Source organism: Benincasa hispida, chromosome 9 (assembly GCF_027475165.1).
Source record: "Benincasa hispida cultivar pf3 chromosome 9, pf3_genome.v1.1, whole genome shotgun sequence".
Taxonomy (NCBI): Eukaryota; Viridiplantae; Streptophyta; class Magnoliopsida; order Cucurbitales; family Cucurbitaceae; genus Benincasa; species Benincasa hispida.
This window is the reverse complement of record NC_143486.1, coordinates 53017702-53089790: the sequence shown is the minus strand read 5'-3', so window position 1 is coordinate 53089790 and position 72089 is coordinate 53017702. Positions and strand designations below refer to the sequence as shown.

Sequence of the window (72089 nt, the reverse complement as noted above, 5' to 3'; positions counted from 1 at the left end):
AAAAAATCAAGAAAACTCAAAGTTTTAGGTATAAAGGATGCATGAAAATAGTTTATTCTCATGCCTAAAGTTTCAAAACTTATACCAAACAAGGGGATAAGTATCTCTTACCCATTCTCACCCTTATTTCGTTGCGAACGCTTCCTTATTTTAATCAAATGATATATATATATATATAACATACCTTTATTTAAGTATAAATTTCAATTCTGTCTCTAGACTTTTAAAGTCTTCATTTTTATTTATAAACTTTGAAATTTGTTCCAAAAAGAAATCTTGAAGATTTTTTTCCGTTAAAATAAGATGACAATTGACACTATAACGTATAAAGTTAAAAGACACATGTGACATCATTTATAATAATTCAATTTTCACGTATCGACAAGATAATTAGTGTCTAAAAATAGATTATATAAATAATTTTAATAATCTTTTCTTTGATAAATTTGTTAAGAGTGATCTTAGCTTTTTATATAGTTATAAATAGTGCATTTTATAATTTTCATACATTAACTGCCATAACAAATTCCTTTCTTTTCCTAAAAAAAAAAAAACTTTATTCTAATAGAAAAAAATACATACTTAGCAATTTCAACATTTACATGTTTTTTTATATAAATAATTCAAAGTGCAAAGAAAATTAAAATGAAACTTCTAAGGTCAAGTTTATTTTATTTTTAATATTTTAATCCTGTATTTTTATAGATGACTTAATTTTTAGTACAAATAAGTTTACAAACTTTCATCGTATATAATTCCACCAACTTATCATAATTCTTAAAAATAATATTTAAGAAGTAAAAATAGAAAGTTCTCTCCAATTTATTAATTGACCTTTCACTAAGCAAAAAGACCAAAATGGGAAAATAAATCCAAAACCCTAACTTTAACCTTTCAATAAACCCAAAGGGGATTCGTCATTTCCGTAGTTGCAAAGGTCTTTCACTTTCATTCTTTCACTTTCATTCTTCCACTTTATATCCCATTAGTTCATTACTTTCTATCGTTTAAAAATGTTTAAAATTTTTTTTAAAAAATTGTGTTTCAAATTTTATTTAAAAAATACAACAATTTATGAGTATTAAAAGTATTTTTTTTCCTTTCGCAAAGATGGATTTTTAATTTATTTTGTAAAATTAACTTTTTAAAAATTTATAATTCCTTTTAAGACTGGTAAAATTTAAATGAGTTTTCAAAATTTAAGTTACCTTTGTTGAATGAGAAATTTTGAGCCAATCGAAAATTACCACATCATTTACTAAATTAATGATGAAATTTCAAATGCTTGAATTTGGGATCAATTAAAAGTTGACATGTATTTAAGTTGAAATCCAAGACATAAATTGACAAGTTCTGATGATGCCATTCAATTGAATAAAATTAATTTTGTCCAATTTGATATTATAATTTGGACTAAAGTCTAATTGAGCCCAAAAATATGTTTAATTTGGCCTAAATATCAAATTAGGCTCAACTCCAATTAATTGGGCCGAAGAGCTGAGTCCATGGATCAACCAAGTCCAAGTCCACAAAACCCACATGAGAGCAATGGGTATGTTCATTAACAGTTTCAACGGATCATCTTATTTGAACAATTGTAACTTCGTGACTTGAAATATTTGAAGTATTTGGCAAAAAATTAAGAATCGAAAAATAAAATTCTATTTAAGTTTTGGATATTTAAATTTTTTTATTAACTGATCCTTTCGAAAAGAGATAAGAGCTGGTGAATTAGAAAAATTAATTAGGAATTAAATATATATTTTTTTATGGAATATACGTATCAATATTCATGGATCATACCGTTCATCTCACTTCCAATTCCTATCTTAATAGGAGTGGGACTTCTACTTTTTCCGACGGCAACCAAAAACCTTCGATGTATGTGGTCTTTTCTGAGTATTTTATTGTTAAGTATAGTTATAGGAGAAGACTGGGTAAAAGAAGCTTTTAGCCTTTGCTTGTTCAGTGTTATTTCCCGGTCGTCCAATGGTCTTTAGTCGTTATTAAGCCTGGTATGCCTCTGCTCTGTGTCCACAATTCCAGACCTTCAATCCTCGATCATCCCCTGGGCTTAGTTCACATGTTCTAGCTTAGTTCGTATTCCGGGTATGTGGCAAGCAAGAAAAACGTATTTGCCATAATTATGATATCCTTTGTTGATGCTGATAGTACTACTAGCTCTTGACTTAAAGGGCAGTAAGTGGCTCACCAATTTCGAGTGTACGCGTCCCGTAGTCTAACTGGTATTCATGTCTTCTATAATAGTATGGTATATGTAACGTTGTTGGTTCCAGGTTGCTTAGGACTGTCAGGTTGCTAGTCTTTCAATGGTTCCCAACCCCTTTTCTCAAAAATCCCATTTCCTTCCATGAGAAACTATGGGAAATTTTGGAGTAGTATCCCGTTGAGTCACCTATCATATCAGCAGGGGAAGCAGCTCTTTCAAATGCACCCAAATCTGATGAAGGAACTGTGGAATCAGCGGTTTCTTTCATTCACAGAAAAACAACAAACCGAAGAATCAAAATAATCGGATCATAGCACATGCATCATCCTAAGAAGCGGTTAAGAAAGAAGCAGCCCCTTACTCACCTCTTCAACATGCAGTGAGGGCACGGTTGCTCCTAGTGTTGATAATCAGCTTCAGGTAAGGGATATATAGAGAGAAGAAGGGGTAGGTTGTGGAGAGATGGTGGTTTGGTCGGGTGAGAGGGTGTCAGCTAGGTCTAAGCAGCCTAGATTATGTAGGGAGCTCCAGAGCCTAGTGTGTAACTTAAACTCGGTCGAGCGTCTTCAAACCTCTCCCTTGTCAACTCCGAACGAATGCTTAATTTGCCTTGAATGAGAACTCTTGTTGCTTGTTGGCAGGTAGCTCCATGTAAGGTTAGCTCGAAAGCGAGTTCTTACTCTTTGACCTAAGGGGAAGAAAGCGGTGATTACCTGGGGTGAGGTTGACCTTCTTTCTGCGGCACGACTATTATCTTATTAGAGTCAGTAGCTGGGAATCTCTTCTTCCGCCTATTAGCGTTAGATTCTTTTTTTGACTTCTTAAGAAGACTGTTTTCCTTGGAAAGAGCTGTGGGCATAGCTAAACTTTCTCAAATGCGGGATCGGGATTTCCTCTTGATGCGGTAGAAGAGGTCTAGTCTAGGTCATTTCTTTTGCTAGAGAATATGTTGGCAATGATCCTTTTATGGGAAGGGAATCTCTAAGACCAATCATTCCCTAGTCTCGCCTATATCCTATTGCTATTATAGCTGGGATATTATCTCTATTAAAATAGAGAAATCAGAGGTAATATCGTATAAGTCTAGTCTAAAATCATTCCTTTAGTTCCATTCGCTCCTAAAGTTGCATCTCTTCTTTTAACGTGGGGCGGGCATAAGAGTAACTAGCTTGCTTCTACTTCTTCCCTATTTGTTCCATGATCTATGGTCTACTGGAGCTACCCACTTCGATCAATTAGCCAAGATTTTGACCGGATACGAAATCACTGGTGCTCGATCTAGTGGTATTTTTATGGGGATTCTATCTATCGCTGCAGGATTCCTATTCAAGATCACTGCAGTTCCTTTTTGGGCGGCTGTAGAACGGACGACCGCCTATAAGTGGTAGGGTAGGGTGGGTGGTACCGCTCAGATTGTGGCCAATCTTCCTAACCGCGTGCGGGCCAGGCTTAGAGCGCGTGAAACTCATCACTACCTCGTAAGGGCGTTGAGACCATAGCATGTTACACGAAAGCGCCGCTTTCTCTGTAGTGTTGTCACACAGCAGCCTGCCTAGAAGAGCCACTTGCTCTGTAGTGTTGTCACATAAGATAAGCATGCCGCCCCCCACTCCCATCCCGGGGCGTTAAGGAGCTTTTGTTTTTGGAACAGACGACAGTGTTTTACTAACGTTGCCACAAATTCCACCCCCAAAAACCATATTTTGATTGAGCCGAGAAGACTAGTAAAAGGAAGGATCAAGAATGTCATATATTTCAGGAGCAAGATCAGTTCCCGATAAACAAGTCAGAATTGCCTCAACAAAAATTGATGGAATCGGACCCACTTATCCTTTATCGTATACCTGCAGTGTCAGGCTAGCAAATCAGAGTTTATGGATGATTTGAACTTAATAGCCAAGAAATGCTTTTTCCGTCACGAATCTCTCATCAATAGAAGTTTACTGACTACATTTCTATGTTTCGATGCAACAACAAGATGTTATTTGTAACAAGTAGTTTTGTTGGTTGGTTAATTGGTCACATTTTATTCATGAAATGGGTTGCATTGATATTAGTCTGGATATAGCAAAATAATTCTCTGGGACCGTTTACAAGAGTGAATACCGAGCGTCGCCTGCAATTGAGGAAGAAATGAGGGGATCAGGCCCAAACCCCGGAGCTGGTGGAAGTTGCGGAGAAAAACCACTTCCTCCCCCTCTCTCTATCGGTCGAGCTACTTTGTTCCTTGCTATTCACATCTTTTTAACCCGAAATGGCAAATGGCTGGGGAGAGGAAAGGTTCCTTTTTTTAGGGTACCCCCGGGAACAGATCCAATGGAGACGGGGTGGGGTCTGTTCTCTTCATTTGTGGGGGTAAGTAATTTTACACTGCAAAGAGCCTACAGGGAGTTCTCTACAATTAGAAGACTTCTTGACTCTGAAGTTGACCACACTTGAAGATTGGAAGTTCTTTGGAGATACAAACATTCTTTCAAGACTACAATTTCAAGAACATCCACATGCTTCACTTCAATATATCAAACATACGCATTCAACTGAGAGAGAATCAGAGGATCAAGTACTAGAGATCGAACCACATCCACATCAAATCTACATCAACACAAGTTTAACTCCGTGAAATATGTTTCTCCGAAAGCCTCGTGCAAACATTGATCCTCCAAAAATATCATCAAGCCCAAAGGTCGATCATCCAAGAAGATCATTAAGCCGAAAAGTCGATCATCCTAGAAGACAATCAAGCCGAAAAGTCGATCATCCTAGAAGACAATCAAGCCGAAAAGTCGATCATCCTAGAAGACCATCAAGCCCAAAGGTCGATCATCCAAGAAGATCAACAAGCCCAAAGGTTAATCCTCCAAGAAGGCCAACTATCTTAAATATTATAGTTTATTTTGAAAGCATCAAATGATCAATATTAAAGATTGTACTCATTATACTAAAATTAATACGAACACAAAGTTCAACTCTATGAAACAAGTTTTTCCGAAAACCTCGTGCGAACAAATTGGTCCCACCAATGGAACCTCTCTACCTCTCATATCTCTCTCGTCATCCAAATCAATAAATCAACAAATGGCACCAAAGAAAGTTGCATCCAAAGCTACTGTCGCAAGTGACGCTTACATAGGACCTGTCAACTAGAGTCACTCAAAGGGGGTCATGCATGAGCAAGAACAAAGCTCTGTCATCACGAAGAAAATTTGGGAATAGCTGAGGGAACTTCCTAAAAGCGGGATCACCATCAGAGAAAATCCTTTGCTCGACAACTCTGCTCCTACTTCTGATCGATTAGAGAAAGAATCACACTTTGATGTAATGTCTGTCATGATGACTGACGTAATAGCTGAGTCAGCCATGGCAGAGATGGAGATGAAGATAAATCTCTTAATGAAAGCTGTTGAAGAGCGAGACCATGAAATCGTTGCCTTAAGAGATTAAATACAGGCACGAGAATCAATTGAGACGAGTCAAACTCCAAGTGTCGAAGTCAATGAGAAAGGAAAGACTGTTTTGCAGAAAAATCAGTCACAACAATCCATCTTTATGGTATCCTTATCAGTTCAATAGCTACAAGATATGATTACAAACTCCATAGGCCTCAGTATAGAGGATTGTCACAATCTTCATTCATGTACTCCAAGCCGTACACCAAGAGAATTGACAACCTAAGAATTTCAGCTAGGTACCAACCTCCAAAGTTCCAGCAATTCGATGGAAAGGAGAATCCAAAACAATATGTTGTTCACTTCATTGAAACTTGCAAAAATGTAGGGACCAGGGGAGACCTACTAGTCAGGCATTTTGTTCATACCTTAAAAATAAATGCTTTCAATTAGTATACTGATCTAGATCCAGAAGTGATTGACAGTTGGAAACAGAGTTAACAAGTTTTTATAGCACTATGCATATCATCAGCATGTGGAGCTAACAAGCACTAAGCAGCAGAAAGGAGAGTTGGTCATCGACTACATCAACCAATGGAGAGCTCTGAGTCTGGATTGCAAAGATAGACTCACTGAATTATCCCCAGTGGAGATGTGCACCTAGGGCATGCACTAGGAGCTTTTATACATTCTACAAGGAATAAAACCTCGTATATTTGAGAAATTGGCGACATGCGCTCATGACATGAAGCTAAGCATCGCCAACAGGGGAACTAAGGATTTCCTAGCCCCTAAAGGGAGAAAAGACAAGAATGAATCTATGGCCATTCATGAAACCCCATTGAAATTTTCCTCTAAAAGAAAACAAATAAAATTTGAAAGAAAACACAATGAGGGCGAGAAACGTCGCCTAACTCTTAAATAAAGGCAGGAAAAAATTTATCCATTCCCTGACTCTGATGTTGTAGATATGTTGGAGCAATTATTAGAGAAAGAACTCATTCAACTTCCAGAATGTAAGCAGTCGGAGCAGTTAGGAAAAGTAGATGTTCTTAACTACTGCAAGTATCACCGGGTAATTAGCCACCCAGTGGAAAAGTGCTCGTGCTAAAGGAACTAATTCTGAAGTTGGCTCATGAAAATAAGATTGAGTTGGTTTTTGATAGAATAGCTCAAACAAATAACGCTGCAGTAGCGATGACTTCAAGCGTTCTAACACCATCTACGTCTTATGATCAAAGTGAAAGCTTCATCCACTTTGAGACCTTTGAGCCTATAGTTGTTCGATTCCAACAAGAGATTCTAACAACAAATTCTCGAAGCAAAGATGATCTTGTTGAAGATGACAACGAAGGGTGGATCCTTGTGACTCAATGATATAAAGGAAAGTCAAGTTCCACCCAAAAAAAAGTTGTGCTTCCATCAAAATAACAGAAAAAGAAGCAAAACTCAGAAAAAAAAGGGGAAAAAAGGACATGAAAGCCTAAGCCTGGTAACAAAGAAGACAAAAACTTTCATCAACTTCAACGGTCAATGACTTTGGTAGAATTCTTCCCAAAAAACTTCCTCGATAATCATCTAGAGGAAGTATTAGAAGTTATTGCATATCATGTTGTCAGCATAACGGAAGTCGAAAACAATCATATAATCATTGAAGAAGTCGATGATCCAAAAGAAACCAAGTAAGTAGTTTATGTCTTCGATCTTATCAAGCCTTCAACTATTTGAGCTTCAGTCTTCCAAAGATTGAGTATGGCCACAATAGAAAAAGAAAATCAATGTCCAATGTTTACTTCCACTCAAATTTTAGCCTTCAAAAGGCTAAGTATCTTCACACCAAAGAAAGATCGACCTTCAACGTCTATTTTTCATCATCTCATAATAACAAGCGATCAACATAAAAGAAGGATGAAAATATTGAAGGCAAAAACATTTAATGAAGAAAACAATGACGAGAAGATTCACAATCATGTCCCTTCACGTATAAAGAGGAAGTTATCTGTTGATATAAATAAAGAAGTTCCTTGATGGTGCAGCCAAAACTCATCATACTGAACAATCCTACAAATGAAGAGGATGATCAAAATCATGATGAAATAAGAGCTTATGAAGTTTAAATGTAGAAACTCCTTATTGTAAGAGCCTAAACTACACATTGCTTCTAGCCACATGAGCTTAAAAGGTAAATGACAAAAAAAATCCTTATCATAAAAGTATAAACTACATGGTGCTCATGGCCCGTATGAGCTTAAAAGGTGAATTACCCAAAAAAAAAAAACTTTTGAATTACTTGATCCCTATTCCTTATAAAGGGTACATAGGCAGCTTGAAGGAAACTTTGAGTTCAGTCCAGAAAAAAAAAAATAAAAAAGAAATATTCCTCTTGAACTATGTTATGACTTGGTCTCTTTCTTCAAAGGTACGTAGGAAAATTAAAAAAAAAATAATTAAGTTTAGTCTATCAAACTTCCACAAAAAAAGAAAAGAAAAGAAAAGTTGCATAATCACCCTATGTATGGTGCTAAAAAAATTGATGTTGTTCGTCTTTATTGGGGGCAACACAACAAATTGTCAATGTCCATCCCTATTAAGGGCAACATAACAAATTAAAGATGTTCATCCTTACTGGAGGCAACATAAAAAATTGAAGACGTTCATCCCTAGTAAAGATGTGACACAACAAATTGAAGACGCTTGTTGTCTGCACGATGCTACACAAGTTGGATGTGTACAATAAGGTCTTCGCCAGAAAATTTAATCGTCTTTCTACTCATTTAAATAAAGAAGAATTATTGGGAGTTGCTTGCTTTAAGTACAAGGCATCACTCACCTATAGTTTAACTCTTCACCTTCAACTGTAGATGTTCTTCAAAATCAAGTTCATAAGTTTTTCTAATGCTTCTTTAAATTCAAATTCGGAGGCTTCACCGATGCTTCATCAAATTAGAGTTCAAAGGATTTGTTAATGCTTCATCAAATTTAAGCTCAAAAGCTTTACTATTGCTTCTTCATCTTCAAGATATCACTTTATCTTCAACATTGGGGCTTCGCTCATCTGAAGTGGCATTTCATCTTCAAAGTCAAGTATAAGCTACTTCACTTCATTTGCTCAAGATCGAAGGCTTCAACAATGCATCTTCAAGATCAAGTGTGAAAGGTTTGTTGATGCTTCTTCAAATTCAAGTTTAGAAGATTCACTGATGCTTCATCAAACTTATCTTCTAAGAGTTAAAAAATGCTTCATCAAGCTTAAGTTCGGAGGATTTGTCCAAACTTCTTCAAGTTTAAATGTGAAGCATTCACCAATGCTGCATCATGTTTAATATTGAAGGTTTTTTATGTCGGGTCAGATGCTCAAGTCACAAAGTCTAATGTAGGAGGCGTAAAGTCAAGGTCAAAAGTTGATTCGGACCTCTCTAAGGTCAAAATAAAATATTAGTGCGGTTAGCAGATCATTCAGACTTCTCTAAGGTCAAATAAAATATTGGTGTGATCAACTGATCACCAGACCTTACTAAGGTCGAAATAAAATATTGATGTGGTCCACAAATCATTCAGACCTTTCTTAGGTCAAAATAAAATGTTGGTAGGTCCGCAGATCATTCAAACCTCACTAAAGTCAAGATAAAATATTGGTGCGGACGGCAGAACATTCAGACCTCTCTAAGGTTGAGATAAAATATTGGTATAGTCGGCAGATCATTCAGACCTCTTTAAGGTTGAGATAAAATATTGGTGAGATCGGTAGATCATTCAGACCTCTCTAAGGTCAAGATTGAAGGAACTCTTATTCAAAAATACCTACGAGTGGAAGCGAATCTTTCCAATTCATTGTGACAGAATTACCGCATATACATTCAAACATACTTTCATAATGCTAAAAGGATCAAGAAATCATACCAGATGAAGATTTCTTCTTCACAGCGAGTCTGAAGCCCAACCGTCTACCTTGAACAGTCACCACTCGGACAGAAGGAAATGGAGAAGATAACACCACTTAGAGCCCTCAGTATTCTTGGAGTGAGAATCCAAAGTGTGGGTTTTTATTCGGATTTGGTAGAGGGAAGGAAGAAGAGAGACCGTACACAACGATCAAGTAAGTGGGAGATGCGGTCGTCTATCACATAGACAATATATTTGATTGTTTAGGTGAAGTATATGATCGTGTAGTAATATAAACGATAGTCTATACGATCATGTAGGAAAAGGTAAATGATCGTATAGGAAAAAGGGTGAGCAATCGTTTGAACAATCACGTAGGAAAAACTAAGCGATCGTCTCTACGATCGTTTAGTAAATACCGGGAGCTAAACGATCGCTTAGGAAAAAGGTAGACGATCGTTTAGATAATAGTGCACGACAGTGTAATTGGTATGCGATCGCTTAACAATATCGTATATGTAAGCGATCGTGCAGTTTCTATCGTATAGACACTGATTTTCTAAACGATGACACTATCTTTTTCACAATACCCGTGCACACCGAGATCAACACACCGTCTGCTATTTATAATGCACTCATACGTTATTTAGAACAAAGAGACGCCTTCCCATTTCCTTTATAACCGTCCAATGAATGTGATCTTATCACATTCATAACTTATAAATTAATATCATATATTAATTATAATATTTTTTCTCTACTAGATATAAATCATATTTATATCCAATTTTCTCCAAATTAATGTATCTCGTACATAAAGTTAACTATATCTTATTTAACTAACTTGTTCAATTATATTATATATAATTGAACTCTCTCTTGTCAATTTGAACATTTCAATTTCACCCAAAAATTGACTCTCAACTTGTATCCAAGCTACCAAGGGGACTTTATGGACCTATGGCTCGAAGCTCCAATGGTACGTGAATAGCTGACTAAACTCTTTAGTCACGATATCCACCATCCGTTAACTGCCAGACATTCCACTAAAGACCGACAATTGAACTCTTCTTGCCATAGATATATTTCTATGTCCATTGGATATAACCAATCATCAGTACGATAACCCTTCACAGATGCTCGTAATTACAGCAGACCAATTTACTGTTTTGCCCCTGTAATTACATTTTCATCCTTAAGTACCATCGATCCCTTTAATGAACAATACAATATAGTCCTACTATATGTGAACATCTCTTGGGCCATGAAAAGGTGCGTGGCGCCACATCGTTCAAGCCCTAGAATCAGCCCTTAAGGGAGTTATCTATCTACTTACCCCTGCCTCGGGGAAGGAGTGAATTCTATCTTGTGAAGCTGAGTTCCCAGCTCCCAAATCAGAGGATTCCCAAAAATGGTAGGATTGATTCGGCGTTCTTGCCACTCGCACCCATGCAAATCAAAGGACCGCCTTCAATGCAGAAGTTCCCAACACACTCAGGATTGAGGTCATGTTACCTATGGTCATCCTACTGAAGTGAAGTCTCAGTTATGAATGGTGTTATATAACGAGACATCAACATTTCGTGGTCAAGTCTTATACAAACTCTTTGTATATGACGCCCCCGCTCGCATGTGCGTTCTGGCCACTTGCACCCATACAAATCAAAGGACCGCCCTCAATGCAGGAGTTCCCAACACACTCAGGATTGAGATCATGTTACCTATGGTCATCCTACTGAAGTGAAGTCTCAGTTATGAATGGTGTTATATAACGAGACATCAACACTTCGTGGTCAGGTCTTATACAAACTCTTTGTATAGGACGCCCCCTCTCGCATGTCCTCTACACTAATGATCAGGATCAGACCATCTGTGACAATTCACAACACTTGTGACCATTCCACAAATCGGGCCGCATCCATAGTGTTACCAGGATAAGGTTTCCTCCTATATCCATATACTACAGACCATTTGGGTTATCACTCAAGACATGATCCACTTGTATGTCACCACATACATGCTTAAGTTACATACAGATAATCAGAGATATTAAGTTTATTGGTTTGTGATAAAATCTAAATGTGCAAAATCAAGTAGTGAAGTAAATATCATTTATATTATACATCACAAGTGTTCGTACAAAGTTGTTTACAAACTACTGGACACGAGACTTTAGGGAACAAACCCCAACATTCTCCCACTTATCCTAAGGCGAAGTGGGAAGTACAAGTAAACAGGTACAAAACAATAAACTAGGGTATAAAAATCCAGTGTAACAAAATCTCCCACTTGCCCTAGACCAGCCGTGGGCGATCCCGTAGACCCATGCTGTGAAGATGACCCTCAAACATTATAGCCGTGAAACCTTCGTAAACGAATCAGCAACATTTTTCTCCGAGGCGATCTTCATGACGATCACGTCACCTCGATGCACTATCATGCAGATTGACTTTAACATGGCAACAGGTGAAAAAGTCTCCTCATAGTCGACTCCCTCCACTGGGTATAACCCTTTGCCACAAGTCGAGTGTTGAAGGTTTGCACCTTCCCAGATCCCATATCGTGTTGAAGTACATCGACTCCATCTCGAGATTCATGGCTTTGACCCATTCATCCTGGTCAACATCCTCCATTTCCATTTTATAGGACAACGGATCCTCAACGTCGCCATCTTTCACCACAGCTAGGATTTCTGTGAAACTCAGATAGCGATTAGTTAAGTTCGTAACTCTCCCACTGCGTTGAGGTTCCCTCAACTCTTGAGGTGGAACCGACATACCAGATGAACTATCATCGACAATTCTGGTTGATGAATAAGATCCTTCAACAATTCTTGTTGAAGCTTCAGTAGTTTCTTTGGAAAGCTCACTTAACACAACTTTACTTCGTGGACTATGCTCCCTGATATGATCATCCTCCAGAAAAATAGCGTTCGTGGAAACAAACACCTTATTTTCGGACGGATCAGTAAAGTAACCTCCTCGTGTACTTTTGGGGTAGCCTACAAAGAGGCACAACCTCAATCGTGATTCCAATTTCTTGGGATTTGCCTCAAGCATATGTGTTGGACAATCCCATGTACAGAAGTGACGTAAACTAGCTTTATGCCCGTTTTACAACTCCAAAGATGTTCTTGCAACACTCTTAGAAGGAACACAGTTGAGAATGTATATTGTAGTCCCCACTGTGAAAACCCAAAACGAGTCCGGTAAGGAAGCGTAACTCATCATCGAACTAACCATGTTCAACAAAGGTTCTGGAGAAACTCGTTGGCGTTTAGATTGAGTTACGGTAGATTTAAACATCTCTATGTTATGGAGGGAATTTAACTAAAGGTCTTAGCACATACAAGTTATTTTCCAATTTAGCTGTATAAATTTCAACACCATCCTTATGAATAAATACTTTATTCAATTTAAAAGAAATGGTGTAATTGTATTGTAACATACACTTTACAGAAATAAAGTTCTTTTATAGTTCAGGAGCTATAAAGACGTCTTTTAATATAAGAAACCTATTCTGTAAAGTAAACTGGATGTCTCCCACTGCCACAGCTGAGATGACGTGTCTGGTACCTACCCGCAACGTTATCTCACCAGCCTCCAACTGTCGCCAGGATTTAATCCCCTTTTTCTGCCTTGGCCTTAGCCTTGGAAACTTTCTTTTCCTCTAGATAAAGAGGACAATTCTTCTTCCAGTGTCTGTCTTGGTTACAGTGGAAACATTTTCCTTTTTCAATCGGCGGTGGACGCTTCTTCTAGGCAACAGGTGGCGGGTTAACAGGTGCATTCCCTTTTCCTTTACCACCCTTCTTCTTCTTCCCCTTTTAAGAGTTAGAAGTTGAAGGTGCAAACTTTGTTCCTAAGGTCGAACCTCGATAGAACTTTTTAGAGGACAAGACAATATTTGCCTCACTTCCCTTTTTCTCCTTACTTTTTAGCAAGGATTGGTAAGTCTGTAACTTTTTGAAAAGAGTGGTAAGGGAGTAGTCCACTTTGTTAAGAATCGTATTGCTAACAAAGTAGAGAAAGCTCTCCAACAATGAATGCTGGATAATGCTAACCTGACTGCCCTCATCGATTTTAGACCCATTCATCTTCGCCACGTTAAAGTCGACCATCATTTTCAGCACGTGTTCATAAATAGAGGTGTCTTCCTCCATTTTGGAGCTGAAGATACATTTCAGAGCCTCATGCTTGAGCTGTCCAGACTACTATCCGAACATTCCCTGTAGAGACTCCATGATCTCATGTGTTGAGACCATGGACTCGTGTTTCTTGGCCAACATGTCACTAAGATTGGCCAGAATATAGGCTCGAGCCTTCTCGTTTGCCCGTGTCCAACGCTTATACGCCGCTCGAACATTTCAAGTAGTGTCCTGAGGTGGAATAGGAGGACATTCCCTTGTAAGGACAAACATGAAATCCTCGATGATGAGTATCGTCGTGAGCATATGATTCCAACTTGAATAGTCTAGGTCATTCAGTTTTTCGGCGCTTTATACATTGATAGTGGCTGAAGCCATTAAAAATGTTGCTGAAAAAAGAAAACGAATAACCTTTTATAATACTTTGCAAAAACCACATTTTAATTAACCAAATAATTTTTAGCAAAACAGATTCCAAGTACCCTAAGTGAAAAGACTTTTATTTTGCAACGATGCCCTAGTGAGGTAGGACAAACGTCATCGATGGGGTGATCGGATGGCCCTTCATTAAGATGAGATATTCTCAACCATTAGGTAGACCAACTCTTGGAACTAAACCTAATAGCCACCATTTGTTCGGTTCAGAATATTTAACCCTTAACAATCCTGTGTAAGTGTAACCCCTCATTTTCGGCCCCAGAGTCCCGCCCTAATGCGCTCACCGTAGGAAAAAGATAGATTAGGACAAGAGACTAAGTAACCTTATCCTCTTACAGGAGATCAAATAAAGAAACGTGCAAAACAACCATCCTATAGGGGGACACTCCCAGGGTGCCACGAGGAGATGCGCAGAAACTTTATTCAATCCAACGAGAGAGATCGAGGGATATGCTATCACACTGCTCCCACTTACTATGAACACTCTCTCCATCCACCTTGATATTGACCTACCCAAATACCATCCATTGGGGGACACGCCAAAGGTGCCTCGAGGCCGATGGTAGATCTCGCGGTGTGGACTGTGAGAGAGAAATACGAGAGTAAAAATGAGGCATCAAATGCCCTAAGAACCTCCCACTGAATGTTCTACTTAGGGGTTTATTAACCTAGACAATCCGACTACTGATTATGATCTAAGTCATTTATAAAGTTTGTTCAAAAACAACTTTTGTCTTTGAAAAAAACAAATCCAAGTAGTCACATTAAACTCTTTAATGGACTGGCCTTAGTTTGCATACATGCATCAAATCTATCTAAATTACCTTTCCAAGTAGGTTCTCAGGTAGGGATGTTTCGTTGCCATCATCTTAAATACCCCAGCCTAGACAGAACACGCCTTCGACAAAAGGTCTACTATAAATAGACTTGCTATATATTAATCTTTTACTAATTATTTTAGTTTTAATTTCATTTTATAACCATTTATAAAATAAACAACTAAAACAATCATCCCACATAACGAAGTATTTATAACGCTTATAAATATAACGTTAAAAAAAATAAATAAAGCATACATAAAAATAACCCTTATTTTATATGATGCATGAACATGCATTTATGTAAATTCAAATATGCTTCTCTAAATTATAACACTTATAATAAATAAAATATGCATGACCTAAGGTGGAGTTTATCTATATGTGCATACCATATGATGTATTAAAAACATACATCGCATGTAACAAATAAAGAATTTATGGACCGGGATGAGCCTAATAACCCTATCTATTACATTTTTCTTCGAGCAAACTGGTTCATAGGCGAACCGGGTCTTAAACCACCAAGAGGACTCCATCGTGTAGTAAATGACGTAGGTAGACGATCGTCCAACGCGAACTAGACGATAGGAGCAAAATTAAACAATCGTGTAGACGCGACAACGAGGCAACGAAGCCTGATCGTCTATGCGATCACTCAACGTGGTGACAGGTAAACGATTTACCTTGCATTACTAAGCGATCGTTTAATCAGTTACTAAGAGATGAAGCTTGCTGATCAAAACGATCGTCTAGTGCGATCACTTAACGCGACGTTAGGTAAACGATTTACCTTGCGTTACTAAGCGATCGTTTAGTCAATTACTAAGCGATGAAGCTTTAGTGCGATCACTTAACACAGCGTCAGGTAAACGATTTACCTTACGTTACTAAGTGATCGTTTAGTCAGTTACTTAACGATGAAGCTTGATGACAAAAATGATCGTCTATGCGATCACTTAACGTGGCGTCAAGTAAACGATTTACCTTGCGTTACTAAGTGATCGTTTAGTCAGCTACTAAACGATGAAGCTTGCTAACCTAAATGATCGTCTATGCGATCACTTAACGCGGCGTCAGGTAAACGATTTACCTTGCATAACTAAGCGATTGTTTAGTCAGTTACGAAACGATGAAGCTTGCTGACCTAAACGATCGTCCAGTACGCGCGCACGTTAAGCGATACACGAGCATTACACCGTCTACACGACCCGATACTCAGTGATCGCGTAATCGATCTTCGACACGATGCTATTAACCCTTGATCGCTTACCCGATCGTCTACACAATGTGATCATCAGAGATTGCGTACTCCATCGTTTAACCGATGCGATCAATAGCGATCACGTATTCCATCATCTAACCGATGCGATCAACAATGATCGCGTACTCTATCGACTGCACGATGCAATCAACACTTGATCACATACCCCATCGTATGCACGATGCGATCAACATTTGATCGCATACCTTTCTCGAAGAACCACAACGCTTGCTCCGATTTTCTTCGCGAACGATTCAAAACTCAAACAGACTTTGAATACAGACTCGATAACGATTAGTAATGCCCAAAAACGCAGGGGCCTTTACAAACAACCGCAAATGTAAAAGAATTAAAACAAACCGAGGCTAACATCCATGAAAACATCCATAATTCTGCACATCCACAACAATTTAATGATTAAATAATGTAGAAATGTACTCACCAAGAACGTATTTGCAATTTTTTTACAACAATGAATTGGAATATCAGAAAACCGAGTGCTCTGATACCAATTGAAGAAACTCTTATTCAAGAGTACCTACAAGCAGAAGCAGATCTTTCCAATTTATTGTGACAGAATTACCGCATATACATTTAAACATACTTTCATAATGCTAAAGGGATCAAGAAATCATACCAGATGAAAATTTCTTCTTCATAGCGAGTCTAAAGCCCAACCGTCTACCTCGAATAGTCACCACTCGGACAGAAGGAAACGGAGAAGATAACACCACTTACAGCCCTCAGTATTCTTAGAGTGAGAATCCAAAGTGTGGGCTTTATTCGGATTTGGTAGAGGGAAGGAGGAAGAGAGACCGTACACAATGATCAAGCAAGTGGGAGATGCGGCCGTCTATCGCATAAACAATATGCTTGATTGTTTAGGTGAAGTATACAATCGTGTAGTAAAAGTAAACGATCATCTATACGATCGTGTAGGAAAAGGTAAACGATCGTCTAAACAATTGTGTAGGAAAAAGGGTGAGCGATCGTCCGAACGATCGCATAGAAAAAACTAAGCGATCGTTTATCCGATATCAGGAGCTAAACGATCGCTTAGGAAAAAGGTAGATGATCGTTTAGATAATAGCGCGCGACGGTATAATCGGTATGCGATCACTTAACAATATCATATATGTAAGCGATCGTGTAGTCCCTATCATATAGGTAGTTTTTCTAAACAATTACACTATCTTTTTCACAATACCCGCGTATACCGAGATCAACACATTGTCTGCTATTTATAATGCACTCATACGTTATTTAGAACGAAGAGGCACCTTCCCATTTCCTTTATAACCGTTCAATGAATGTGATCTTATCACATTCATAACTTATAAATTAAGATCATATATTAATTATAATATTTTTCCTCTACTAGATATAAATCATATTTATATCCAATTTTCTCCAAATTAATGTATCTCGTACATAAAGTTAACTATATCTTATTTAACTAACTCGTTTAATTATATTATATATAATCGAACTCCCTCTTGTCAATTTGAACATTTCAAATTCACCCACAAAACTGACTCTCAACTTGTATCCAAGCTACCAAGGGGACTTTGTGGACCTATGGCTCGAAGCTCCAATGGTACGTGAATAGCTGACTAAACTCTTTAGTCACGATATCCACCATCTGTTAACTGTCAGACATTCCACTAAAGACTAACAGTTGAACTTTTCTTGCCATAGATATATTTCTATGTCCATTGGATATAACCAATCATCAGTATGATGACCTTTCATAGATGCTCGTAATTACAACAGACCAATTTACTGTTTTGCCCTTGTAATTATATTTTCATCCTTAAGTACCACTGATCCCTCTAATGAACAATACAATATAGTCCTACTATATGTGAACACCTCTCGGGCCATGAGAAGGTGCGTGGCGCCACATCGTTCAAGCCCTAGAATCAGCCCTTAAGGGAGTTATCTATCTACTTACCCCTGCCTCGGGAAATGAGTGAATTTCATCTTGTGAAGCTGAGTTCCCAGCTCCCAAATCAGACGAATCCTCAAAATAGTAGGTTTGATTTGATGTTCTGGCCACTCGCACCCATGCAAATCAAATGATCGCCCTCAATGGCAGGAGTTCCCAACTCACTTAGGATTGAGGTCATGTTACCTATGGTCATCCTAGTGAAGTGAAGTCTCAGTTATGAATGGTGTTATATAATGAGACATTAACATTTCGTGGTCAGGTCTTTTACAAACTCTTTGTATAGGACGCCCCCGCTCGCATGTCCTCTACACTAATGATCAGGATCAGACCATCTGTGATAAGTCACAACACTTGTGACCATTCCACAAACTGGGCCGCATCCATAGCGTTACTAGGATAAGGTTTCCCTCCTATATTCATATACTACAGACCATTTTGGTTATCACTCAAGACATGATCCACTTGTATGTCACCACATACATGCTTAAGTTACATACAGATAACCAGAGATATTAAGTTTATTGGTTTGTAGTAAAATCTAAATGTGCAAAGTCAAGTAGTGAAGTAAATATCATTTATATTATACATCACAAGTGTTCGCACAAAGTTGTTTAAAAACTACTGGACACGAGATTTTAGGACCAAACCCCAACAAAGATAATATTGGTGCGGTCAGCAGATCATTCAAACCTCTTTAAGATTGATATAAGATATTGGTGTGGCCGATAGATCATTCAGACTTCTCTAAGGTCGAAATAAAATATTGGTGCGGCTTTACTCCTCCATCTCCAAAATATTGTTGTGGCTTTGCTCCATCTCCAAAACATTGGTGCAATTTCGCTCCATCTCCAAAATATTGGTTCAGCTCCGCTCCGTCTCCAAAACATTGGTGCAGCTTCGCTTCCAAAATATTGGTGCAATTTTGCTTCTTCAATTGACCTTGGTTCGCGTCTCCATTTTCAACCAAGTTTGACATGTTTCATTTTCAAGTTTAAGTTGAAATAATGATAAAGTTGAGGCGCAATTGTTCAGCTCCTATAAAGAAAAAGAAAAAAAAAAAGGAAAAAAAAAGTGGAAAAAAAAGGAAAAAGGAAAAAGAAAAAAGAAAAAACGAAGAAAAAAAATAAGGAAAAAAAGGAAAGAAAAAAAGGAGAATAGAATAGGAGTGGAAGATGAGAATAAGAAAGATGTATGTGATAACCTCTATATATTTAGGTCAAGATGGATTCAAATTCCTAATTTAATTTGGATTTCCTACTAAATCTTATCTCTTTAAAAGATTTTACTAAGATTTGGATTATAATATCTTATCTTTTAAGCTTGAATTTAAAATTCTCGGTGGGTTTAAATGAATTAGCCTTAAATCAAATAATATCAAAATCGATTTACATCATTTTAAATTTGGGCAAATTCCAAATTTTATCTTAAATTCATCTCAAATTAAATTAAAATTTGGCCATATTCTAAATTTTATCCAAAATTCAAATTAGACAAACTTTTATCGTGAAGTCAAATTAAATTGAGGATAAAATCTCGAATTTATGTGACAACTCAAATTTGGGCATATTCCAAATTTTATCTCAAATTCATCTTAAATTAAAATTTAGTCATTACTCCAAATTTTGTGCTAAGCTTAAACTCTTGATCTTTTATTTCCAAATCAAATTAAATTGACGTAAAATTTGGCCATATGCCAAATTTTATCTCAAATTCAAATCAACTTTAACTCTTATCCTCCATCCAAATCAAATCGAGAGTAAAATCTCAAATTTTTATCAAATTAAAATTTGGTCATATTCCTCTCAAATTTTTTTATGTAAATTTCTATTTCGACATCAATACAACAATTCAGATTGAAATAGTTATAAAACAAAATGGTGTATCCTATTGTGTGTGGGTGTCCTGAACTAGACCATAGATATAAAACAAAATCATCTAATAGTGAAGATATGTTTGAATATAAAATTATGTTCTTTACCCGTTATAACTATTTACGTCGAAGTGGTTATAAGATGAAGTGGGGTATCCTTTTATGTATGAATGTGATCTAGACTATAGGATATAAAACATCAAAGTTATATTAGAGATATATTTTTACAATTTCATCCTTGCATTTTAAAATTTCATAAATTTCTATTTTGTTTACCTCTATAAATAGTTACAACTATTTAGGTTAGACACAATATAAAATACTTCATAAGTTAAAACCTTTTTTTTTAAAAAAAAGATAAAACTTGAAGTACTAAATTTTACGTTTATCGCACGTGTTATATGCATGGTTTAACAATTCCATCGAAATCTCGAAATTTTGATCGAAATGTTGAGATTTCGATGACCTCCCAATTTTGATTGGGGGAAATTTCAAGAATATTTCGAAAATATTCTAATTCCCCCATCTCAACAAAATTTCAAGATTTTTAGAAGATGTTGAGAAATTTCGACATTTCAAGGAAATTTCAATTTTTTTAATGAACTATGTTAGTTCAATTCAAGTTTTTCAATTTTACGGTATTGATTACACACAAATCTATATTTTTACATACCAATGTCATTTTTAAACCTTTTTTATGTGTTAGTTTTTCTAATTTCCAATTTTTCTCAATTTTAGCTTTATTTTCAACCCAAAACTTCCCTTTCTAAAGAAAATGAATTTTAAAAAAAACACAAAAAATAATATATATTTATTTGTAACCTCATTCAAACTTTTTCATTAAATTTTCACATCATTTCACCTCAAAATTAAATTGATGTGAGTTTTTCTTTCATCATCCAACACTTTCATAATTTTCACATTATTTCACCTCAAAATATTCCTAAACTTTATATTATTTTGTAATTACTTTTCTTTTTTTTTAAAAAAAAAATTTATGCTCTCGCATCAACATTCATACAGACATTTACAATAGACATCTAAATATCTTTCATTAACTAATTATAACACATTTCATTAATTTTTATAATTTTTTTTAAATTTTCATCAATATCGATATTTACATAAAATCAAGATCTCGATATTTCGAACGTTGGAAGCAAAAATATAATAATAAAAGAAAACCTTTCACTTGATATAATATTTATGGATTTGATGGGGAATGATGATAAAGAATGGATCGAACCCAATTAAGTTGTTTACTTTCCTTTTGTGGCTTGTCCTTTACCATTGATATAGGTGAGTGAGTCCCACTCCATTCTCATCTCATAGGTTGAGTGTTGTATTTGTTCTTCTTTTTGGATGGAAGTCCTTTGTCACACACACACACACAAGAAAAAACCTCCATTGCCAAGTGGGAGGAATGGGCTTCTTATTTGGGTGAAGGGAGGATAGAGATGACAACACAATGGAGGAGGATGGATTCTAAATTCAACTTGGTCTTCTCTTCTCTCCTTTATTAACTTGTTTTCCTTTTTTTTTTTTTTTTTTTTTTTTAAATTTTTAATTAAAGACTTATTTGATAAGAAATCTAAAAATGGAGAATTAGATGAAAACAAAGTTGTATTTCATATTTTCAGATATGTATTTAATAGCAAAATTCAGAAATTCAATTCTAATTTAAATAACTGCAAACTAGTTGTAGTTATTCACAAAATATTAGTTGACAATAAACTATTATTAATTTATTTATGAATATGGTTTTATGTTAAAAATTTGTATAATCATTATTTTGTAATATTATATAATTTATAGGACAAATTAAAATTTTTGTCCCAATAATATGGAAGAAGTTAAAATTTAGGTCTTATAGGGACCAAATTTGGAATTTGACCTAATTTATAATATAGTACATAATACTTATTTTAATTTTAAAAAATTAATTTGAGTTTATAACATGACATACCATATTTCCAAATGTTTTTATCTTTGTTTAATACAATCCTACATTTTAAATTTTAAAATTCAAATTCTAGATGCAATGAAAACATAAAAATGTTGTTTTCAAAATTTATACTGTTTTGATCACAAAATTTAGAAACTGTTTTTAGAAATAGAATTTGGGTTATCTACCAAACACATATTTACTAAACTCAATGAATTTGAAAATATATATAAAAAAAAATTAGGATTACAAGCCGAACAAGCCCTAAATTTTGCATATAAAAGATAAGATTGGATATACGACCTTGTCTAGTGAAAGTTCGTGTGTCTATCTCTACTCATATCAATAGCTCACTATGAACATGTTCAATAAAATTTAAAATCGTTGTTGACGGTTCTATGTAATTTTTAACATCGACACTAAAGAAACTATCCATGCATAAAAGATAGACTCACAAAATTAAGTTATGAAGACTGTAATTGGCATCAACGTAGGACATAGAAGAAGTCATATCGTCTACGTTAAATTTTGGACAAAATCATGTAAAGACATATATGATAGAATTGTAACCATAAAAGGATAACTAAAAGTGTCTATTCTTTTTCCTTTTGGATAAACAAACCCTTAAATGAGAAAAGTTGCCACATGGGTAACATGCCAAGGAAACTTCTCAACAACAAAACTACAAAGGCAAGAAATGGAAATCTCTCCTAGAGAAGGGAAGACATTGAATGAAACTAGATGAGACAATTTTTCCCCCCCTCTTTCGGCATGAGGGGAACTCCATGTAGTTTTTAGCATTTAGCATTCAATATATATCTTTATATCTTTGGTCCATGGTTCAACTTCTAACAAGAGTATAATTTACATGGATTATAAATTTTAGGAAAAGTATTTGTTAATATCTTTAAACTTTCGAGGGTGTATCATTAAAATCTTAAACTAATAATTAAACTAACTTTAATCTAGAATTTTTGTAAGTGTATCAATTTATACTTATTTATATTTCATTCGAAAATCATTGTATGAGACTTATAATTGTATTAATTAAACTTCAAAGTTATCATAAGTGAACAAAATTAATGATTATCATTGAAAATCGTTGAAATAAAACAACTTGCATGAAAGACATTTGTAGCACCTCGATGTTGCACTGCTTTGCAGCCCTTGAGTTTTTTTAGTTCTAACTAGCATCGAGTGGTTGGTCAAAACCTTCAAAAAGTTCACCTCCATCAAATTGGTGTTATTGTTGTTGGGATTGGTGTCATAATTCTCCCGAAGTCTCGTTGTTTGTAATGATACACATTGTTTGGTGAATAAAATAAATGATATTTCATTCTGGCATTTACTCATATCTAATAAACAAAACTTCTTGGTTATCTTATGTGAACTTAAGCATGTATATGTGATATACAAGTGGATCATGCCTTAAGTGATAACCTATATAGGTCTGTAGTATAAGGATTAAGATTGGATATTTGATCCTTGTGACATTATGGATACGATCCGCTTTGTAGAGGTTTGCAAGTGTTGTAAACTACTACAGATGGTAGATCCCGACCATTCATGTGGAGACGTACGAGTGGGGGTGTCCTATACAAAGAGTTTGTATAAGACATGGACCACGAGATAACTAGACTCTGTATATAATGCTATTGATACTAGAGACTTGCATCTCACCTAAACGATCATAGGTGACACGACCTCAATCCAGAGTGTTTTGGGAACTCCTGCTTTTAAGGGCAGTCCTTTGATTAGTATGGGTGAGAGTGGTCAGATTGCCAACTCAACATGCCTACCTTTTTGGGGACTTATCTAATTTGGGAGCTGGAAACTCAATCCACAAGATGAAATTCACTCCTTTCCTGAAGCAGAGATAAGTAGAGAGATTGCTCCCTTAAGGGTTGATTCCAGGGCTTAAACATAGTGGTCACAACTTCTCTTTGAAAGAGAGGACTCAATCATAGTAGGACTATGACTTATGTTCATTAGAGGGATCAGTGGTACTTAAGGAGTTAGATGTAACTACAGAGGCATAACGGTTATTGGCCTAATTGTACTTACGAGCGATCTGTGAATGGTTGTCGCACTACTGATTGGTTAAGATGGACACATAATATATCTGTAGTAAGGAGAGTTCAGCTGTTGGTCTTTAGTGGAGTTCCTGATAGTTAATGGATGGTGGATCCCGTAACTAAAAAGTTTAGTAAGTTATTCACGTATCGTTGGAACTTTGAGCTACAGGTCCATAAGGTCCCCTTGGTATTTTAATAGATTCAGTTGAGGATCAGTTATTGATGTTGATTTGAAAAGTTCAAATTAACAAGAGGTAATTTGATTATATATGATATAATTGGTATTGTGTATGAGATACATCTAGTGGAGGATTAATGTAAATGAGATTTACATTAAGTACCATGGAATAGAAAAAGAGCTATGGTTTATATATTTCATAAGATGAAATATTAAAACTATATGTTATAAATATAGTATGATAAATTGGTTATCATTTATATTTATAATAACATTAATTATTGAATAATTAAATATTTTTCTCTAATAACCAATTGAGTGAGAGGTTATTGGTGGTTTCATGATAACCGTGAGATAAAAGAAAATTTGTTTTCCTAATTTTAGTAATGTGAAAAATTGTTGAAGTTTGAGATTTTCTCTCTCAGAAAATAATCTCACGGAACAGAAGTTGTCAAGTAAATAGGATTTACTAAGTGACAACTTGGAGCGAGCTAAACGATCGTGTAGTATTTGTAGGTGACAGACACGTAGCTAAGCGATGAGCTAAACGATCGCTTAGTTTTTCTAGACGATCGCTTAACTTTTGCTAAACGATTGGGCATCGACCTATACGATAGGGTCAACCTTCTCCCGCTTGCTCAATCGTTTATACGATTGTTGTTTCCTTCATCTTCTGCCTCAAACTAAGTCCACACAGAGCCCATCCTCTGGATTCTCACATCGAGAATACCAAGGTAGCCTTCTTGGTGGTGTCATACTCAACTCAACGCCGTCGAGGTTCTGTGGAGGTCGTTCGTACTATTGGGGTATTCGTGACCGAGGCTATCGCTAAGTTTGAGTGTGCGGTGTTCCTGTTGTGTAGTGGTTGTGTTGGACGAGTGTTCGAGGTTGCTGTGTTCGAGCATTCATGATTAAAGTATGTGGAGACGAGTCTACAAATGTATGTAGATTTTCTTATTGATCATTTGTAGTATCATGCTGTAATTTCTGTAATGAATGCATAACCATTTGTTTCTGTTTATGACTGTAATTTGTAAAGTTCATATATTATTGTATATTGGAATGAACTTTTCACTACTCATGGAAATCCTCGTGATCGATTTCCTTCAGTTGTTAGGGAGCCGACTTTTTGTTCTAATTAGTTTTACTTTTCTTCATATATATAAAAACCAAAAAATTTCTATAAGGTTTCATTGTTTTCTCTTGTGATTGCATGACCCGTTCTCTTAGAGGTTCAAGCATGCACTATTCTGTAGATGTTAATCTTGAGGAACGACAACTCAGAAGAGAAACAAGAGAAGCAGTAATATTAATGGTAACGGTAAAGGTAATAATAAATGTAACAAATTCATAATTTTCATATTGTTAACAATAACAATATTTGTAACAGTAACAATAATGGTAATGATAGAGGTAGTGGGTCCCATGTAATTTTCAACTGCAATAAGATTGAACACCTTTTATTCCTCAATCGAATTATAAGACTTTGTCCTAGAGAACAATCCTTTGTTGACCTTATTCGTGATGGCAACATTTACCTTCACTTCCTGTCCCTTAGAATTCAAGAGGAACTGATAAGTCTGAAGTTCATTAATAAGAGTAGTTAAGTTATATTCTATCTTGTTCATCATCGCATTTGTGTGGAACTGTAGGAAGCTCTTTGGAAAAGATTCTAGAAATAAAATAGACCCACTTTTCTACTCTATGACAGCTCCGTTTACTTCTGCCACATTGAAATAGACCATCATGTCCAGTACACGTTCTCTAATAGAGGCCTCTTCTTTCATACGACACTTGTAAGCATACTTGATGGCATCACTTCTTTCATACGGCACTTGTAAGCATACTTGATGGCATCATGTCTAAGGGAGAAGGACAGCTATCTGAACATCCCCTGCAGAGATTCCATAATCTCTTTAGCGGTATGTATGCGATCGTGTTCTTAGCCAAAACATCAGATATACTGGCAAGAATGTGGACTCTGACTTTTTCATTCGCCCTTGTCCACTTTTCATATGCATCCCGAATAGTTCAGTTTGCATTTGAGCCAAGGTTTTGAGGACATTCCTCAGTTTAAACAAACCTAAGATCATCGATTACCAATATTGTATTCAAGTTTGATTTCCACGTAGCATAATTGTCCCCATTAAGCTTCTCAAAAGCAAGTAATTGTACTAAAGAGCTAGTTATGCTGAAAATATAAACAAATTCTATTAGTGAATTGCTATTAAACTCAATTATATTTTAGCAAAGTAATAATGTACCCAAATTTCATTATTGTATTTGCAATGATACTATAGTGAGTCAAAATAAGAGCTATCTAGGGGCAATTAAATACTCTTTCATTAAACAAGACATTCTTGATTATATACTATTTCCAGAATAACTCATAGTCTAATAGTCATTTAGCTACCGTTTTCGGTCAAGAAATTACTAACACTTAGTAATTCTATAAGTGTAACTCTCCGGTTTTAGATCTCAGAGATTAGCGGTCCCAACGATGCTACCGAATTAGAGAGTCAAAGTTGGAAAACGACCTAAGAAATCCTATCCATTTCTAGAGTTTGAGTTGTTCCGAATCCTTTGTTACAACCCTCCGAGAGGATAGTCGTGGTTAGCGACTAGCTAATGGCGACCAAAAAACGACAACATGCGCAACATAGGAATCTCACGGTCTAAACTAACAGAAGAAACCGCAGGACATGTTGACACACATCCTTCATCCACTTACTATGAACTACTTCCCTTATTCACCTTGCTATTGACCCATGCAAATACTTTCCAAATGGAGCAGTCGAGTTAAAATCGACATGAAGCGTTGTATGGATCTCATGGTGTGAATTCTTAGGGACATAAGAACTAAGAACAACATATCGTATACGTTATTAATCTCCCACTGAAGTGTTTTATTTGTTTTTAGGTAAATATTTACTTAGGAATATTCCCGCTAATTAAACAACCTAAGTCTATGTAGTTTATCCAAGTATAACATTTATAATTGAATTTAACCTACGATGTCTAGGTGATAAACCAATTTTAACACCTCACACCACTCACATGTGCTCATAAAACCAATTAACAACATTTAATTATTCGACCATAATCCTCAGGTAGGAGGTTTCATAGACCGTTAACTTAAGTACCCCCAACCTTAGACAGGATTATATACCGGTTGAGTTTGTAACCCAAGTTTTATAAGATAACAACCTATTTTAACTATTAAAACAAGTGGTTAACCTACGTGAGCATACTGTTAACTTTGTTATAGATTTTAAAGTCTATCTCTTTTTATAACTCTTATAAAAAGACAAAAAACCTATAACAAGCATCTAACATGCTTTATATAACAATTATATAAACATTCATTCCATGCCTTAATATAACAACTTATATTAAAAACCATGGAATCCTACACAAACATACTATACATTATAACACTTATAATATATTTGCAATGCATGATATATGCTTATCCTATGGTGGGATTTTAAATCTACATGACATACAATATGCACACAATAGATAAATTATTTAATTCATACATTCACAATGCATAATTAAATAAACACACTTAAAATAGACCGATTTTGGCATCCTAAGCTAGCTAAAAGCTAAATTTATTGCAACAACAAACAGAAACCAGCCTTGAACCGCCTTCGAACACTTTGAACGAGCCTCAAAAACCCAAAAAAAACAGCCAAAACCGCCCGGTCAAAATTGGTCAAACCAGTTGCACCGGACCGGTCCAGACCATTTGGGCCGACTGAGCCACCAAACCGGGTCGGACGGTTTGGCTGGAGCGGATCGGACGGGTTGGCTGAGCTGGGTAGGCGCGGATCGACTGGCGAACTGGGCTGGCGCGGAAGTGTGGGGCCGTCGACTGAGCGGATTAAGGCGGGACCAACGAACTGGATGGGCCGCGCGCGCTTAGGACGTCAACCGGGTCGGAGCAGGTCACCGGGGTCTGGGACAGCCACACGCGTCAGCCACCACCTCGCGGGTTGGATCATCACTCCGGGTCTGGTTGAGGGCCGTGAACCGGGTCTGGGAGGTGCAATCGGGTCTGTGAGCAATTTCTTCACCAAATTGAAATGGTTCTCTTTGCCGGAAACGAGCAATTACAGCCTAAAAACGACTCTAATGACTCTAGAAAAATTACAGACCCATCACGACACATTAAAGTCCATAAAACACCAGACAATTACAATAATTATTACAATCAAGAGAGAAAAAAATGTCAAAACCGAAATTATCCATTTTAACACACAACTGTTCATCACATGAATCAATACTCACCATATGTAAAAATTAACCAAAATTGAGTACTTTAAACATTCTCTGATACCAATTGATGGAATGAACATATGCGCAGTGGAAGAAAAAATGGATTTAAAGTACTCTAATTAGGTTAATTTCAAAGAATAAGCATGCAATTAAAACAAATATAAAAGGATAGAAGAAATACAACCTTTGTAGTCTCTAATCTTCTCCAAATCAACTCCAATCTCCTCACGAGCTGTTCGTAAGCCATTACGAGAGTCTTCCTCACTATTCTGTGGCCTTAGAATGGGATAGTGGGATCCGATGGTGACTAATTTGGAGAGAAAAATGCTAAGTATTTAAGAGAAAATAATTATGAGATTATTCAATAATCTCATGAAAATCCACTTTGGCCAAGAGTAATAAAATTTATAAAACTCTTCCTTTAAAGATAATTTCATGTAAAACATGCAATTTTGAGTTTGATGAGAATTTGACACTAAAAAATCTACTAACTCAAAGTGAGATTAGTGGTGCAAGTGTTTTCAAATGAAGACAAAACTTAACAATGCAAAAGTTGACATTTCCCACTCACAATTGTTGAATCTTTCTACTAACTTGATCAAAGGTCAAAGTTTGACTGTCAAAGTCCTAAGTCAACAACTTTTTGACTTTCAAAGTCAAAAGTTAACATATTGATTTTCATTGCATTTTTTACCTAGTCAACAATTTTGACATTTAATGCAATTTTGACCAATTTCTTTTAATTTCAAAATTAATTCTAATAATTAATTTTAAAATTAAATTAATATTAAATAATTAATTAATTAAATTTAATATTAAATCCAACAATAATCCCAATGAATATGAATCCCTATTCATAATCTTGATATTTAAATCTCCTATTTTCTCTCTCTTTATGTTTAATTCATAATTAAACATTAGGTTAAATATATTATATATATTTAACGCTTTGCTCCAAAATTCAAATTTGAACACTTCAAATTTGTTCGTCACACTGTTCTAAGGTTTAGTCTAATATGAGTTAGTAGGGGACCTCTTGGACCTACAGATCATGGACTCCAACCGAGATTAACCGGCTAAACTCTGTAATCTAATTACCCACCATTCCCAACCCGGTTCCTATCTCATACCTGGTTCCTATCCCATGTTCTCCTATCCTGTACTCGGTGATGCCCGATCGGGTGATTTCAACCAATTTCTTTTATAACCAGTAAAGACCCCGTGAAGTCCAACCGGGTGATTTCAACCAATTTCCTTCATACCCAGTGAAGCCCGACCAGGGTATCTTAAAAAATTATTTATTGCGATTTTTTAAAACTTATTTCAACAATTATTTTGTACCCGATGAAGTCCGGTCGAGTAATTTCAACCCATTCCTTTGTACCCGGTGAATACTCGGTGAAGCCCGACCGGGTGATTTCAACCAATTTCTTTCATACCCAATGAAGACCTAGTGAAGCCCAATCAAGTGATTCCAACCAATTTCCTTCGTACCCGGTGAAGCCCAACCGGGTATCTTAAAAAATTATTTTTATCGCAATTATTTAAAACTTATTTCAACAATTATTTTGTACCAAATGAAGCTCGATTGGGTAATTTCAACTCATTCCTTTGTACCTGGTGAATACTCGGTGAAGCCCGATCGGGTATCTTAAAAAAATTATTATTTTTTCTTTCTTTTTTATAACTTTCAAATGCAAGGGCTTTATGGCATTAGAAAAGACGAAACAATCAAGCAAGCAAGCATAAATACAAGCAAATAAATTCTAACATGAAAAAAATTATCGAACTATTGAATACATACAAAATGAAATACATACTACGGAGTGTACAAAATTACAACTTCGTGAAATACAAGTTTTAGACTTGATGAAAGACTTTTCGTTTTGGAGATAATTTGGTGAAGAGAACTTTTTGTGTGGATGTAAAAAAATTAGTTTTAGTGGAGAATTTTTTTTGTTGAAATGTGGAGAATTTTTTGTAAATTAATTTTGGTTGAATTAATGTTTTGTGAATCAATTTTTTTGTGGTGGAGAATTTTTGGTGAATTAATTTGGTGGGTTGGTTGTTGAAATTTAAAAATGAGAATTTAATAAAGGGTATAAGAGTAATTGTACAACCAAAATTTTCCATGCTTACATCATTTTCATCATCGAAGTAAAAAAAAACTTGTTAAAAAAGAGGTAAAAAATACAAAAAAAAAACTCCAAAAGGTCAATTTTGTAATTTTCCATGAAAAGTAGATAAACAAAAACCATAAACTTAGAGATGAAGATAGTATTTATAAACTTAATTTTTAAAAAACAAAAACAAAAAAACAAAATAGTTATCAAACGGGTCATAACTTTTAACTTTCATTTTGTTTTTGAAATTTGGCTAAGAATTCAACTATTCTAACTAAGAAAGATGCAAAATCATAACAAATAGGGGAAGAAATAGACTTAATTTTTAAAAACCAAAACCGAAAAACGAAATAATTACCAAACCGGACTTTAATTAACATAAACCTAAACCAAATATGGAATTAAATATCAAGATTGATGGAAGATAAAACCAAATTAATTCCAAAACTTAACTTCAATCATCATTTCCATGTAATACAACTCAAGTAACCAAGATGACATCCATAGTAAACTTCAAGTTACAGAAATGAACTACATCTGAAAATACATGGCGCCACAATTAAAATAGTAATGAAAAGGAAATACAAATTACTAGGGCCAAGATAAAGGCTTTAATAGCCAGGGAGGTTGGCATTTTGCTCCTATCTGTAAGTCCTTGGTACAAAGGCCAATTGATCACAACCAAAATCCCACAAACAAGAACCTGCAAAGCCATTGTTTGCAAGACCATCACCAAACCACTGCCACCATTCAGTGCTTTCTTCATCATCTCAAGAAAGCAAAGCAAATTAACCAAAGCAATTGTTGCTATTATGGTAAACATTGGAGAGGAAGCTCCAAAATCCATCATCTCATTTTCATATCTTTGGGAGACTTCTTTATCAGTCACTTTAGCTGTGATTACAAAAGCTGCATCAGATAATCCAAGTGTCTTCAAGACAGTATCTATAAGAGCAAACAGATAGGAACTTATTCTCTTATATAGCCAAATCCTCTGTTCATTCCACCAACCCAGGATTGTTCCTCCAGCCACCAGAAACTCCACCAAACTAGCAACATACTTAGCAAATATCACATATGTGAAAGGTATCAGCCACAGGCTTGAAACCTGAGTACACAAAGTAGTTAAAGTCAGCAGTAGATCCATCGACAGTTTTCATTAATATGAAATGTAAAAGAGGTAGCAAAGTTGTGTACCTCTGGAAACAAGGGAATGCCTCTGAGGAGATAAAGTGAGGGGATGGTGGAGTAATATAATGTTGCCAATGAATTAACTGCCCACAGAGAATAGATGCAATATACCATTCGTAGGCCTAGGCTGATCTTTCCCCGACCGAACGACGCAGGACTGTACCTAGATAAAAGAATTTGGAGGTCACCTTCCGACCATCGCTTATGTTGAGCTAGTGTCTGAATTAATGAGGTTGGTGCAACACCTAGGAAGGCTTCCTTCTCTGGGTTACAATAAATTGATTTCCATCCTTGTCTTTGTATTGACAGCCCAGTCATACCATCTTCTACAATACATCCATATCTCAAACCCATCTGCAAGTTAAAAGTTGATAATTAGGCTCAAGAATGGAGTTTTTTCATCGCCCATTCACAGACCCCTTTATGATTAATGACTTGCCCCTGCAAAAGTATGAAAGGTAAGTTTCTGATTACATCAGAACGCACTACCGTATTTTATAACCTACCAGCCATATTTATCGTAACCCTAACGCGATGACCACCTTATTTTATAATCTACGAGAAAAAACTACTAAAAAATGTGAGAGATGAGCAAAGAGAGCAACCTCTTTTCCCCACTGAGTGTTCTTTTCATATGAACAACTTGCTAGATGCTTGGATTTTTCTTCTAGTTCATTTACATTGTCTTCAGAATTCCTAAAGTTTTTACTGTTCCAATCATTTTTGTATCCCTTGCTGTACTTTTTACCACATAGAACGTCTCTTCTATGAAAGCAGCCTGTTCCAAGATATCGAGGACCTCCAAAACCATCCATACCAGAGAACTCCACCTTCATAAAAGAGAACCATACAAATTACCTATAAATTTTATGAACTTTCTAGTATTGACCTTATCGACTTACCTTATTCATGACTCGTAAAGCACTTCCATAGATGTCGTTCTTCGTTACGTTGTGAAACTTTTGTGGAAACTGAACATATGCAATCTCATGGCCCTTCTCTTCATCCATTAAGAAGCAAAGTGCATCTCTTATGGAATCAGAGTTGTTGGAATACATATCACAGTCTACATTGAGTATGATTTGCCCATTGCTTATGTGTGATGAGACCCTAAGCTAAAAAATGGAAACACTAACACCAGGTTAGATACTTACATCAAATGTTCTACGCGTTCATTGGCATCGATTTAATTTCGAAAATGAGTGTATCTGAGCACATTCAAGTTGATAATTACCAAGGCATTCATGGCCCCAGCTTTGAAGTTATGGAAATATTGAGGTCTCTTCTCACGAGCCAAATACACCAAAGTTGGTAACACATATCCTTCAACATCTGTGGCTTTTGGATCTCTCCCATCTATTACTATCTGGAATGTTGGTAACAGAGAGAGTCAAATATTAGAAATACTTATCTCTAGAGAAGAATGGCAACATGCATTATGGAACGACATTATCAACGTACATAATCTAATTTTTTTTTGAGTTTTTATGAAGTCTTAAATCACCGATTGACCCAAAAGCTTAAACTTATCATCTAACATGTGGAGAAAAAGTCGTTGAGATTACCTGAATGATGGTATCATGGTCTCGACGAGATACATAGGACTTCCACTGTGAAAATCCTACATTACTTGATCGTACTTCTTCAGGAATCCGACCTCGTTTGACTGCGGCATTGATTCTACTCTCCAAGTCCTTGTATAATTTCTGCAAAGAAGAAAACATCAAAGTAAATGCAACCATATCCTTTCTAACATTGCAGCAAAGCTTGTTTTTCCTTGTTAGAAATGTGATCACAAAAATTCTATTAGATCATTAATAACCTGAATAAAGAGCACTTCTTTGCCTTGATGATTAGACTGTGAGGCAAAGTAAGTGGCAGGTGACCTTGGCTGGATGTTGAACTTCTTGCAAAATGGTAACCAGTGCTTTGCAAATTCAGAGGCCTCTATGAGAGCATAGTAGGTGAGCTCGGAGCCTGCGTCATCAGAGAGGTATACGCTGAGCTTCTCAGGCGGGTAGTCGTATGCCATGACTGATAATACAGTGCTCATGACCATAACTAATGGCTCCTTCTCCGGGTCTGCTGTGCATACAAATATGTCCACTCCGGGAAACTCTGCCTCATGCCTGTTCATCAATAAATACCCCAAACTTCACATATTCCTTAAACTAAACGTCCGTTTGGATTGACTATAGAAAAAAATGTTTTTCAAGGAAATTATTTTTATTTAAACTTTTTTTTTTATTATAAATTTAACAGTAATCAGCTTGATTTGTTTTGTATAAGAGACTAGCGTCTCCCTCTTCTTTACAACTTCTTCTGTCTTAAGAGACTTTATCCAATCAAAAGAAAAACTACATAGCAATTTCTCATATAACTTTTTCTATCTAACTCACAATCTAATCTTTTTACTTTTGTGCTCCTCCTTTTATGGTTCATATATTCAACTTATGTAAGTTTTCTAAGTGATTTTATTTCAAAATTTAAAGCTTATTTTAAAGTTTTCTCTTTATCCAACCACAATAAAAAAAAAAACCCACTTCAAAGACCACCAAAACTAAGAGACTAAGGTTGAGGGGAAAGAAAGTCTCTTCCACAACGATATCCATTTGAAACAATAAATAAATGCCAAAACTCGCATATGGATATGTTAATGACTAAGGGACTGTTTGGTTTAAGGTTTTAAAGATGTCCAGAAATTAAATATGTTGTGGGAATCAAAGATGATTGTGTTTGATTGTACATGAGAATGTTATCAAAACTTTATGGTAACAAATTAGCTTTGTATTTTATTTATAAAGTTAATAAGGACATCTCTATAAAATTTTGATAGATTAATTGATAAACAATAAATTTAATTCAAAGTTTTTAGCAAAATTAATTATTTAACTATTGAATAATGATATTAATTAAATTATTAATTACAATGTTTGTAAAATGAGTAATTTATAATTAAAGTTACTTGATTACATGATTTGATGAATTTATATAAATATAATGTATTAATTAATAAAACCATCAAAACCAGTTTAAAAGATAACATTTTGTGATTAAAAAATAATGAATTATAATTAATCAATGGTAAACTAATTATAATTATTAAAAAACAATCTTATAAAATATTAATTATAATGATAATTAATTAATTACATATATAATTTATTAGTGAATTAATAGTATTAAAACATCGGTTCTTTATGGTTTATTATATAATTAATTAATTAATTTAGGATTCTCGAGTAGTTAAATAGTATAATTTAAAATTCAATACCATTTTCTAAATTATAAATTTAATATTCATATATCAATTAGTTTTAATAATATAAAATAAAAAAATAAATTTATGTATCAAAGAGGGAGAGTAGACGTTAAGAAAATCCACACTTTTGGATGAGTATCATTCATGGGTATAAGGAATGCATATTCCCATGCCTAAAGCTTCTTTGTACCAAACAAGAAGATGTGTATCTCTTACCCATTCCCACTTTTATTCCCATCCCAATTCCCTTAATCCAAACGTCCCTTAAAAAGTTTGCGGTTTGAATTCTTCTACCTCTATCTTACTAAAAAAACAACAAATAAATAAAGTTAGAGAAATTGAGAGAGAGAATGTTCCACAACAATATCCCAATTCAAACATCATAGAAAATAAGGAGAGATAAACTATGTAATAGATCGTCCCATTAAAAACATAAATGGTTAAAATCACTTATGTCATTTTCAATTTCACTTTGAAACATAATTTTAATCATTCAAAATCAATTTTGATGATACATAAATTACATCTAGAAGTAGAAGATCAAATATTGAATTAATTTTGAATGATTAGATGTGTATTTTTCTTTAATAGTACGAGTATCATACCAACTGAGCTACGCTCATGTTGACATTAAAGGCATATTTTCAGAATAATTAGTATGATAAAAGTAATTTTAACTGTTTCAAAATTATTTGACTCCGAAACATGCACACCGACCTTTGTGAGAGGTTGTGTTTAAAGATGGACCTATGAATTGGATTCCAGCGAGGAGCCTGAGTGAGAACCCAATAAAATCCAAACCATATCTCAGCAGCAAACATACCAAGCCAAGCCCATCTTCTTCCTCCTTCATTCTCTGGTATAAACTTCACTCTATAGCTCCAAATTAAACAAATCCCCACAAAAATGGAGGCTGCAAATACTCTATAAGCAGCTCTTCCCTTTTCTTCTTTGGTCTCAAACAATGGCAAAGACCCTTCACTCCCCATCTCTCTTATCTTTCTCTCTAAGCACAACGCTAGCTTCTTCTACCAATGAACATGATATAGTATAGTATATATACAGCTTTATATGCAATAGGGTTTCTACACGTGTCGTGTCACTTTTTTTTTTTCTTCATTTGAAATTTAATCGTAGTAGTACGTTGATGCACACACCAAATGGACAAAAAGTACTACTTTTTATAATAGTAGGAAATTGGAAAGCGAGAGTTTAAATATATTTTAAAAAATCAAAGTCATGACTTTGATTTTTTTGTAATTACAGATGTGATAATCACATAAAAACCAAATAACAATCACATAGAAATCAGATACCAATCAAATTTTCAGCGGAAGTTTTTTGCCATGTTTGTAAAAAAAAGTAAAACCTAGAGATACGCGTTCAATTTTTAATTTTTTTTTTTTATTAAACTTGCAATTTCTCCCTAACTTTTTTTATAAATAAATAAAATATTTTTTTTCTTCATATTTTACCATATTATTTGTTCCTTTATTTAATTCATAAGTGTATTTAAGTACAAAAAATGATCATGAGTCTTTTTTTTTTTTTTGATAACTTGAATGTCTACGGGGGTTTTTGAATTAGTATTATTTTAGTGAAAAACTAAAATATTTTTGAGAAATTTTCATTGATGGAAAAAAATATCAAACTATTTACAGAAATGTCAAACACTGATAGACACTAGACTTCTATCAACCTTTATTAGCATCCGTTAAAGAAGATTAAATTTGCTATTTTATATATATAGTTTCTCTTATTTTTCTATTTTGAAAATTTCTAAATATTTTACCATTTAATTTTTCATCATTTTTCAATGATTATAATTGTATTTAAGAATATTAAACATGCTTAAGAACCGGTTTTAATTAATGTGGGTGTATGAAAGGTTTTTTTTTTTTTTTTTAAATTAAGTAATATTGTTTTAATAAAAAAAATTATCATATATTATCTTTAACGTTATGCAATAAAACTTATAAATAAAGATGGACTTAATGTTTTTTTTAATAGTTTAAAGATGCAAAGTATAACTTAAAAATAGATTTAATATTCTTAAGAAAAAATATTCACGTAACAAATACCATAAATATTATAATTGGGTGCATGAAGAAGAAAAAAAAAGCAATAATGAACTTTTAATTAAAAAGCATTTATACAAATAGGATGAAATGACTCATAAACAAAACACAAGTTTGAATTATTTTTGTTCCAATTAAGATTTTTTTAAAAAATTCTTTCATAATATAACTATATTAATTTATTTTAAAAATAAAATAAATTAATATTTTTAAATTAATATATATTATGTTGTATAGGACAGTAACAAATAAAAATAATATAATTGTATTAATTTTTTTTAAAAATAAATTAACAAAACAAATATGTTATATGAATTGAAATTAAGTTAAGTTGATTAGTAATGAATAGTCATAAAGGAAGTTTTGAAACAAATACATTTTCAAGTAAAAATCGTACAAAAAAAAAAAAAAGAGTTATTCAATATTCCTACAAAATAAACCTAATTATAAAAGATGTCAGATATCTGTAATTCTGATTATCTATAATTTTGGACATCTATAATTCTAATTATCTATATTCACAAAAATCAAACTGTCCCCGAGGTGGTTAAAACATTGATGAGGGCGCGTGTGGATTTTAGTACAAGAATTAGAAAAAAATTTAGAGGGTAGTTTAGGTATTATATGAAAAGAAAAGGATAATGTTGTCCAAAAAACGTTTTTTCCAACCTTTGTATTTTTATATCAACTAGTTTTTAACACGTGTCGTGATAATTTCAATTTATTTGATCATCACACCATAAATGTGAGAGTAAATTTATTACTTTATATTTAATAATTAGTTTTTTTTTTTTATAAAAATTAATGAAATTATTCTAAGCCTATATGCTCTTTAAAAGAATAATAACAAAGCTAATAGGAGAATGTTGTGAAATTGAAGAGTACAATGGAGCACAACGAGAATACGAATATGAAAAAAATATAATATAATAATAAATAAATAAAATATCTAAAATTATGAAAATTGGATAATTAAGTGGAATTTTGAAGTGGATTTCTCAACCATGTGTATTATTTCAAGATACACAAAAATGTTGTTATTTATAGGCAAGGTGGTAAATAGGATGTGGTACACTTTGGAAACTATGCATAAGTGGTTGAATGGGATTATATGTGATAATGGAAAAATGATATTTGATATTGGATACTAAGCATGAGCATCTAACACCTATTTATAATATTTATCCTTAGATGTCAATTATAAATATATGAAATAATCTCAGTGAAAGAAAAAAAAACACATATTTCATATGATCCAATAATCCTAAAAGAATAAAATATATTCGCTCTCCTCGTGAAAACATCACTTGAGATCTCTTAATCGTCGCATTCCGATGTTGTATACCAATTTTTCAAAGGTTATTGTAGGTACTGCCTTTGTAAATAAGTCGGTCAAGTTAAACTTTGAATAAATTTGTTGTACTAGTTTTTTACCATGTGTGATGTACTTATTGTATTTTTTTTTTATTTAGTTTAATTTTATAATAATACAAATGTAATTATATTCTTGATAAAATAAGGTAACGATATAAATTATAAATTTTATTTTTGATATTATACAGATGTATTTATTTTTAAAAATTAATATAGTAAAATACGTAAAAAATATATATAAAAAATTACTGTACCTGTTGTTAATGTTAGTATTATCGTAAGAGAAAACCGATAAAAAGTATGTTTTTAATTAAATTAACATGTAAAAGATCAACTAAAATTTAAGCACGAACAAACATTTGATATTTGGAAAGAAAAATAATATTATGGATAATTATATTAAATGGAAAAACGGTTAGAAATATTTTCAAATACAGTGAATGTTTGAAGGAACTCTTATACAAGAGTACCTATGAGCGGAAGTTGATCTTTCCAATTCATTGTGACAGAATTTCCACACATACATTCACACATACAGTTATGTATTAACAACGCTAAATAACTGGCATGCTTAAAGGATAAATACACAAGAGACCGAGAGAACATACCAGTTGAAGACTTTCTTCACAGCAAATCTCGCTTTCGCTGGAACGGCAAGCTATCGTTCAACAACACCCAATCGTCTACCACGAACAATCTCCACACGAACAAATGAAGAAAAGGGACGACAACACCACTTGGAACCCTCAATATTCTCGGAGTAAGAATCCAACGAGTGGGCTCTGTGCGGATTTGGTAGAGGGGAGGAGGAAAAGAGATCGTATACAACGATCAAGTAAGTGGGAGAAAGACTCGTCTATCGTATAGACAAAATGCTTGATCTTTTAGGTGAAGTATACGATCGTGTAGGAAAAGCTAAGCAATAGTCTATATGATCGTTTAGTAAAGCTCGGGCGCTAAACGATCATTTAGTAAGAGATAAGCGATCATTTAGTAAGTAACACGTGCGCGGGTGTAAGCGATCATTCAGTAAACAACACTATCGTATATGCTCTGATTTACTAAGCGGTGACTCCCTAGAATCGCAACACACGGTGAGTTATTTAAGCGTCTCAAAACGATTCTTCATCTTACTTATCAGTTACGAAAACAGAAGAGACGCTGGCCAATTATCCCATAACTGTTCAATTAATAAATAATAAATACAATCACATTATATTTATAATCTATGGTTTAATATCATATATTAACCATGGTATTTTTCCTCCACTAGATATAAATCATATTTATATCCAATTTCCTCCAAATGTATCTCATACATAAAATCAATTATATATAATTAACTAGTTCAATTATATCATATATAATCGAACTCTCTCTTGTCAATTTGACATTTTAAATTGACCCAAAAACTGATTCTCAACTTGTATCCAAGTTACCAAGGGGACCTTATGGACCTATGACTCGAAGCTCCAACGGTACGTGAATAACTGACTAAACTCTTTAGCCATGATATCTACCATCCGTTAACTGCCAGGCATTCCACTAAAGACCGACAGCTGAACTCTTCTTACTACAGATATATTTCTATGTCCATCAGATATAATCAATCATCAATACGATGACCCTAAACAGATGCTCGTAAGTACAGCTGGACCAATTTACCATTTTCCCCCTATAGTTACATTTCCTACTATGTGGGTATAGTCAGTAGTTCCCAACTCATTCAGGATTGAGGTCATGTTACCTATGGTCATCCTAGTGAAGTGAAGTCTCTGTCATGAACGACGTTATATAACGAGATGTTAACACTTCGTGGTCAGGTCTTATACAAAATATTTGTATAGGACGCCCCCACTTGCATGTCCCCTATAGAAATGATCAGGATCAGACGATCTTTGACAAGTCACAACACTTGGAACTATTCCACAAAGCGGGCCACATCCATAGTGTTACAAGGATAAGGTTTCCCTCCTATATCCATATACTACACATCTTGGTTATCACTTAAGACATGATCCACTTGTATGTCACCACATACATGCTTAAGTTACATAAAGATAACCAGGGATTTTAGTTTATTGGTTTGTGGTAAAGCAGATAGAACATTCGGATGAGCAAAATCAAGAAGTGAAGTAAATATCATATATTATACATCACAAGCGTTCGTACAAACTGTTTACAAACTACAGGACACGAGACTTTAGGGCATCCTAACAATCTCCCACTTGTCCTAAAGCGAAGTGGGGTGTACAAAAAAAGTACAAAACAATAAACTAGGGCATAAAAGCCCAGTATAAGAAAATCTCTCACTTGCCCTAGTTCAGCCGCAAGCAGTCCCATAAACCCATGCTTTGAAAGTGACCCTCTAAAACTGTAGCCGTGAGAGCCTTCGTAAACGGGTTAGCAACATTGTGCTTCAAAGCGATCTTCATGACGATCACGTCCCCTCGAAGCACTATGTCGCAGATCAGGTGATACTTCCGCTCTATTTGTTTTCCATGCCTGTGACTTCTAGGCTCCTTGGAGTTTGCCACAGCTCCACTATTGTCACAATAGAGGGTGATTGGCCTAAAAATATCTAGAACAACTTCCAGTTCTGTCAAGAACTTCCTGAGCCAGATGGCCTTCTTAGCAGCTTCACAAGTCGCTACGTACTCCGCCTCCATAGTGGAGTCAACGATGCACCCCTGCTTAGTGCTTTGCCACACTACAACTCCTCCGTTAAGAGTAAAGACTGACCCTGAAGTGGACTTGCGAGAGTCCTTGTCAGTCTGAAAGTCAGAATTTGTGTATCCAGTAAGGATCAAATCCCCAGATCCATACATGAGCATGTAATCCCTCGTTCTCCGAAGATACTCGAGGATATTCTTCACTGCAGTCTAATGACCCTAGCCTGGGTTAGACTGATACCTACTAACTATACCCACAGCATAGCAAATGTCTAGCCTAGTGCAGAGCATCGCATACATCAAACTGCCAACGACAAACGCATATGAGGCCCGTCTCATTTCCTCAACCTTTTGAGGCGTCTTAGGACACATGTCCTTAGACAAAGTGACTTCTTGCCTAAACAGCAGTAGGCCCTTTTTGGAGTCCTGCATCGAGTACTTGAGCAACACTTTGTTAATGTATGATGCCTGAGAAAGTGTTAGAACTTTGTTGTTACGATCCCGAAAGATTTGTATACCCAGAACAAACTAAGCCTCTCCCAAATCTTTCATTTGGAATTGGGTCGCTAGCCAGCTTTTAATTGCAGTTAGTAGACCTACATCATCCCCAATGAGTAGTATATCGTCTACATACAACACTAAGAAAACTACTGAAGCGTTGATAATCTTCTTGTAAACACAAGGTTCATCAATGTTCTGGTCAAAGCCATATGATTTGATCACAGTATCAAACCGTATGTTCCAAGATCTAGATGCTTATTTCAGCCCATAAATGGACCGATTCAGTTTGCAAACATTTTGCTCTTGACCTTGGGCTATGTATCCCTCGGGTTGGACCATGTTAATGGTCTCCTCAAGATTGTCATTCAGAAAGGCCGTCTTGACGTCCATTTGCCAAATCTCATAATTATAATAAGTTGCAATGGACAGAAGGATGTGGATCGACTTTAACATGGCAACAAGCGAGAAAGTCTCCTCATAGTCGACTCCCTTTGCCACAAGTCGAGCCTTGAAGGTTTGTACCTACCCATCAGTACCTCATTTGCACTTGTAGATCCATTTACAACTTATAGGTCTTTCCCCATCAGGCTGATTTACAAGATCCTATAATGAGTTGAAGTACATCAACTTCATCTCGAGATCTATAGCTTTGACCCATTTATTCTGGTCTATGCCCTCCATTGCCTTCTGATAAGACAACGGATCCTCAACGTCCATTTGCTACCATAGCAAGGATTTTCATGAAACCCAGATAGAGAATGGGTGGGTTCACAACCCTCCCACGGCGTCGAGGTTCCCTCAACTCTTGAGGTAAAACCGACCTACTAGATGAACTATCATAAACAAATCTTGCTGATGAAGCAGGTCTTTCAACAACTCTTGTTGAAGTTTCAGTAGTTTCAATGGAAAGCTCACGTAATACGACTTTACTACGTAGATTGTGCTCCCTAATATGATCCTTCTCTAGGAAAGTAGCATTCGTGGAAACAAACACCTATTTTCTGATGGACCATAAAAATTACCCCCTGTGTACCTTTGGGGTAACCTACAAAGAGGGATAACCTCGACCGTGGTTCCAACTTCTTGAGATTTGCCTCAAGCACATGTGCAGGGTAACCCCAAATGCATAAGTGACGTAAACTAGCTTTAAGCCTGTTCCACAACTTCAGAGGTGTTCTTGCAACAATCTTGGAAGGAACACAGTTGAGTATGTATACCACAGTCTCCACTGCGAAACCCCAAAACGAGTCCGATAAGGAAGTGCAACTCATCATCGAATGAACCATGTCCAACAAGGTTTTATTTCTCTTTTCTGCTACACATTCTGCTGAGGTGTACCCGACACTGAGAGTTGGGAAACGATTCTATGTTCTATCAAATAGTCTTGGAATGACGAGTCCAAAAAATCTCCACCTCGATCCGATCGAAGTGTTTCAATCCGTCTATCCAATGCGTTTTCAACTTCAGCCTTGAACTCTTTGAGCTTTTCAAAGCATTTAGACTTCCGTTGTATTAGATAAACATACTCATACCTAGAGTAATCATTAGTAAAACTGATAAAATACTCATAGCCACCTCGGGCTCGCACATTCATAGGACCACAAAGGCGGATGTACTAACTCAAGAGGCTCTTTGCTCGATAACCTTTTCCAGTAAAAGGTCTTTTAGTCATCTTACCCTCAAGGCAAGATTCACACATCGGTAAAGAATTTTCTTCTAACTCACTTAGAAGTCCATTCTTCACCAATCTCTCAATCCTATTGAGATTGATGTGCCCTAATCGAAGGTGCCAAAGTTGGACATTTTCTTTTGGATAAATTCTTTGACGTTTAAATTGAGTTATGACAGATTTAAACAACTCTGTGTTATGGAGGGAACTTAAGGCTAACAGTCTCACCGCATACAAGTTACTTTCCAGATAAGCTATACAAATATGAACACCATCTTTATGAATAAACACTTTATCCACATTAAAAGAAAGCGTATATTTACATTGCAACAGACACTTTTAAGGTTCCTTTTAAGTTCAGGAACAAAATATACATCTTTCAAAACTAGAAACCTATTCTATAAAGATTACTGGATGCCTCCGACTACCACAACTGAGACAACATGTCTGGTGCCTACTCGCATCGTCATCTCACTAACCTCTAGCTGTCGCCAGGATCTAATCCCCTGAAAAGAAGAACAAACATGATTAGTGGCACCCGAATTAATTATCCAGGTAGAATCATCATTCTCCACTGAACATATTTCTAGTACAAGTAAATCATATTTACCTTTATTTGCCTTGGCAGCCTTCCTTTCCTTCAGCCAGCGAGGACAGTTCCTCTTTTAGTTTCCATCCTAGTTGCAGTAGAAACATTTTCCTTTTTCAATCGGTAGCGGACGCCTTCTTGGAGTGACAGGTGGCGGGTTAACAGGCGCTTTCCTTTTCCCCTTACTACTCTTCTTCTTCTTTCCCTTTGCAGAGTTAGAAGTAGAAGGTGCAGAGTTAGAAGTAGAAGGTACAGACTTCGTTCCTAAGGTCGAACCTCGATGGAACGTCCTTGAGGATGAAGCAACATTTGCCTCAGCCTTTTTCCTCTCCTTAATTTTCAGTAAAGATTGGTATGTCTGCAACTCGTTGAGGAGAGATGTAAGGGTGTATTTCACTTTGTTAAGAATCACATTGCCAACAAAGTGCAGAAAGCTCTCCGACAAAGAATGCAGGATTATGCTAACCTATCTGCCCTCATCGATAGTAGACCCATTCAACTCGACCACATTGAAGTGGACCATCATGTTAAGCACATATTCACGAATAGAGGTGCCTTCCTCCATTTTAGAGTTGAATATGTATTTAAGAGCCTCATGCTTTAGCTGTTCAGACGGTTGTCCAAACATCCCCCGCAGGGACTCTGTGATCTCACACACTGAGACCATGGGCTCATGCTTCTTGGCCAACACGTCATTAAGACTTGCCAAGATATAGGCTCGGGCCTTCTCATTTGCCCGTGTCCATCGCTCGTATGCCTCCTGAACATTTTGAGCGGCATTGGGAGCTAGAATAGGAGGACAAACCTCTGTAAGGGCAAACATGAGATCCTCGATGATTAGAATAGTCGTGATCATATGTTTTCATGTTGAAAAATTATCCCCAGTAAGTTTCTCGGTGCTAAGCAAAGTCAAAGTGGCTGTAGCCATTTTAAGAACTTGTTGCTGAAAAACGAACAAACTTTTATAAGCTTTTGCTAAACCACATTTTAACCAATTAATTTTAGCAAAAAAATTTCCAAGTACCCTAAGTGTTTTAAGACTTCTATTTTGCAATGATGCACCAGTGAGGCAAGACAAACGTCACTGGTGGGGTGATCAAATACCCTTCACTAGGATGAGACATTCTCAACCATTAGGCAGAACTAACTATTGGAACTGAACCTAACAACCACCATTTATTTGGTCCAGAACTGTTAACCTTTAACAGCTCCATGTAAGTGTGTGACCCCTCACTTTTGGTGCCAGAGTCCCGCCTAATGAGCCCACCGTACGGAAGAAGCAGATTAGGACAAGAGACTAAGTAACCTTATCCTCTTATAAGAGATCAAATAAAGAAACGAGCAAAATTGCCATCCATAGGGGGACACTCCCAGAGTGCCTCGAGGTGATGCATAGAAACTTTATTCAATCTAATGAGGGAGATCGTGGGATATGCTGTCGCACTTCCCGCTCCCACTTACTACGAACACTCTCCCCAACCACCTTGATATTGACCTACCCAAACACCATCCTTTAGGGGGACACTCCCAGGGTGGCACGAGGCCGAGGGTAGATCTCACGGTGTGAACTATATGGGAAAAACGTGAAAGGTTTAAATGAAGCATCAGATGCCCCTAGTACCTCCCACTGAATGTTCTACCTAGGGGTTCATTAACCTAGAGAATCCGACTACTGATTTTAGTCTAAGTCATCTTTATAAGTCCGCTCATAAATAACTTTTATCTATGAAATAAACAAGTTCAATTAGTCACATTTAAACACTTCAATGGACTGTCCTTAACTTGCATGCATGCATCAAATCTATCTAATTCACCTTTCCAGGTAGGTTCCCAGGTAGGGGTGTTACGTTTTCGTCAACTTAAATTCCCCAGCCTAGACAGAACCTGCCTTAGCCAAAAGGTCCCTTATAGATAGATTTGCTACACTTTAACCTTTTCCAGGTAGGTTCCCAGGTAGGGGTGTTACGTTTTCGTCAACTTAAATTCCCCAGCCTAGACAGAACCTGCCTTAGCCAAAAGGTCCCTTATAGATAGATTTGCTACACTTTAACCTTTTATTAGTCAATTTAATCCTATTAAATTGATTAAAAGATTAAAGCCTAAGGGTTGTTAATCATATTAAAACCGTGATCTTAGGTCTATGTCGTCCAAATTTTAAACATTTTAAAACCATGAATTAAACCTAAATGAGCATGCATGTCTTTCTTATTGCTTTTAGTTCAAATTTCTCTTTAACCATTAAAAAGAAACAACTAAAACACATTGCACATAACAAGGCATTTATAACACTTATAAAGTAACCTTGTGTCATGCTTCATGCAATGTCCGGTCATTACTATACATAACTTTTATATACATGTAATAACCAAGCAAACATGCTTTCCATACACCCTTATACTATAACAATTATAATATAAAGATGATGCATATCAATGCTTTTTATGCATGCATAAATATAACTCTTATATTATATGATGCATGAGCATGCTCTTATGTAATTTAAATCACGCTTCTCTCAATTATAACATTTATAATAAAGAGATGATGCATGACCAATGCATAACCTAAGTGGGATTTTCTATATGTACATACCATATGACATATAAAATAAACATACATCTCATATATTAAACCAAAGATTAATGGACTGGGATGATCCTACACAAAACTGGAATGAAAAAAATTCTATCTATTACATTTTTCCATCGAGCAAACCGATTCACAGGCGAACCGGGTCTTGAACTGCTGGGCAAAGCTCCATCGTTTAGTAAACTCCTCCAGGTAAACGATCGCTTAGCACACACTAGACGACAACGCGAAAAGCTAAACGATTACTTAGAGGACAATGAGGCTGTGAAGCCTTATTGTCTAGACGATTGCTTAACACGCGAAGAGATAAACGATTTACCGTGCGATTACTCCGCGATCGTATAGTCAGTTACTAAGTGATGAAGCTTGCTGAACTATACGATCGTCTAGTGCGCGTGTGCGTTAAACAACACCCGAGCATCCGATACTCAACGATCACCTACCTCATCGTCTACACGACTCGACCAATGCTTGGTCGTCTTCTTCCTCGAAGAACAGCAACCCTTGCTTCGAACTTCTTCATGAACGACTCAAAATGCAAACTAACTTTAAAATTACAGATTCGATAGCAATTAATTATGCCCAAAAACGCAGGGGCCTTTACAATTAACTGAAAATGTAAAAGAATTATAAACCGTGGTATTATCCCAGAAAACTCCATTAATCCACACATCCACAAAGGATTTAACTATTAAATAGAGAGTAGATATACTGCACCTACAGAGAATGTATATGCAATTCTTTGCATTAATGAAATTGGAATATCAGAAAACTGGCTCTGATACTAATTGAAGGAACATTTATACAAGAGTACCTATGAGCGGAAGCGAATCTTTCCAATTTCATTGTGACAGAATTTCCACACAGACATTCTATCATATAAATATGCATTGAAAACACTAATTACTGGCATGATTTAAAAGATAAAACCAAAAGACCGAGAGAACATACCAATTGAAGACTTTCTTCATAAGAACTCGGTCTCACCGTGAACTAAATCTTCACGCTTCTATTCGTCCAACAAGCAATCCCCTAGCACCATTACGATCGTCTATACGAATAGCAATGCACGAATAAAAGGCAATGGGGATGACACCATCACTCGAATCCCTCAGTATTCTCGAAGTGAGAATTCAAAGGGTGGACTTTGATGGAATTGGTAGAGGGGAGGAAGAAAAGCAATTGTGTACTACGAACAAGCAAGTGGGAGAAAAGGGAGACCATTGTATAGTTGGGTGCTTGGTTATTTAGGTCGGGGTACACGATCGTGTAGTAATTGCTAAACGATCGTCTATCAAAAGGTAAGCAATCGTTTAGATACGCTCGGCGCGATAAGAGATCGTTTAATGAAGGTAAACGATCGTTTAAGAAATCGGGGGCGATCGTTTAGTAAACGCGAGTGTGTGATCGTTTAGTAGGCGGACACTATCGTATAGGCTCTAACCACTAAGCGATATAATACTTTCACACCTTGAGCGAATTAGCATGTCCCTTGCAAAATGAAAACAATTTTTATTTTATTCTTCAGTTACTAGAACTGAATTCAACTTCCCACAATCGCACGAATTCGGAGAAAACTTCAGCCAATTATCTCATAACCACCTAATTAATAAAATAATGAATATAATCATATTATATTCTTAACCTATAGTTTGATATCATATATCAACTATAGTGTTTTCTCCTCTACTTGATATAAATCATATTTATATCTAATTTCCTCTAAAATAATATATCTCATACATTTAGTCAATCATATCATATATAATTAACAAGTCCAATTATATCATATATAATCGAAATCTCTCTTGTCAGTTTGAACATTTCAAACTGACCCAAAAACTGATTCTCAACTTGTATTGAAGCTACTAAGAGGACCTTATAGACCTATGGCTCAAAGCTCCAACAGTACGTGAATAGTTGACTAAACTCTTTTGCCACGAGATAGACCATCCGTTAACTGCTAGGAATTCCACTAAGCGACAACTGAACTCTTCTTACCACAGATATATTTCTGTGTCCATTGGATATAACCAATCATAAGTACGATGACCCTTCACAAATGCTTGTAAGTACATATGGGCAATTTATCGTTTTGTCCTTGTAGTTACATCTCACTCCTTAAGTACCACTGATCCCTCTAATGGACAATACAATGTAGTCCAACTATGTGTGAACACCTCTCGGGCCATGAGAAGGTATGTGGTGCTACATCGTTCAAGACCTGAAATCAGTCCTTAAGGGAGCTATTTATCTACTTACACCTGCTTCGGGGAAGGAGTGAATTCCATCTTGTGTAGTTGAGTTCCCAGCTCCCAAATCAGACAAATCCCTAAAGTGGTAGGTTTGAGTCAGTAGCCTGGCCACTTGCACTCATGCAAATCAAAGGACCGCCCTCAATGGCAGGAGTTTCCAACTTACTCAGGATTGAGGTCATGTTATCTATGGTCATCCTAGTGAAGTGAAGTCTCTGTCATGAACGACGTTATATAACGATATGTTAATAATTTGTGGTCAGATCTTATACAAACTCTTTGTATAGGACGCCCCCGTTTGCATGTCCCCTACATGAATGATCAAGATTAGACCATCTGTGACAAGTCACAATACTCGTAACTATTCCACAAAGCGGACCGAATCTGTAGCGTTACCAGGATAAGGTTTCCCTCCTATATCCATATACTACAAACCATTTTGGTTATTACTTAAGCCACGATCCACTTGTATGTCACTACATACATGCTTAAGTTACATAAAGATAACCAGGGATTTTAGTTTATTGGTTTGTGGAAAAGCAAATAAAACATTCAGATGAGCAAAATCAAGAAGTGAAGTAAATATCATATATTATACATCACAAGTGTTCGTACAAACTGTTTACAAACTACAGAATACGAGACTTTAGGGCATCAACCCCAACAACAACAACCAACATTTATTTTTTATCATAAGTCAAGGAACATTAGTTTGAAGTAGAAGATAAATAAATATTCATTTTCTATCAATTTTCAATGAAAATTCATTTGAAGTAAAACATATATCTATTAATTTATTGATATTATAAGAACATCAGATGTAAATCAATAATAATTTGAAATAAAATATAAGGGTATCATTTTATTAATATTTTAAGTTGTCTCATATATAAAGTACTAGTGATTAATTGATGTAAGACAAAAGTATATCATTTTATGAATATTCAAGTGTATCAACAATATAACTCAACATTGACTTTATGTTGGGATGGTACCAGTATGCAACAAAAGCGACGATGATCGATAAGCACTCTAATTGATTAATTTTGGCAGAAACGAAAACATGCTTAAACAAAATTTAATGGGTTTCAAGACATACCTTTGAAGAATCGTTGAAATCTTGATTTTTCAGCCACTAATTCCTCCAAATCTTTGTGTAGACCATCACAAGATCTTATCTACTATTCTTTTGGTGCTCTAAATTGAGTTGTGGGATTCAAAATAAGCTGAAATCAAAGGGAATTTGGAGAATACTCACTACAAAAACCCAAATGAAGAACACCTTCTTTTACCCGAATTTTCAGAAAAATTCAATCGGTTGCAATCACTTCAACTTCACTCCAATATCTTCAATACATTGCAGACTATCATGCAAAGAGATTTGCTGCATGGGATGCAGCTCATACTTGGAGTAATTGAAGGTTGAAGATAATGGGTTCTTTGTGAACTAATTGAAGTTGAAGTTGAAAAATCCATTTTTCTTTTTTGTGTAATTCTATTTCCAAAATCCAATTTTATTTTAAAATCATAATTGATTTCTAAAATCAAAGTTTATTAATTTAAATAAATTAATTTTCTAATAAAATTAATAAATAATTATTTAAATAATTTAAATAATTCTAATTAATTTAGTATCCAATATTAAATTAATTTTACACAAATTCATCTTCATATATTTAAATCATATTTAAATATGTATTCTCCAATTCCGTTTGATTCTAATTTGAACGTTTCAAATTAACTTATCACACTACTCTAGAGCTAATTCATTTTCGAGCTAGCAGGAGTACCTCGTGGACCTACAGATCATGGGCTCTAACGATCCGAGATTAATCGGCTAAACTCACTAGATCGATCTAACTCCCATTCGTTAACTAATGGGTCATTCCACTAAAGCCCATAGTTGAACTCCCTTCACTGTAGATATATTATGTCCACTCGATATATCCATGATTAGTAAGTCAACCCTTCACAGGTTGTTCGTAGTAACGACTGAGTCGAATCTCTGTTTTACCCTCGAAATTACCTCTTGTTCCTTAAGTCTCAACTGATCCCCTACTGAATAATTGTTTTGTGATCCAATCAACAAAACCGAGTCCCTCTCGGGCCAATGAGAGGGCAGGGTCCCTTCAAGACCCAGAATCAGTGCTTAAGGGAACAACCTCTTTACTATCCGTAAAGTGGGTAGGAGTGAATTCCGTCTTGCACCTTGTGTCCCTAGCTATCTATCCAGTCTTACCCCTGAAATGGGAGGTTTATTGAGCCGGCACTGTTGAGCCAACCTTCACCTATGCAAATCTAAGGATAATTCCAAATAAACAGGAGTTCATAGTTAGCTCAGGATTAAGGTCAAGTTACCTAGGTCATCGCATTGAAATAGTCAGTCTTAAACAATAAACAACGTTATAAAGTAAGAGTGACTGATTTCGTGGTCCGATCTTGTACAAACCCTTTTGCACAATGACACCCCCACTCCTCATGTCCCAACATGAATGAATTAGGATCACTTTGTTTGTAGCACTTTACAACTCCTTGTAACAACTACAGAGCAGACCTCATCCAATAGTGTTACCAGAATAAGGTACCCAACCTTATTCATATACTATAGATCATTTTGACTATTTACTTGAACCTGATCTACCTTTATGTCTCCACATAAAGTTCAAGTACTCATCCAATAGTCAAGGGACTTTCATGTTTATTGGATTTCTGTTTAAGCAAAATATCTATTCAATAACACCTTATTGAATTTTTCAGAATAAGTTTCATTGTTTACAAACCACGAATTTTAGGACATAAAACCCAACAAACTCCCACTTGGACTAAAACTCCATTGGTAACTTATATATCCGATATATAAGGCTGAGTTTTTGAGTTTTATAGAGAAATACAATAAACTAGGGCATCCCATACCCATCTTTTACCATTCGGTATCCCATACCCGATATTTTTTCGACTTGCCCTAGGTTATTAATCTGGTATTCCTAGTCCTACTAGATAATTCTAAAACACTTTAGTCGAGAGAATCATTGTAAACATTTTAGTATATAATAGGCTTTTGAATAAACTATATTGGAATGCATCCCATTCTCAATAATGGCTAGGAAGCACAGTTTCCTCCCACTACAATGAAGTACTCTCAACTCTTTGAATAAGATGCATCTGACCTGTCTCAACAACTCTTTGTTAACAGTCAGATATAGAAATCTTTAAACTTTCTATACTTTGATCTAGCCATTTAAATATATGAATATTTAGAAATGGCTTTTAGCAGTTTGATTCTTAACAGAAGTTGCTTGAATAAACATAATTTTTGAAAATGAACATTTCATTTATCACAAAAGTATATACAATTTGTTCTTTACAAGCTTTACAAATCTGTAAAAATAAGTAGCAACTTCTCCCATTGGATGAGCTGAGCAAATGGTCCCAGGGACTAGTTAGCTTGATTGCCTTTCTTAGCTCTCTACTCGGCAAGGTACTGAGGACAGTTTCTCCTCTAGTGCCCTTCTTTGTTGCAGTGGAAACATTTCCCTTTATCTGTAGCGTTATCCTTTCTTTTCTTTCTAGCAGGCTTCTTCTTCCCTTTCATTTTGCCTTTCTTCACAGAAATACTCTTACTCTTTGAAGAGGAGGCAACATCAGACTGGAGGACATTCCTCTCTTCTCGTCAGTAGTAACATTAACTTTTGACTCTAGACCCTTTGTTCTCAACATTGTCTGGTAAGCCTGTAGCTCATTAAGTAGAGTATCAAGTTGTATTCAATTTTATTCATCAATGCATCCGAACAGAATTACAGAAAACTCTTCGGAAGAGATTCCAAAATAAAACCAACTTGACTTCTCTAGTCCATGACAACACTGTTTACTTCTGCCACATTAAAGTGGACCATCATGTCCAGGACATGTTCACGAACATTGGTTTGCTCTTTCATGCGACTATTGTAAACGTACTTGATGGCATCATGCCTCAGGGTGAAGGATGATTGTTCAAACATCCCTCGTAGAGATTCCATAATCTCTTTAGCAGTACCCATATCCTCATGTTTCTTTGCCATAACATCAGATAAGCTGGCGAGGATATAAGCACGGGCTTTATCATTTGCCCTGACTCATCTATCATACACATCCCGAACATTTTGGTTTGTGTTAGAGCTAGAAATGGGAAGACAATCCTCAGTTAAGATAAACCGCAAATCGTCTATCACAAGTATCATGTTCAAATTTGATTTCTAAGTTACATAATTATCCTCGATGAGTTTATCCGATGCCAACACTTGTAATATTGAACTCGTCATTCTGAAATTATAAACAAATTCTATAAGTAAATTGCTTTTAAATCCAATCACATTTTAGCAATTTTAATAATGTACCCAAAATTATTCTTTTGCAACGATACTACAACAAGACATTCTTGTCTAAATACTATCTCCAGAATAACTCATATTCCGATAGTCATTTAGGTACCGCTTTTGGTTAGAAATTATTAACACTTACTAATTCTGTAAGTGTAGACCCGCCATTTTCAGATCTTATAGAACAATATGAGTATGCCTCCAAAATAGAAGACAATACCCAAGACGGAACTATAAGACTTTATTCATTTTACTGAAGCCTGGGTTGTTCCGAATCCTATATTACAACCCTCCGTGGAGATAGTCGTCGTTAAACGACTAGCAAATGGCCGCTTAAAGCTAACCAGCAGGCACAACATAGGAATCTCACAGTTCAGACTAATGGAGAAGACCGTAGGATATGTTGACACATTTCCTTTACCCACTTACTATGAACTACTTCCTTCATTTACCTTGATATTGACACATACATCTGCTTTCTGTATGGAGGTCACTCCCAGGGTGACACGAAGCGTCATATGAATCTTAGGTGCAAACTATGTGGAGACGTGGCAGTTGAAATCGTAAACTTGATTTCTGTTCGAACAACTTCCCTTTATTCACCAAAATCTAAATTTAAGGTAAAAAATACTTTCCATATGGAGGTCACTCCAAGGGTGACACGAAGTACCGCTTAAATCCAAATTGTGAACTCTTAGAGACGTAAGAGCTAAGAATAACATATCATATATGTTATTAATCTCCCATTGAAGTTTTCTAATAACTCTATCATATAGAAGTTATTGATTACCACTAAAGTGTTCTAATTTTTAGGTAAAATTATACTTAGGTTCTTTTTCGGTTTATAAAAAAACAACACTAAGTCTATGTGGTTTATCCAAGTATAACACTTATAAGTGGACTTAAACCTACGATGTCTAGGTGATAAACCCTTTTATTATCTCAGATCGATCATGAATACTCATAAAACCAGTTACCAACGCTCAAATAATTCGGCCATAATCCCTAGGTAGGAGGTGTTCTGTAGACTGTCAACTTAAATACTCCTAACCTTCGACAGGATTATATACCGGTTGAGTTTGTAACTCTAGTTTTACAAGTTTTAACGACCTATTTTAACTATTAAAACAAGTGGTTAACCTATGTGAGAATGCAACTGTTCTATGTTATGGATTTTAAATATCTAACCCAATTTTATAACAGCTTATAAAATTTTAGACATGCTATACATCCATAACATACATGCATTCAATATTTAATATAACCATTATATTAAATACAAGAAACCCTAACACACATACTATATATTATAACAAATTATAACATACTTTTAATGCATGTTGCATGCTTCCTATGGTGGGATTTTAAATCTAAATGGCATACTGTATGCACATACAAGATTTATTTAATTATAACATACATCCAATGTATAAATAATTAAACACAAGCTGATATGGTATTAGTTTTAGCAAAAACAAGCGAACAAAAGCCTAACTATTATAAAAACAGCTTCAACATCGCTCGAGCTGCTCCAAACTACTTGAACCGGACCCGAACCGTCTGAATTGGATTAGCAGAGTCTGAATCGGACCAGCCAAAAACCATTTGAAGTTGAATTGGACCAGACCTTAAGAGAACCGGGCGAACCGACTGCTCTCACTCTCGCTTAATATCTTGCTAAGACTGATCGTTTAGCATTAACGACCATTGTCATGCGTTGGCCTGATCGTTTAGTAGCTATCGCATAGTTCCTGATCAAACTACACAATCGTGTAGTGTTTGCCTTCTATTGCATAGTGTCATTGTCTAGTGCCGAAGGACGCTACACGATCGCTTAGTGTCTAACACTATCACGCAGCTTCATCGTTTAGCATGGACATTTACTACACGACCGCTTAGCACCATCATCTAACGCTTGGTCTTGATCATTTAGCGCGTGCATAAGGTAAGCGACTGCTTAGTGTTATCGTATAGCTCTCGACGCATCGCCCAACTTCTACGCATAGGTAAACGATCACGTAGTGCTATCGCTTAGCAACTCAACGCATCGCTTAGCTGTCGATCAAAGCTAAACGATCGTTTAGTGCTATCTCTTAGCTCCCACGCGAAGCTACACAATCGTGTAGTGCCATCGTATAGCAATATAAGACATCGCTTAGCTCCCGCAAGAACACGATCGTCTAGTGCAAAACACCTAAACGATCAACGCCCGAAGCTACACGATAGTTTAGCTTTTCTTCACATCATCTAATGCATGAAGCTAAACGACGATATGAACAGAGGCTGATTTTTTGGAATTTGTAACTCGGCCTCTTTGCTTGTTTCTTCGAATTATAGCTTAATTTCAACTCTAATGACTTCAAATAAATTACAGACTCTTGGGAAGACATATAAGCTCATCAAACAAGAGCCAATTAAAAATTTAAACGAGAAATTAAAGGCCAAAACTCAGAAAACCATATCAATACAATAGTTTCATATTTTTCATATAAAAAACACCCACCAAACCAAAACTAAACCGAATTGAATGCTTATATGATGACACGCAGTGGAAGCGACGAAGATTGATAAGCACTCTAATTGATTAATTTTGGCAGAAACAAAAATATGCTCAAACAGAATTTAATGGGTTTCAAGAGATACCTTTGAAGAACCGTTGAAATTTTGATTTCTAGCTACTAATTCCTCCAAATCTTTGAGCAGACCACCACAAGATATTTCCTACTATTCTCTTGGTGCTCTAGATTGAGTTGTGGGACTCAAAATAAGCTGGAATCAAAGGGAATTTGGAGAATTCTCACTGCAACAACCTAAATGAAGAACACCTTCTACCCGAATTTTTAGAAAAATTCAATCGGTTGCAATCACTTCAACTTCACTCCAATCTCTTCAATATATTGCAGACTATCATGCAAAAAAATTTACTGCATGAGATGCAGCTCATGCTTGGAGTTATTGAAGGTTGAAGATAATGGGTTCTTTGTGAGCTAGTTGAAGATGAAGTTGAAAAATCCATTTTTCCTTTTTGTGTAATTCTATTTCCAAAATCCAATTTTTATTTTAAAATCATAATTGATTTCTAAAATCAAAATTTATTAATATTAAAAATTAATTTTCTAATAAAATTAATAAATAATTATTTAAATAATTTAAATAATTCTAATTAATTTAATATCTAATATTAAATTAATTTTACACAAATTCATCTTCATATATTTAAATCATATTTAAATATATATTCTCCAATTTCGATTGATTCTGATTTGAACGTTTCAAATTAACTTATCATGCTACTCTAGAGCTAATCCATTTTCGAGCCAGTAGGGGTACCTCGTGGACCTACAGATCATAGGCTCCAACGATCCGAGATTAATCAGCTAAACTCATTAGACCGATCTAACCCCCATTCATTAACTAATGGGTCACTCCACTAAAGCCTATAATTGAACTCCCCTCACTGTAGATATATTATGTCCACTCGATATATCCATGATTAGTAAGTCAACTCTTCACAGGTTATTCGTAGTATGGCTGAGTCGAATATCTGTTTTACCCCCGAAATTACCTCTTGTTCCTTAAGTCTCCACTGATCCCCTAATGAACAATTGTTTTGTGACCCAATCAACAAAACCGAGTCCCTCTCGGGCTAAAGAGAGGGCAGTGTCCCTTGTTTAAGACCCAGAATCAGCACTTAAGGGAACAACCTCTCTACTATCCGTAAAGTGGGTAGGAGTGAAATCCGACTTGCACCCTATATCCCCAGCTATCTATCCAGTCTTACCCCTGAAATGGGAGGTTTATTGAGCCAGCACTGTTGAGCCAACCCTCACCTATGCAAATCTAAGGATAATTCCAAATAAACAGGATTCATAGTTAGCTCAGGATTAAGGTCAAGTTACCTAGGTCATCGCATTGAAATAGTCAGTCTTAAACAATAAACAACGTTATAAAGTAAGAGTGACTGATTTCGTGGTCCGATCTTGTACAAACCCTTTTACACAAGGACACCCCCACTTCTCATGTCCCAACATGAACGAATTAGAATCACTATATTTGTAGCACTTTACAATTCCTTGTAACAACTACAGAGCAGGCTGCATCCAATAGTGTTACGAGATTAAGGTACCCAATCTTATTAATATACTATAGATCATTTTGACTATTTACTTGAACCTGATCCACCTTTATGTCTCCACATAAAGTTCAAGTACTCATCCAATAGTCAAGGGACTTTCATGTTTATTGGATTACTATTTAAGCAAAAAATCTATTCAATAACACCTCATTAAATTTTCAGAATAAGTTCCATTGTTTACAAATCACGAGTTTTAGGACATAAAACCCAACAAACTCCCACTTGGACTAAAACACCAGTGGTAACTTATATATCCAACATATAAGACCGAGTTTCTGAGTTTTATAGAGAAATACAATAAACTAGGGTATCCCATATCCATCTTTTACCATTCGGTATCCCATACCCGATATTTCTTCCATTTGCCCTAGGTTATGAATCTGGTATTCCTAGTGAAAATATTTACTCAAAATGCAATTTCAAGTATAACACATTCGTGTATTGAAAGTATGTCCATACTCATTTAAAATTCATTTGAAATATAATATTGGTATATCGATAGTACATATTATTACTCATTCAAAATACAACTTCAAGCATATTATTAATGTATCAATAATATATCATTAAGACGATTACCTAACTAGCTAGTATCATAGTATCATTGATAATCTTTGAATAAGGTATATCGATAGGCTCATATATATTCTCCATTAACAAAGTATATTAAACATACTTCGGAAAAGGTGTGTGTTTTCCTTTTCCGTGAGTGTCTTGGATGTTATTTTTAAGGGTTGAAGGATGTTATAGACATTTAAAAAACTTTTGTTTGGGCTTGGACCAATTTTTTTGCTATATTTGCAAAGAAGAAAAAAACATAAACACACCTCCAAAATTTTCATTTTTTTTTTTGTTGAATCTGCAAACGCCCTTAAAATATATTAATTTAAACGCATATATATAAGCATTCAATTTCAATTACCAAAATATTGTTTTCAAGCTCTCTAGATAAATTTTTTTCATGTCATCCAGCCATTGAATGAAATTAACAGTGATCAAAGTTAGGATTGAAAGAAAAGCTAAAGATGAACATTGAATCGACCAATCTAGAAAAAAAAAAAAAATAAAAAATAAAGAAAGAACAATTAATAAAGAAGACAAATAAATTAAGAAGAAGAGAGAGTAAAAAAATTGTTTAATTATTAATAAAGAAAATAAAAAGAAAAGAAAACATTTTCTTATTGTGAAAGAAGAAAAAAAAAGTTCTATATTTGTGAAGTTCCATTATCAAGTGTGATTATAATACACTCATATAATTTTAGGATTAATTTAGAGCTAAAAAGTAATTTAGTCTTTGTATTATATTATAAAATAAGAAAATTCTAATAATGCAAAACAATTAGAATATTAATTATAAAACATAATACTTTGTTTCCATTATAATATGACTATAATACATTTAATTTATTAAGGGGGATTTATATATATACCTGTACTAGAGATTCTTCTCTTGAAGCATCTTCTTCTCTCCATGGAATAATTTTCCTTCTCGAGGTGTTTCATTTTTTCATATAAAAAAATGTCATGCAATAGCTAAAATATTAGTGTGCTTCGCCATTAGCAATGCAACACTCAAAACTAGAAACATTTAGAAGAATGAGCTAATGAAGAAATTAAATGGAACAAAAGTCAAAAGAATTAAAAAGGCAGGTACTTTCTTCTTTTTGAAGGCAATCCAGGGGGGACATCTTTATCTCTTTGTAGAGTGAAAAGATGGTAGCAAAACTTTTAACTCTTCGTTAAAGTATACTTTTAATTGGGTAGGCAATTAGTATCTGATACGGATTTGTTCAGATACGTGACATATATGTAAGTAGATATGTGTCTTATACGTGGTTTGAAGTATCTGACTTTTTATTTTTATTATTTTTTATTTTCAGATATGCATATTTTCTTCTAGATATGTGAAGGGGATACATTAGGGTTTTTTTTCAAGTTTAAGTCCGATAACTTAAAAAGCCCAAACCATAATTCATTTTATTTAAAAGTCCACTAAAGTTTAGCAATCCAAACAGAATAGATTAAAAATGATAAAAAAATAAAGAATACAAATTTAAAAATTTAAAAGAAAAATCCTGAAAAGTAATTAAATCTTCAATCTTCTCCTCTCTCACTATCTAAATCATGATCTACATCCCGCTTCATCCTCAACTTCACTTTTCAATCTTCATCTTCTACTTCTTTTTTACTGTCCACACTCGACGTTGTTGGATTTTTTTCAAGGTTTCACTCTCTTCTTGAATCTACTTTAATCTAAGTATTAAAACAATTAGTTGCATATATATATATATATATATATAACGTATCTGAAATGTATTTGTATCTTAATTTTTTTAAAAATTGGTGTATCACTATATTCTATTATATCCATATTTTGTATTTATATTCGTGTCTGTACTTCTTAACACAATATATAATTCAGTTAATCAAGCTAAAAGTCAATTTATTGCGAATAACCTTTATTATGTAGATAAATTATAATGTATAATTTTCAAATTCTTTATGGCATGGTATCAATTATCGATGATGTTAAAAAATTAAAAGTGGACTTTCAAAGTAAAGTATGGTATCATCATCAAAAATAAAAAGTGGTATTTTTAAAGTAAAGAACTAAAAAAAGTGTTTATTCGTTGAAAAACATTTAAAGGTGTGAGTTGGGTATATTTTTTCGAAAAGTAAAAAGAATTTTTAGTTACTTAAGGAAAAAGAAAAATTGATTGGAGTCTTTTTCAAAATTTCTGCCATTTGATTAAATGGTTTAAATTGCTTTTAAATTTCAAATATTTGGAAAGCACATAAAGTTAACTTTAAGAAAGTATATTAAAAGCAAAGGCTATATAATATAAAATATTAAAAATATTCTTGTACTTTTGAATGTTTAAAAAATATATTTGAACTTAAAAAATAATAATAAATACTAATACAATTAATTTTGAATGGAAATTATTAGTGTTTTATTTCAAAAATATCTCTAAACTTTTAAAATTTTCAAAAATACCCTTAATCTTAAAAAGAAAACTTCAAATATATACCCATGTAGTTATATATGAACACAAACTATTAATACTAGCTTAAAAAATGTCCTTAAACTTTCAAAAGTTGCTATAATACTTTTATCCTTATAAAAAAAAGTTTAAAAATGATCCTACCATTAGTAGAGTGATCAATTTGTTTGAAGTTTTCTTGAGTTAAAAAGAACCAATTTTAAAACATATTACATAACTATCATCTTTTTTTTGTTTTCATAGAAATACTCATAATTTTTCTCCCATTTATCCTATATCCTTACATCAATTTTCTCACAACATGATATAAACCAAAAGTTCAAATTAAAGCATAAAATTTCACAAAATCTAAAAAAATTCCAAAATAAAAAACTTCCCTTCAAACTTATCAAATGATAGTTCAATACAAAATGACGTATTTGGCTATTAACACACGCTCAACTGTTAACGTACAACTTTGTTAAGACATTTAAGTCCTAAGGTCTCTTAATGCTTCCATTATTCTCTTTCGTGTATTGACAATTCCCAACCAAAAGTTGGCCCAAAGAAAACCATGGACAGAGCTACAGAAATGGAAAGCTCATATGACATCAGCGAAAGCCTGGAACTCATTCACGTAGTGATAATTTCCAACCAAAAGAGCCGTAAAAATATCATTATGCATGGTAATGATCTCAACAAGTTCCACACCAAATCTGCCAAGACGAAGTGATCCTCTATAGCAAATAAAACATCACAATTCTTTTTACAAACAATAGCACTAATACTCAGTTCACTATCGAGGAAAGTCACATTAAATTTTAACGTAAAAGTGCCAAGAGGAGGATAGACCAACAAGACAAGCCCTTGCATCAACAAGGAGAGAGTGAGACGACAACATAGGAGCCGTTCTAGATTATCTACACACTCTCATATATCAAAATATAACTTCGTTTGAATTTTACATAAGAATTAGATTTAATAAGATTCCTTTTTATTTATTAATTTGTATTCTATCCGTTAAATTTCTCATTAATCTATCATTGTTTTTAAACTTATTATTTCAATATTGTAATTTTTAGCGTTATCGTCTCTTGATCATCTTTTCATTCCTTTTAATCTCTTCAAGAGAAAAAGAACCATTTAAGCTTATTAATATATATATATATAAATTAAAGTAGTCTTGTTTCTTGAACAACATAAGGATGCAACATGAGTGTCTCTTTATATTAGGTAAAATACATTTTTGGTCCTTAATGTTTCGATTTAATATCTATTTGATCTTTGAAGTTTCAAAATGAACACTTTATCTCAAGATTTGACAAATTGTTATAAATGGTACTTTGACCGTTGGTTGAATAAGGAAAAATGATGTGGAGGTCAAGTTGTTGATTGTCTTGTTGAGATGGAAAATATATTAACGACTATGAATATTGCACGGAAAAAACGACCACACTAATTTCTTTCTTGTATTGTTGTATTTGCTATTTTTTCTTCTTTTATATAACTTTTACATTTTCAAATAATATAACAACAATTATTATAAGTTAGTTGAATTTTATCATATTTCAATTCTTAAAATATATTATATAGTAAATTATTTTTTACAAGAAATTAAATTTAGTTAAAAATATTAATTATGGTTGAATTACAAATTTAGTCCCACAACATTAAAATTTGTCTCTATTTGGTCTCTCAAGTTTTAATTTTGAGCCTTCAAACTATTTTTGGTTCAATTTTTTGATTATATATTTAAATAATTAATGGAATGGTTGAATTACAAATTTAGTCCATAATCTTTTAGTTTATAAATATTTGGCTCAATTTAGGGACAAACCTAAATGTTCAACAACTAAATTTATAATTTAATCATAATTAAAATTTAATTAAATTTAAATTCTTTTACAAAATGAAATTGTAATATAATTTTTTTCTTAAAGGGATTGATTTTTAAGCCAATCCATCTGTCACTAAAAAATACCAATTTTTTGTTTTATATTGCATCTTCATCGATAATGATGCTTTAATTTATATTTTTTTAATATATTTAAATAAGTTTAAAAAAAGTATTACATTAATAGGAAAAAAAGAACTCTATGTGAAAAGGAGGTCCCATATGAACACTTTTATTGTTGTTTACATGTCCATCTATAATGGTAATGAATGGTGGGTCTACCTCCTCATATGTAATCAAATCTTGTAAACTGATTGAAGTTGGGAGGGTTCTGAGTCTGATTATGTTAGAAAATGAAGTGGGACCCTCTACCATTTAAGAATATTTTTGAATGACTTTTCAACTTTTATCCTCAGACATTAGCAGCTATCAGTTTACGGTGAGCTTGATCGGTAACAGTGATAGTTGGAATAGAATTTTATTGTTTTCCTATTTTAGTACGCTTACTGATCTATCATCAAAGTCCGTCGACAATGAAAACAAGAAAAAAATGCTTTATGGTTGTATATGTTACTGTTGCATTTCATCGATAAAGACAACAATGAAAAAAAATGTTGGGAGATGTTTTCAATCTTCTTAGTCGTCTTTTACTTTACATACATTTGTTAGTGTCAGTTCCTTGTTGTCGCAACCCTCCTCAGATTAGTCCATCTAACCTAGAGAGAGATGTGAAGACAATAGACTCCATTTCCACATTAGCACCTATTGCCGACTTCTCAATGTTTAACTTAATAATTCATTCTATTATTAATTAACACATGCCAATTTATTAAACCCCCGGAAATTCACTACTAACATATTTGGACATAAAATTCATTGAGAAAACAATTTCATACAAAAGTTAAACATCAAGTCTTGTTTGTTCAAACAAATATTTGCACTACTACCATCTCTATACGGACTAAGAACTAAAATATACTGAAATAGTTCTAACAGGTTGCAGGCTTCTTCTTCAATAGGCACCTAGAACTCTTTCCATAATTGAAAAAAATATTTAAGAAAAAGTATGAACTATAAGCCCAGTGAGTGACAAATTTTATATTCCAAAATCTATGATTAAAATAAAGGTTGATATACTTTACTAAATCATAAAACTTGAGTCATTTTAATGAAATCAACATTTCAGAGAGCATTTCACTAACTTCACAAGCTCATAAAATACCCACTAAACTTGTACTCAAATCCGGCAAGCATAGACCAACTCAATAAACTCAGCCCACTAATGTAGACTAATTTAATACATTCAGCACATATATAAATTTCATCACACGTGCATGTAGACATGTCCTAAAGACTGATAAGACAATCTCGAGTACAAGGTTCAGTGGTTTGAAAACCATATCTTATCCAAGTCATCATAAATAATCATTTTCTAATAACATTCATGAAAATACTATACATTCAATCATGTAGCAGAAAAACTAGGAATGCTTTCCCCAGTGACTTCATTTTTTTTTTAAAAAAAAAAAGAAAGAAAAATATTTCACAGTAGCTTAGAGTAAACATGGTGCTTCCAAAGCATAATAAATCCCAGATTAATGCATCATACTTAAAAGCGTAAGGTTTTATTTTCAAAGAAGAGTCACTCACAGTCAAGGCCATGGATTGATGGGGTTGTAAACTTCCCTTATCGCGGTTTTTCATAGAATAAAGTAATGAACAATTCCAATCACAACCTATTCATCATGCGTCCTTTGCATTTATATCATTCCAAACTACCTTGCTATTATTCTGAATAAAGGAAAATATATTGAAATGCCTTAAATTTGTTTTTTGGCGCTTCGAACAACCAAGCACGAGGGAGAAGCCTCGTATTTAGCATATTTATTTATTTGTAGTTATTTACGATTATGACCCTAGGGTTCAGAGTAGTGCGCTATATAAACTCTCTAACCCTAGAGGTGCCGTTTGATGTAATTCTCTGAAAACATTCTCTCTAATAATACTGTTCTCCCTCTACCCGTGGACGTAGCTAACACACCGTTAGTAAACCATGTATATCTGTTTGTCGATCTTATCTATCTCTACGTTCGTTTTGTATTCTTTAATTGTCGATTTTGTAACAAACTGGTATCAGAGCCTTGTTAGGGTTTCTTCGAAATTCCGTATTTATTCGACAATTGAAGATGTCTAGTGTGAACGTAAAGATCGACAAATTTATTAGGAGGAACAGTTTTGGTTTATGGCAGATCAAGATGCGATCCCTGCTAAAGCAGCAGGGGCTGTGGGCACCGTTGACGGGTAAGTCAAAGAAGGCTACTATGGATGACGAAGAGTGGCAGACTCTTGAGGAGAAGGCTCATTCGACGATCATGCTATGTTTGGCTGATGACGTCATCATCGAGGTCGCAGATGAAGAAACTACCGCTGGTCTTTAGTTGAAGTTGGAAAGTCTTTACATGACGAAATCTTTAACCAAGAAGTTGATTATGAAGAAACATCTGTATCATCTATGTATACAGGAAGGTACGTCTCTACATGACCATCTTGATCAATTAAATAAAATTTTATTAAATCTGCGTAACGTAGAGGTTAAGGTTGTTGATGAGAATGCTGCCCTAATTTTGTTGACATCTTTGCCCCAGTCGTATGAGACTTTCATTGACTCGTATATTGGAGGGAAAGAAACTCTGATCTTAGAAGATACAAAGTCCACGTTGCTTATGAGAGAGGACTGTCAGAATGCAGGAAGTTCAGTTATAAAAAGTCAGGCATCTGGGTTAGCTACTACAGGGAGCAAGGGACATAGGAATTCTGGTAAGCAGAAGTCGAACCAGAATAAAATGTCTTCGAAGTCAAAGGGTTCTAGGTCAGATGATATTTGTCACTACTGTAAAGAAAATGGGCATTGGAAAACCGTATGTCCTAAGATAAAAAGGAATCAGGAAAAGAAGGAAAAGAGTGACAAAAGGGAAGCATCCGCCTCTGTTGCACAAGTTGAGATTGATCCTGAAGAAGTCGAGATCGATTCTGAAGGAGATCTAGCTTTAGTTGTGAATGAACATTCACATTCTGATGATGTGTGGGTTCTTGATTCTAGGGTATCTTATCATATGTGCCCAAATAGAGAGTGGTTCTCAACCTATCAGTAAATAGATGGAGGGAATGTTAACATGGCTAATGGTGTTGTGTGCAAGATAGTTGGAATCGGCTCAGTCAAGATATGAACACATAATGGTGCCTTCTACACTTTAAAAGAGGTTAGGCATGTTCCACCAATGAAGAAGAGTTTGATATCCTTTAGTGTACTCGATAGCAAGGGTTACAGTTTTAAAGGTAAAGGTGGAGCAATGTATGTCTATAAGGGTTCTGAGGTAGTTCTAAAAGGCATAAAGCGTGGAACACTGTATTTTCTATTAGGTTCCACGATAACAGGTTATGTTATTGTTGCATCGTCAACCGTTCACAAGGATGATATGACTAAGTTATGGCATATGAGACTTGGTCATATGAGTGAAAAAGGGATGCAAATTCTGTCAAAAAGGGATCTTCTTTGTGGGCACAAGGTGTAGGATTTTGAATTCTGTGAATATTGTGTATTTGGGAAGCTTCACCGCAACAAGTTTCTAAGAGGTGTTCATCGTACAAAAGCGACACTTGATTATATTCATTCAGACTTTTGGGGACCTTCCAAAGTTAAATCTATTGGAGGCAGTAGGTATTTTTTGTCTATAATTGATGATTACTCAAGAATGACTTAGGTTTTTATGATGAAACATAAAAGTGAAGCCTTCAAGAATTTCAAGTAGTGGAAGATATTGATTGAAAATCAAACTGAGAAGAAGATCAAAAGGCTGCGAACTGATAATGATCTGGAATTTTGTGGATCTGAATTTAATGAGTTCTGTAAAGCTGAGGAGATTGTTTGCCATCACACTGTTAGGGATACTCCACAGCAAAATAGGGTTTTGGGGATGGAGTTAAGGGATATAGAGTCTGATCACCTTCTGAGAATAAAGTCATACTTAGTAGGGCTATGATATTTTATGAAAATTCCATGCTTAACTCAACTGTAAAGCCTTTTGTGACGTCTACTGATGTGGGAGAAAGTAGTAGTATTGATAAACAGGTGGAGATGCAATTCACTTTAGCTATGAATGAGTTACAACATCAAAGTGGAGAAGATCAACAAGTTACTACAGAAACTGATGTGCAATCAGAGATTAATGTGCCTAACACATTAGAAGTTGCTTTTCCTGATAATTCTAGATCACGAGTAGATCAACCGAGTATAGCTCGTGACAGAGCTAGAAAAGTTGGTGTTGGTGAAGGATCTCATACCGAGAGTTCCATGAACGTGTTCAGATTGCTCCGATTTCACAGTGACCGAAACACAATAGATATACATTCAATGACAGTTATACACATAAAACTAATTATTGGCATGCTCATAACACAAAACAATAACAGGGAAAGGGTTCATACCAGTTGAAGACTCTCTTCGTACTTCTGAACCCAATGCAGCGGAAACCCTCCAACAGATCTACCAACACCCGATGGATATGTCGACTGCAACAGCACGATCAACGCGAACACGAATGCTGCAACAGGGAAGACACCACCATTAATGAGCCCCGGGTATTCTCGGAGTGAAAACCCAAAGGGTGGGCTTTGGTGAATTTGGTAGAGGACGGAGGAACAACGTATTGTGTAGGCGATAAGCAAGTGGGAGAGAAAACGATGCTATCGTATAGCAGAAGTGCTTATCGTATAGAGGAGCTACACGATCGTGTAGGATTTTGCTGAATGATCGTTTAGGAAAAGGTATACGATCGTTTAGCTAAATCGGCACACTATACGATTGTTAGAGAAGCTATCCGATAGTCTAGGCGATAGTGTGTGATCGTTTAGGCGTGAGGTTTATGATCGTTTAGACGGAGAACGCTATCGCATAGGCTCTCAAGCGATCGTTTTGAATCACCAACGCGTGCTTCACGAATTCTTTTGGGCGATTGAACAACGCACGATTTAAGATGAAATTTTTTTTCATTTTTTACCCATCAGTTACAATAACCAACGCTGCCCACTACCCACGTTCGAACATGGAAAAATGATTAATTATCATATAATTAATCAATCAATTAATTAATAAATATAATTATATTATATTTATATCCTATAGTTTGATATCACATATCTACTCTAGTATTTTCTCCTCTACTTGATATAAATCATATTTATATCTGATTTCCTCCAAAATAATGTATCTCATACATTTGCTAATTATATCATATATAATTAACCAGTCCAATTATATTATATATAATCGAACTTCCTCTTGTCAATTTGAACATTTCAAATTAACCCAAATACTGGTTCTCGACTTTTATCCAAGCTACCCAGGGGACCTAATGGACCTGTGGCTCGAAGCTCCAACGATACGTGAAGAGTTCTGACTAAACTCTTTAGCCACGAGATCCACCATCCGTTAACTGTTAGTGATTCCACTAAAGACCAACAGCTGAACTCTTTTTACCACAGATATATTTCTGTGTCCAAATGATATAACCAATAATGAGTACGATGACCCTTCACAGATGCTCGCAAGTACTAATGACCAATTTTTCGTTTTGCCCTTGTAGTTACATTTTACTTCTTAAGTATCACTGATCCCTCTAATGAACAATACAGCATAGTCCTACTATGTGTGAACACCTCTCGGGCCATGAGAAGATGCGTGGCACCACATCGATCAAGCCCCGGGATCAGCTCTTAAGAGAGCAATCTATCTACTTACCCCTACTTCGGGGAAGGAGTGAACTCCATCTTGTGAAGCTGAGCTCCTAGCTCCCAAATCAGACGAATCCCCAAAATGGTAGGTTTAAATTGGCGACCTGGCCACTTGATAAAGAGCAGAAATGTACGTTATCATAGTGCTAAGTTCTTAAACAATGCTGACTTGCGTTGATAAAATATGTTAGATTGCATCCAAAAGCATTAAGTTTATTACATTGCGGTTGCATGCGTTCATCGCATAGGAATAGTTGATTTTTGTATTTTTATGTAGAATATGCGTTGACGCAGGGCAGAAATTGCGATCATAGGAAATCATTGGTCGAGCGCAGCATTACCGCAAGTCTTTGCGGTGATTGTGTTCGCAAACATTTGATCAAGAAGGATTGTCGCAACTTGGTCGGCGTAACTTGGTGGACGCATCTGGGTGAAAGGCATAATTAATCGCAATGGGATAGAAAGCTGATGACGGTCGAATCCGAATTAAGCTGACAGCCGCTAACGATAACAAGTACATTCAACTTTTCGGTGACAAATATTCGGCGCATCAGTCAGGGAATTAAAGCCATCCCATCTGAGAGAGAAGTCGCCTTCACCCCGAAGCTCTAAAAATACCAAAGGCATCCTTCAGAAAAGGGGTTCGAAAATTCATAAGTTCGGATTAGTTAGCTCAGCACGTCTTTATCCATAGTTTTTCCTTTTTATTTTAAGGGGAGCAAGAGAAGAATAAAGACGACGGAGATCGCTCAGGGCAACTTGAGAGAGAACCTTGAGGCGTAGAAGTAGAGAGCAGGCCGACTCTCGCGAGAGCGAGATTATCTTTTGAACACGAGTAGAAAGACAGTGTAAAAGCCTGGGAAGCAAGAGATTTCTATCGGGCTCTTTATTCTATCATTGCATTGTTATTTTGTACGTCATCTTTATATTTATACAATGGAAGTTCTTATTCTACATCTGTTCACTCTCTTAGTAAGCATGAGTAGCTAAATTAGTCGATGGATTGAGAAGAACTAAGCTAACATGACCTAGGAAGCTCATTGCTTGCAATTATCTTGTGTTATGCTGTACAAAATATCCCTTTAGAGCTACTCGAGAGAGAGTCTGAAGAAAGAACTTAAGGCTCGAGAGAGCTAGGTTAGAATCTAGACTCGAGAGAGCAAGATTAGATCTGCATAAACAAGAGATAGGGACTTAGAGATAAGCTCTATTTGCCAACCTGCATCGCATGCATCCTAGAGATAGGAATGATATTATGTGGTTGCCTTATTTGTGTGTGTGTCATTTTATCATTGCATAAATAAGAATAGAGGCTTATGTGTAGGTCCTATAGACTTATCGCATATATCGCATGCGTTCTAGCCTTAGAAGCCATGGCATTCGCACTGAGAGGTGGTTTACTGTTGTATGCATGTTGCATGATCGCATAGCATGAATGCATCCTAGGAAGTGTTAGCCGAAACTTTTTTCAAGCCGTTCACAGCATACTCATTGCATCTTCCATTTATTCAACTCTTTTCAAACGTTGCCGCATTTATTTATTTTTCATTACCACAAACATCAACCTCAACAACTATTGATTTATTTGGTTACTGCAAAGTTTTCCTAAAAATTACCACTATAACCTATTTTCCCAAGTCTCTGAGTTCGACCCTGGACTTAACAGGAAACTCAATAGGGTTTACACTTGAATTTCACTGAGAAAACTTGAGTGCTCAACGCATTTTCACCCTCGCATCTCATCCACACTTTCACATTATAAAATAATGCATCAAGTTTTTGGCACCGTTGTCGGGGACTTTGGCAATATAGTGTGCTAACGGTAATTTTTCTGATTTCTTTGAAAACTCTCAATCTCTGGAAAATTATGACCCGGAGATTGAGAGGACATTCAGAAGAAGATTAAGAGACTGCCAACAACAATAGTCAGATAAAGAAGAGATGCAGAGCAGCCTGAAAATGGAGCACCAAACGAAAACAATGTCATGGCGAATCCAATCCTTCTGGCTAACGATCGCAATAGACCTATTAGGGACTATGCATTACTAAACCTCTATGATTTCTTTCCAGGAATTATGAGGCCTGCCCTCGACGGAAGCTGATTCTAAATGAAACCGGTGATGCTGCAGATGATCCAGACTGTAGGGAAATTTGGAGGATGGTGTGGCGAGGACCCGCACACCCACCTTCTAGCTTTATCGAAATCTGTAATACTTTTGTGTTCTTGAACATCTCTGCCGAAGAAGTTTGACTAACTTTGTTTCCATTTTCTCTTTATGATCAGGCAAGAAAATGGGCGTATTCCCTCGAGCCGGGAGAGATCACTTCATGGGAACAAGTCGTAGAGAAGTTCATGAAGAAATATTTTCCACCGACTGAGAATGCTAGACGAAGGAAACTCATAATTAATTTTGAAAAAGACATGGACGAATCACTTAGCGAGGTTTAAGAGGTTAGTCAGGGACTGTCCACACAATGGTTTGCCAGACTGTCTTTAGATGGAAATCTTTTATCATGGTTTAAATCCCGCTTTGCAGTCCGCTGCCAATGCGGCAGTCGCTGGTGGTCTTCTTGACAAAACGTATGACGAGGCTAAGAACATCATAGATCACATCTCTAAAAACCACGAGGATTTGAGAGAGAGTGATCAGAGACTGAGAATCAAGGATAACGATGCAAGTAATGGTGCTATTATTTCACTAAAGAATCAGATGACCGCAATGATGAACTTAATTCAGGGAATTGCGATCAACAATCCAACACCGCAAAATGGGCAAATCAACGCAGTTCGTCAAAACACCACAAGGTGAGTGTTGACTAAAATTTTTAATGTTAATGTTCTTTAAAGCATATAGACAATGATGATTTATCTATCTATTGCATTGATGAATGAATGAATGATGCTCTGTATGCGTTCAAGTGCTTGCGATAAAGACATTTTATGTGATACTACGTTTTAAATGTATGCGTTGATAGTAATATGCTCGTAGTATGCGATGAAGTAGTATGTGTCACAAGTTTCCTTGCGTTGAAACCAAGTATAATTCCAACGCAAGTTTTTCAGAATGATCCGAGGTCGAACATGGGGATTGTTGTCTTTTAATGCGATACTAATGTGGTATATGCGACCGGTTTTTATATAGAATAAATAATTTGATTTGACAGAAATATAAATTGCACTGAAGTAAAATTGCGTGAAAGTAAAATGTGTTGTAAATAAAATGCGTTGATAAAGTAAATTCCTAAACTACTATGATACATGATACAGGGGTCGAGGATTGGCTGTGAAGTTGTACAAAAGCTATGAATGAGATGGAAAGTCTTATGAATGAAGCAGAAAGAGAAAGAGTAAAGAGTAAAAACATCGCAAGTTCGTCAGTCGCGTTAAGGATGCAACTAAGGTTTCGCTTTCCCTTGGCGTACACCTTTCAGTGATCGGCTGCATTCCCATATGTCTATGGTGAAACAGAAATGAACATGATGAACGCAAGGTTGTTTCCATCTCTGGAAATACTTCTTGCTTTAGTTAACGCATTCTTCCAACCTTCTCTCGATAGGCGGAATAACATCTTCACTTCTGCTCTCACAGGTGAAGATGTCGTCGAGCATGCTTTAGCTAAACTTAATTGATTCCTTAACACAGATTGACTCACTCTCTTAATTCTCGCTGATTACCTTGGGGATTAAGAACACATCATGGAGAAAATGGATGATAAATGTATGGAAAGAGAAGAGAGATGATAATGATGACGATGATAACATTTAATTCTAAAATTAAGCGTTTGATACATGTTTATGAATGAGGGATTAAAGAAGATGAACATAGACGATGAATTAGAGAATAGAAACAAATACGGAAAAAGTGTCAACGTCTTGACACAGATCCCAATCGGAGACTTGTGCTTGCCGGCGTATGGATGTGATGGAGAGGAAAGCTTCCCTCTCAGGCTTGCTTTCCCGGTAGAATTTACCTTTTGTACAAAGCTTCAGCTTTGGGAATCAGAAGAATTCTTTGCTCGGAGACTCACCTTTCAACCTTGTCTCATAGTTCTCCCAGATTTACTCTGTAAAGTCTCTTCAGACCAACCTCTATCCCAGTATCAGTATATTTTTCAACGAATTTGAGGAAGCTATTTATAGACAAGACCTTGGCTCTTTGA

The 72089-nt window shown here is 35.2% G+C and overlaps 1 protein-coding gene across 5 annotated transcripts; it reads right to left on the bottom strand.

Annotated features, from left to right (window-relative positions):
- Positions 1 to 31026: 31026 nt before the first annotated feature.
- LOC120085506 (cellulose synthase-like protein E1) lies at positions 31027 to 58891 on the bottom strand. Of its 5 annotated transcripts, XM_090318012.1 has the most exons (11): positions 58692 to 58890; positions 55770 to 55895; positions 49871 to 49997; positions 39105 to 39278; positions 33605 to 33911; positions 33348 to 33488; positions 33017 to 33148; positions 32685 to 32897; positions 32388 to 32612; positions 31789 to 32136; positions 31027 to 31699 (listed from the first exon to the last, which is right to left on the bottom strand). In XM_090318012.1, the coding sequence occupies exons 5-11, from the start codon at positions 33839 to 33841 to the stop codon at positions 31151 to 31153; spliced, it is 1845 nt and encodes a 614-aa protein (XP_090174138.1). In that variant the 5' UTR covers positions 33842 to 33911; positions 39105 to 39278; positions 49871 to 49997; positions 55770 to 55895; positions 58692 to 58890; the 3' UTR covers positions 31027 to 31150. The 5 variants fall into 5 exon arrangements, with proteins under 5 accessions (XP_090174138.1, XP_090174139.1, XP_090174137.1 ...); XM_090318013.1 differs by lacking the exon at positions 55770 to 55895 and having other exon boundaries at positions 58692 to 58891; XM_090318011.1 differs by lacking the exon at positions 58692 to 58890 and having other exon boundaries at positions 55770 to 58661.
- Positions 58892 to 72089: the final 13198 nt, after the last annotated feature.

Excerpts from the sequence above, each read along its gene's own strand:
- LOC120085506 (XM_039041511.2), bottom strand. The coding sequence starts at position 36,033 with ATGGGGAGTGAAGGGTCTTTGCCATTGTTTGAGACCAAAGAAGAAAAG. Across the intron at positions 33,489-33,604 it reads AAGAAGTGCTCTTTATTCAG|AAATTATACAAGGACTTGGA; the intron begins GTTATTAATGAT and ends TCTTCTTTGCAG. Across the intron at positions 31,700-31,788 it reads GCATTCCCTTGTTTCCAGAG|GTTTCAAGCCTGTGGCTGAT; the intron begins GTACACAACTTT and ends TTGTGTACTCAG.